This window comes from Neltuma alba, unplaced genomic scaffold, assembly GCF_004799145.2.
Source record: "Neltuma alba isolate B1F8T4 unplaced genomic scaffold, ASM479914v2 tig00011265_pilon, whole genome shotgun sequence".
NCBI classification, from domain to species: domain Eukaryota; kingdom Viridiplantae; phylum Streptophyta; class Magnoliopsida; order Fabales; family Fabaceae; genus Neltuma; species Neltuma alba.
The window spans coordinates 248-61,012 of record NW_021635976.1 but is presented as its reverse complement, the minus strand read 5'-3'; the positions used below and the strand labels follow the sequence as shown (position 1 = coordinate 61,012).

The following is a 60,765-nucleotide window of genomic DNA, read 5'->3' as shown; positions in this document are numbered from 1 at the left end:
CCTCTAATAATAGTAGTTCTAACCAGTAAACTTGATTAGCAAGGATATTTTAGAAAAAATAATATATATTTATTACAAATAACTAACTTAACTTATTTTCTTAATATCCTCAAATTAGTCAACTGGGTCTTATAATTAGGACCGGAGGTAGTATTAGTTATTAATATAAAATTTAGATAATTAATTTGAATATATTAAGCAAATTAGTTAAGTTTTTTTTACACTACCCTAGTTCTTAATATAAGACCTCCTTTGACTTTTATTTTGGTCATAAATATAAGACTCTAACTCATTTTGTTTCTCATATTTATTCATTTTTTTCCTAAGATAGTTCTTTTAATAATGGTAATTCTAACCAATAAACTTAGTTAGCAAGGATATTTTAGAAAAGACAATACATAGTTATTACAAATAACTAACTTAACTTATTTTCTTAATCTACTCAAATTAATTAACTAGTTCTTATATTTAGAACTGAGGTAGTACTAATTAGTTAAGTTAGTTATATATTACAAAAATATGTACTGATATTCTTTTAATCATGTGCATTAGGTAACTGGAATTATTTCTTCGTGAAAGCCCCTTACAAGAAATATTTTGAAAAAAAAAAGAGAGAGATAAAGTGGCTTGAGTTCTTATATTTATGACTAAATTCAACTCTTAAACTAACTCTTGTAATTAAAACATCAAACCTAGCGGGGAAATAAAAATATACAACAGCTAGCAGCACAAGCAAGACCGTGGCAATAAATCAGGGCGAAGAGGAATGGTGTAGGAAAATAATGAAAATGTGAACTATATTTTAGTTGTTTTACAAATTTATCTTACAAGGAGGATATTCTCATTCTTGTCAATTTTTTAGAACTAACTATTTTATAATTAAATTTAGTTTTAAACGTGTTTCTAGAACTATCTTTTAAGACAATTGTACTTATCATCTTGACTTTTGGAACTTTTTAAAAAGATTAGTGAATATACAAAAAAGTAAATGAAAATGAGCTGGACAAGAAATAGACACCCCACTTTTAAAGATTGATTAATAGCGATGTAAACTTTCGTTATGGATATGAACTTTCAAATATATCTCGAAGTTTTAATCAATCTCCACCTATAATGTTTGGGTGATCTTAATCGAGAAGAGTAACTTTTGTATTATTGGTTTTCCCAGTAATGTTATTCTGGTTACATTCAAAATATATATATACACTCGTCCGATCTCTAATATAAGATCTTATTGTTGAGTTGATTTAGTCTTAAATATAAGATATATTTCTCATATTTATCAATTTTTTTAAATTACACTTATAAATACTTTTTCAATTATAATCAAGTAAAAAAATGAAGGAAGAATATTAAGAAAGATGATTATGATATTTAAAAAAAAAACATGTTATATTTTTTATAATTAACTAATTTTTTTAATCTAATCAAATTAGTTAAATATGTCTTATATTAAGAACTGGAGGAGTGTCTGGAGCAAAATTGCATAAAAAGCATTTAGGGAAATAGTTGAATTATTATCCAATAGATTCTTCTCTTTTTTTTTGGTCAAATCACTTGATATTTAAGACCCAAGTTAGAATTATTAATCTTAATTGAATATGGTAGAACTATGAAAACAATAAAACTCTTCTAATAATAAATTTTTAACATAGTTATGCGCTGAAGCCTCCTGGGCATAATGATCCTCAGCTTTGAGGGCGTCGTCGCACAGTTAGACGTGTGCATGAGTAAGTCTGCGTGCATGCGTGTGAACGCTTTATTGTGAGGAAGTAAAAATGAGTGTGCGCGTACGTTGTTACGTATGTTTGAAAACATATTACTCCCGGCAAAATAGATATCTCAATTTCTTTCCGTTGTATCAAAAAAAAAATCTCAATTTATTTTATTTCTTATCTCCGATTCTAATTATAAAATCTCGTTTATATATAATAAATGAGGTTTTATAATTAAAACCGAAAGTAGTATATTATATTTTCAAGTAATTTTTATGGTGATTACACATTTTAAGAGATTTAAATGTAGTTCTAATATACATGATTAACAAAGATGTTTTAAAAAAGATAACATATATTTATTACAAAAAACTACTTTAACTAATTTATTTAAAATTTGTAAATTAGTTATCTAACTCTTATATTAAAAAATGGAGGTAGTAATTATATAATCATAGATTAAATGTAAGATTTATTTGATTAATTGTCATGTATGAGTTATGCATTAACTAAATTAAGGATAAGAGAAAATATTGTGTTACTAATCATCCATGGTTTATTTCATTTTTCATTATATTTGTCGAAACAGCATTCAATAATCAATAATCAATAATTACATCTAATATCTAAAACTATTTTTAAACGTGAGAGCAAGAAGGTATACGAAATAACGAACGGCCTTGCTAATAATGAGAGAAGAAGACAGTGTTTTATATTGAGAGTGAGAGAGAGAGAGAGAGAGAGAGAGAGAGAGAGAGAGAGAGAGAGAGAGAGTAAAATATAGTGAATGGGTTTATAACGGCCAGCTTTGTGTTGTTAATTTATAATGATGTAATGGGGCAAATGAGTAATAGAAAATAACCAAACTTTGGTCGACAATTTTAGGTATTTCTTCCCGTTTTTGAATAGCCATATGGTTCGGTCGCCTCGAGAATGAAAAATATAAATTATTACATTATTATAAATAAAACAAATAAAATACTCCTAGATATTACGGTTCATTAAATTTTGTTTATTGAGTGCTCAGTGCTTATATTTATCTTTTTATATTATTTAGTCCCCGGGCAATTTATTATTATTTTTGTTTAGAGTGCTCTCTTGCGCAATTTTTGAATTTTTGATAGAGCCTGGTTAATTAATTAATTAAGAAAGCCCACGCTTTATGCCTTGTCAGGTCTCTTTGTGTTATCAGTCACGCGCTAGTACAACGCGTTACTCACTTACTCTTTCCATTTTTATTGTTATCATTACAAATTATAAAACAAAAGACAAAACAAAAATTTTGCCGAGTAAAGGCTATGGATAATGCTTCAATGGGGCTGTTTGCAAAAAAAAAAAAATTTCATATATTTATTTTATAGTTTGTAAATTACAATTAAAAACTTATTTATAAGTTATTCCAAACAGACTTAATGAAACTGATCATTTTTTTTTTTGGAAAAAAGGGTCAAGGGAAGAATGAAAGAGGACATCTAATGACTTCTTTCCATGCTTATAAGAAGGTAATATAATTATTAGAATAATACTACTTCATGTTTTTAATATAAGAACTGGTTGATTAATTTAAGTAGATTAAAAATTTATTTTAGTTAATTATTTATAATAAATAGATGTTGTTTTTCTTAAAACATCATTGTTAATCAATTATCTTTTAATAAAACATTTAACATGTAAAGCTATTACAAGAATTATCTTAGAAAAATTTGATAAATATGAGAGGGAAAATAAATTGAAGTCTCATATTTAGGACCAAATTAAAAAATCAAAATATCTTTTATATTAAGAACTAGAGGTAGTATAATTTTGTGGTATGCTCAGATTGATCTTGATGATTTAAAATGGGAAAATTACTATATGCTTATAATAAAAAAGTAATATAATTACTAAAAAGTCTTATAATATATGAATGATAAATTCTAGCAAGAGAAATAACAACAGATTCCACATTGCTTCCTCATAATTGAATTATATTCTTCTTTTCACATCATATTGATTTCCCCATTTAAATTTTGAGAATGTTACTATTCACTTTTTCTCATGCATTATTTAAAAATCTATGAATAAGTTGCATTGCTGATGATATATGAATAATATAGCTTGTTATAGATTTTGTTATCTATAGTGATATAATACATTGGAAACACAGAGAGATGTTTCTTTAAAGAAATTTCAAAAAGAGAATTATGTCTCTTTTTACCTTACCATTTATTGTATAATGTGGGAGACAGCTTAAATTAATTATCAATTAGGGAATGTTCTAAGAACAGAACATAGCATGTGATCAGGTTTATATATATATAGACACACGAGTCTGAGTGTTCTGTAATTTGGACTTTAACTATTTATAGAAGTTTGTATGGCAAATTATTTTTTGGGAAGGTCAAGTTTCTTTGTTTAAATATTCTATAATGATTAACAAATGAAGTGGGGTAGATTTGTCCATTAAATCTCACAGATAAACATGAATTACAAGTTGGAAGTGTATAATAAAGAAAAGGATTAGGCGGCCATAGTTGTTTTAAGTTAGGCCTTGTTTGGCACAAAGAATTTTGCTTGTGAAAAAGGATATTAAAGTTTTTTCTTTTGCCATCAGAAAAAGAAAATTAAATGGAGAAGTGTCCAAAATGAGTGGTTTTGATATGCATGAGAAGTTCCATTTGGGAATTCTAAATTTTTCTGACCATTATTGTGAGAAATTATTCCAAAATACTAAAAGTGTTCTGAATAGAATTTTCAACACTAGTGGAAACCCCTTTGCGCCCAACATTTTTGACCCTTGACTTTAGCAATATATTCCATTTGGAATATTCCAAAAGAATCCTTAAATATTTTTATCATTTATAAAATGGGTAAATTAATAAAATTTCTAACAAATCCAAACCATTAAAATCATACTGATAAGCCCTAACCTCAATGAGAATTTTGATTTCACTATACTCTCTCTTTTGGACAGATTCTCTAAGTTTAAAGCGATCAATCATTATTAATCATTTCTTAGCGTCATATATGAGTTAGTCAAGAGAATTTTTTTAGCTATAAATATAAAATTTTAACATACTTTATTTTCTAAACTTATTATAATTTTTGAAAACTAATTTTATTGATTACACAACGAGGGTTTCCATTAAACCGGTGGCTCCATAATAATGATTAAATATGGCATTTTTTGTACAAAAATATAATGTTTTAAGAAAATTAACCCATTTTTTTAAACAAATAAGTAGCTTAACATAGTTTTTAATCTCTGTAAATGAGTTATGTAACTCTAGAAATAATTTTTTAGCTGATTATTTTAAAGATAAATGGATTTTTTTAATCCTGCCTTGTTTAAAAATTTCTCTGTCCTCGTATTCATCCCCCACTTTGGTCCCCAGTTTCTCTCAAAGGGAATCCTATGCATTGAACTTTAATTTGATTGAGTTATTTTTAGAAAGTACTCCTCATATCCTTAACATAAGACCTATTTAACTAATTTGATTAGATTAAGAAAGTTAGGTAAGTTAGTTAATTATAAGAAATGTGACATGTTTTTTCTAAAACACCATAATCATCTTTCTTAATACCCTTTTCTCCCTCTTCTACTTGATTATGATTGAGAGAATATCCATAGGAGTAATTTAGAGAAAACTGATAAATATAAGGAATGGGTTTTATATTTAAGATAAAAAACAACTCAACAATTGAGTCCTATATTAAGAACCGGAGGAGTATATTCCAGCCTAAGAATTTTCACCCAAGTAATGTTTTATTTCAGCATAAATTTTGAGAGTCTTGGCCTACGTAAATTTAATTCTCATTTTTATTGTGCTTTTTTTAAACAGATATCAGTTGATGTTAATACTTGGATCACATGTGGAGACCGTGTATTAAAATTTCTTAATGGTACTAAAAAAAAATTTATACAAGTATAAAATAGAACATAATAATAAGTAATTATTACTCATATATATTTATTATTTAGATAATATGTACGCACGAAATATTTTCCACATGTTTATTTTAAAATCTAAGTAAAAATTAAGTTTCATAAATCTTTTTAGAGTCGAAAAGATCCCTTTCAAGGTAAGAAAAATTAGATGATTATCGATTCAACTACTCTTAAGATTAATAAATTAATTAATTAACGACCCAAATTATAAGAATTAAATTATGAAAACGATATGATGTTTGATAATATCAATTATTAGTAATTCAGGTCCTAACTTGTCACATCTTAAGTGGAAGGAAACTCTCCCCATAAACCATTTTTCCCAAAAATAAAATTACAAGATACAAACAAAATTTTATCTTTTATTCGGAAAAAAACATTATTTTAGTAACTTATAAAAAATAATTGTGCATACACGCGTAAGTTTTTTTTTTTTTTTGCCCTTCAGAAAACGCAGTTTCTTGAGAAAAGAAACAAATGAACAATAATTGTGTTATAATAATTGGATGAGGAAGTCACTATCAGTTTCTGTGGCCTCAAATTAAAAAAAGTCAAATAATAATGAAGGGTAGCTTTTAAGACCACAAATAAAACACTTAAATTTTTGGAGTCATTATATATAGACCCTCATGGATACCAATCGTCATTTTGACTCATTTCACAAGTGGTCAAGAATTACGGATCCACGCACACAAGTGATCGCTATGTGTCTTGGAAAAGTCGCAAGTTTTAACTCATTCAAAGACTATTATTTATTTGAATTCCAACCTGTTTGTGCACTCTTTGTTTGCATTTGATATACTAGTACTATTATTTACAGTGTTTTCTTTCCCTGAAGGATTGTCCAAGGTTATTACTAAAGCTGCCAAATTGGAGGATTTATTTAAACAAATAAAATACTCTTCCCATGTATTTATAAGACAAATACAGATAATATTTTGTGTTTTTGATAAAAGTCATTTCATTAAATTTATTATAATTTTACTCCTAATTTATTATCTTATATACTGTTATTTTCTTCAACTTCTCAATTCTCACTCATTTCTTTTAAATAGAGATAAATTTATAAAATTATTAAAATTTAATATTAAAATCAATGAGATTTAAGATTTATTTTTAATTCCAATAAAATAAAATTTAATATTAAAATCAATGAGATTTAAGATTTCTTTTTAATTCCAATAACATACGTCTTATAAATAGGATTAAAGTATGGTTTTTAATGAAATGAGTCTAAGTTATTGTTATACTAATAATGCTACCTCTAGTCATTAATATAAATGATAGTTTGATATTTAATTTGATTCTAAATATAAGATTTTAATTCATTTTATCTTCTATATTTATCTATTTTTTCAAGATAATATTTATATTTATAGTAGTTATATATATTAAAATTCATCAAGTGGCAGTTCTAGCTAATACCCATGATTAGCAGGGAGTACTTTAAAAAAAAAACACCTATTTATTACAAATAACTAATTTTACTAATTTTTTAATCTATTTAATTAGTCAATTAATTTTTATATTAAAAAGCGAGGTAGTATTATACCTTAATGCTTTCGGTAGGTGTGTCTCATAGAGTTTTTGTGGTATAGGCCATGTTATTTTAAGCCTTTAGCTTCGATTATAGACGCGTGCCATTTTTTAGTTAAAATATGTATATTTATAATTTCACTTCCGATGGCTTTTTACAATTTACGAATGTAAAATGTAGATGTGATTAAAAATACACTTTTTTTATACACAATTAAAAATAAAGTTAATGAAAGAGTGAGGGAGAAATAAAAAAAATAAAGATTGTTATTAATAGAAGGATTTTCCTCTAATTTCCCCTAAATTATATCATATCATTCATAAATAATAAATTATACATCTCATCTTATATAAATAAATACGACTAAATCCCTCGCGTAGTTAACATATGAACAAAAGGATAAGAATTATTGTCAAAGTGACAAATCAATTCAACAAGGAATTGTCAGTGACACTCCCTGCAAAGAGCATCATGACTCATGGCTGCGCTTGATCCCAAAATTTTACAAACACAAGTACTTAGCAACTAAAATATAAATAATCACAATACCACCTCCGATCCTAGTTATAAGATTCTGTTTGTAGTCTATAAACGAGATATTATAACTAAGACAGGAGGTAATATATAATATTTCAATATTAATTAGGCTATATAATAATATCTGCCTTGTGTTGTGGTCGCGTAACTGATGCACTTTGAGCCACAATCATTTGCCCCACATCGATAACAAAAGCTTAAAATATTCTCGTGGCAAGACCACAAATAAAGTATCCAATATAATATTCCTGCCTTCATGATCTTGATTACGACAGAATAATTATATACAAGGAAAATTGTAATAAGGTCCTAAAGAGAATTAAATATGAAAAGGTCTATTAAAATCATCAAATTAATCTGAAATTTCTAAGAACCTTATTGTAAGAGATTTTACTTGTTTAATTACTAAATTGTCTTTTTTTTTAACATGCATTAGCAACTAATAGAGTGGTCGTTAACAACTTAAGACGTAAAGATTAACAACTATTATAACACGTATTAACTACACATTTTCTCAGTACATTGGAAAAATATAATGCCTGAATTGTCAATACTTGTCATGATAGTTGTTAATCGTTACTTTTTGAGTTGTTGATGATTGCTGTTGTTAATATATATTTGGAAAAAAAATAAAGACAATTTAGTAATTAAATAAGTGAGATCTCTTGCAACAAGCAACAAGGTCTTTTAAGATTTTAGATTAATTTGATAATTTTAACAGACTTTTTGGTATTTAATTTTCTTAGGAAGAATCTTATTGCAATTTTCCCTTATACATATACTACCTCCGGTCCTTAATATAAGACCCCATTTGAATTTTAGTTTGGTCCTAATTATAAGACCCCAATCCATTTTATCTCTCATATTTATACATTTTTTTCTAAGATAGTCCTTCTAATAATGATAGTTTTAACCAACACACTTAATTAGCAAGGATATTTTAGGAATGACAACACTTATTTGTTACAAATAACTAACTTAACTTATTTCCTTAATCTCCTCAAATTAGTCAACTGGGTCTTATAATTAGGACCGGAGGTAGTATTCCATTACACAGTTATGCCGCCTTTCGTTTCACACTTGCCATTGGGCTCTAGCCCAATCTTTGGCCCAGTCTCTGACGAACGGGCTCGCTTCAGCCTATAATAGTAAAGCAAGCGTAACATTTCCCTAAATTTAGAGCGGATTTTAATTTCATTTTTTTTTGCCAGAGAACTTTAATTTCATTTTGTTTTTTTTTTGGGGCCAAAATCAGTTTGATTTATAAATATTATATGAGTCCCTGACATTGTACAAATTTTCTGAACAAAGTCCATCACACCCAGAAAGATTACAATGAATTGTGCTCATAATATTAAGGGATTATAGGACATTTCACTAGGGGTGTGCATGAAACCCAAATGCCCGCTAAGCCCGTCCAAGCCCGAAGAAAAATTGCCCAGCCCTACCCGAAAAATAATGGGCATCTTTGGGCTGGGCATTTCATGGGCAGGGCTGGGCATCGGGCAGGACATGCTGCCCTGCCCATTTGGTCCTGCCCAGATTATATTTATATATATTATAATTTATAAAATAATATTAATATATTACATTTCTTTACCCCAAAAAAAAGTTATTCCCTCCTCTTTGCAATTTAATTTATTATTGTTACATGTCTGTTAGTTTTCCGTCTTAGGGATCTAATTTTTCTAAAAAAACAATAGTATCTTGCTTTTAACTTATTCTTCATGAGCTTTATTGAGTACATCCTATTGTGTGTTGCTGTTGTAAAGAAGTCTTTTAGTTTATATTTAATTTATATTTAGTTATTTTGTATTAATTTTTTATGAACAAATCATATGATGGAAAGAAGTCTTTTAGTTGTATGGACTACTGACTGCATTGTATCACATAATAAGTGTTTGCATATTAAAAGTGGTTATATTAAATTATTATAAGATTTTAAGATTTTTTATTTATCTTTTTACAATTATTTCACCATATTTTTATATGGTCTATATTATTCCTTTTAACCCATTGTTTCAGTTTTAATATCTTTTTACAATCCTTTAGGTAACATTTAATTTTTGTCACTTGAATGGATAATCAAGCTTCTATTACATCGTCATCTCCAACCATCAATGGAATATTTCAATGTGCTTCAACCCATCTTCAATTTTTTCAAATGTTTTATTCTTTTCTCAACTTTATGGAGATTGACGCAAATCGTTTGAATTTCAAGGCTTTAATTACAATCTTGAGAGTTGTTTTGTTCTAAATGGATTATGAATATTATTTATTTAGATATTTGCTGAGACTTGTTTTAAATTATTTCTGGATAATTTCAATGTGCGAAAATGCAAAATTATAAAATGTAATTTTCAGTTATGGATGAAAGTTTTTTTACATGTGATATCGGCATGTTATCACTATTTGGGCAACGAAGCCCGCCCATGCCCAGCCCAAAATGGTTAGGGCTTCTATGGGCAGGACCGGGCATCGGGCAGGGGTCCTGTCTTGCCCAGCCCTGCTCATGTGCACCCTTACATTTCACCATAACATTATTGAATTAAAAATCAAAATAAAATATCTTTTGAAATTTAAAATTCCAAGAAGAAAGGTCAGAAATGATAAAATCTTTAAAGCAATTAAGCGTAACATTCCCCTTTGAATCACGTTACCAAATTTAAAATGAGATGATGGTATGAGGACTGCAATATAAGTTTTCTTGAGTTTTTTGAAGTTTTAGTAGACAAACTAAAAAACGTAATTAATACAATAAATATGAATCACGTTACCAAATTTAATTTGCCCTTGATGCAATGCATTATTCACATTATCCGTGAATAAGAATTTAAGAAAAACATGTAAAATGAAGTAACAATGAAGAAAGTTGAAATTAAACTGAAACAACGTGCGGCTAGAATCAGTTTAATTACTAATTTCAATATAGCTTATCTAATGCCATATTTTTCGTTAAAGAACTAAAAGTCGATATCACTCGGAATGAAATGAAACTCTGATAAGTTATGTAAAAACGTGATTACTCCTCTGATCCTATTTATAGGACAGAAAAAAAAGGTATTTTTTAGCCCTATTTACAGGTTACTGAGAGAAATTTTTTGTATGGATATATAATTTTACTCTCATTTATTATTGTTTTGATTTTGTTTATATGAGGTATAATATATATTAAATAGGGATAAAGTTATAAAGTTATTAAATTTTAAATGAGAGGTAATAAAGTTTAAAATTTTTTTTGATCTGTATGAAAATGATAGAAGTGTTTTATAAATAGGACTAGAAGAGTATTTGATAATTCAAAAATTGTGGTCTGGGTTTTCTTATTTTCAGAAACTCTCGTTCTTCGAGAAACATTTTTTTCCTCTACAAGATCATACATATGTCATTTATAAAGAACAAGAACTTGATATTGTATTCGTGGGTCGCGCGCGCGCGCGCGTTTCCAGGGCGAAAAAAAAAAAATGGTCCCAAGAGGTCAAATATCATTAACATCATCATCTACTTCCACATATCACCGCAGATGTTCAATATATGGACCTGAGATACCAACTTTATAAAAACTTCTCCATTTTACAAATAATCAATACTGTACTACTCGATTAAACTAGCTATAGTACTTGATATATAAGAGCTTAGATAACTAAAAAAAATTAGTCAAGTTAATTATTTATAATAAATAGATTTTATTTTCGCTAAAATATCTTTGTTAATAATATAATTAGAATGAAGAATTTTTAATATATGCTATCACCATGTGGATTAGAAAAAACCATTTTGCATAGAATGAAAAAATTTTAATACATGCTATCACCATGTGGATTAGAAGAAACCATTTTGCAGCTACGTATAATTTTTCTTAATTTTTAATTTGATACTTCTGTGTTTTTCTCTTCTAAATAAACACTATCTGTTAGTATAATTAGTTTTTATAAAGGGGCTAACAATACTAATAGAGCAAAGTCTCAGAAGCTAACTTTACTAACAAACTAAAATTAGAGTATTTAATTAAGAGAAAAAACACATAAGTATCAAATTAAAAATTGAGAAAAACTATAGGTACCTGCAAAATGGTTTTTCCTGAGAACTACTTGACAAAAAATAAATAAATATTGGAGATAGAGTGAATTAAAGTTTTATTTAAGATTAAATTAAAGCTCCAACTAGCTTTTATATTTAGAAATAGAGATAGTATAAATCAAGCCCTAAATATAAGAGTTAAGTGGGTATGTTTGGATGAAACCAAACCATATTTTGGAGAATAGATTTTGTGAAAAAATGATTATGATAAAGTGAGAGTGTTTGGATAGTTGTTATCAGAAGCACTTTTTATATGTGCAAATTAATAAAAAAACATAAATTAATATGATAATTACATAAAAGATAGATTTTATAATATATTTTAATTTGAAGGAATAAAATTGTTAATAATATATTTTTTACCAACATAATTAATAATATATAAGATAACGTAATTAATAAATAATTAATATGTGTATATATATTTATAGAATATAAGATTAAATATGTTTATAAAAAAAATAATTGATGGGTGTTAAAATCATATTATCGTTGAGATCTACTCTAACAGGTACTTTAAAATTCTCCAATTTGAATCAGAAGCATAATGGATTTACTACTTCTAAAATCATGTTTCAACCGAAACCATGGTTTCTCCATAATTGTCCCTGACAATCTCTTTCCCCAAATAGTTTGGGAAAAGAGACTACCACACAGGGATAATTTTGAAGAAATCATGGTTTGTTCCCATACCACAGGGAGACACCCAAACAGGCCTTTTTAAACACAAACCCAAGCAGATATTCTTGAGTTTATCACTGTCGTTGCCGCATGAATGCTTTCTTATTGTAGAAACCCTTGGAAAGATGCAAATTCGAGGGATTCAGTATGACTTTTTAACTGACAGGTGTCAGCATAGACAGGAAACAAAAGCGGTCGGATTATGTTTTCTTGTTCATATTGGACTATTGAGAGGGCTTAATCGACGTTTTGTAGAGTTTATTATCGAGCTTTGGGTCAGATCTCCATGTAAAGAATATGATTGCTGGAGTTAATGTCAGGATTTGTAGTTTGTTTTGCCCTGTATTGGTTAAGACAACGATAACAGGGCAAAAGGTCTCCTCATTAAGAGTCTTCTTTGTTTCTCGTTTGGTGCATGGCTTCTGGTCTCGCCGACAACCATGTTTGAAACACCCCTCAAGCGACTGAGTAGTCCCATTCTTTCTTCCCTCTTCATCAGCAACTTTGATCCAAACTTGCAACTTCAATTACAGTATATTTAAATTGTTTAATTTTGTTTGAATAAAAATTGATCTAACGTCCAAAGACCTGATAGGTTAAAATTGAGAGCTTGCTAAGGGCATGAGAAATGATAGTAGCTAGGGGTAGCAAGCATGGGCGGCAAAAACAGAAGAGTGTGAAAAAACTAAAAAAATAATAATACCACCAGGACGGACCCGAACAGGACTGCTGGTCCTATTTTTTGTCCCATCCTGAAAAACTTCGGGAGGAACCAACTTTGAACATTCCTAATTGATATGAGTATTTTAGAAGAGATAATATACATTTGTTATTAATAACTAATTTAACTAATTTTTTAATATTTATAAATTAATTATCCAGTTTTTATGTTAAGGATCAAATGTAGTTCATATATTTAATATTTACTCCTCCGGTTTTTAATATAAAACCTATTTAACTAATTTGATTAAATTAAGAAAGTTAGATAAATTAGTTAATTATAAGAAATGTGACACGTTTTTCTTAAAATACCATAATCATCTTTCTTAATACCCTATCTTCCTCTTCTACTTAATTATGGTTGAGGGAGTATCCATATAGGTAATTTAGAAAAAATTGATAAATATGAGAAATATGTCATATATTTAGGACCAAACCAACTCAACAATTGGATTCTATATTAAAAACCGGAGGAGTATAAAGGTTAAAGTATAAATTTATCCTAAATTTTTTTTTATTCAGAAGTGATGGACACCCAAAAATATAAAATCATAATAATTCTGCCTCCGCTGAAAAAAATGTTAACACTCAACATTAATTTTTTTTAATGGAATTACTATAATTTTTTTTTCCGCATCCAACATTGCTGATCGAAAACTTCTCAAACAGGTGACGAGGGAGCTTAGTTTTTTGGCTTTTGTTTTCTTGATTAGGCTATTGTAGGATTATTGCTTTGTATCCAGTATGTAATTCGAAAAAAAAAAAAAAAACTTCTCAGACAAATTTACACCAAGGGCATCGACCGTGGCGAACACACGAGGTAGATATAAATAAACAAATTGATACCTCACAGGCTCATACAGGTAGCAGCACCGTCATGATGACGTGTAATCACACGTAATCCAAGCGTGGGGCAGCGTCAGCCACGATAACTATACACGTGGCTCAAAGACAGCCATCCGCGTGTCAAGGTTGATGGAGCTGAGCTGGTATATTTCACGAGACCAATCAAAACCTCAGAGGACATTAGCCCACTAAACAAAGGAAGTACTCGATGGAGCCAACCCAATTTTATCACGGAGCGGGGCCCACACCCGAATTTGGTCACCCACGCTCATAAGTGGGAACCCTAACCACCATGATATCAAATAGACAAATATCCCCACATACAGATATATGAAGGGGCAAAATGAAAAAGTTAGTACCCTACCAATATCATGAACACAAAAATAATACTATTTTGCTTCTAAATATAACAACTATTTTATAGTATAAGTTACATTATAAAATAGATTTTATATTTATTATAGAAGTAATTCAATATAATATTCAATATTTTTATTGATTTTCATAATACTATATCTAATAATTTTCACATTTTTTATATTCATTGACCAAAAAAACATTATATTCACAAAAGCCCTCAAAATATATTTTATGCTTGTAATAGTCGGAACCTTTTTCTTTCCCCATATTTTTTTTAAAAAAATTCTTATTAAAATTTTTATTGATAATAGAAATTCGATAAACTTTTATAAAAAAAAATGGTACTCTCAGCAACATTTTACAGAGTAATGATATTTTGATTTATATTATTCTTTTTGATGCTAGGCTTTTTCCTTTTTTTTTAATGTTTTTTAATATACATTACCCCTTAAAAACCGTTACCCGTGCAAGACAGGACCATATTTCTTTTGGGCGCGTTACTTTTTCCCTCACAGGGCTCAGGTCAAGAGACTGGAAACGATTGGGTGAGAGAGTAAAAACAAACTTAAAATCCGTTCGTACCCATATTGTAATCAGTAACCCCACCACAAAGATGAGCACATTTGTATTTGTACAAGCAGGCAATATGAAAGATCAAAAAAATCCTTTTGGGAGTGGGAGGGAGGTGGGTCTTCTTCCAAAGTTTCAGTAATCATGCCCACCTTTCCCTTCTCTTTCTCTCACCGATTCTCGCCGGAACTTACTGTTTCTCTGCAAATCCACCTCCCAAGCACATCACTTGGTGCTTCTATTCCATTGCATTACCACTTATGAATCTCTCTCCCTTCATCTTCTTCTCGCTTCTGTTCCATTATGGCTCTTCTGAGCCTATTATTCATCTTGGTTACCAGCTTTCGTTGGCAGTTCCGGCGGAATATCATGTGGGTTTCACAGGGAAAGCATATATTATACAGACAAATCAGACCGCACCAAATTTCAGATTAGCCTTAGGGGTTGAAGCCATTGATGGGAAATATTCATGCTCGTTACAAGTTTTTCTGGGAGATGTCAAAGTGTGGGATTCTGGTCACTACTCAAGGTTTTATACAACTGAGAAATGCTTGCTAGAGCTTACCCAGGATGGAGATTTAAGGTTGAAAGGTCCAAAAGACCAAGTGGGATGGAAGACTGGGACTTCAGGGCAAGATGTGGAGGTAACTAAAAAACATTAAAAATCACCTATTTCTCAGCTTTTGGTGTGCCTCTTACGTTTTGTAAAGCTGCATAAAGTCTAATACATTGTTTGCTGCTTTGCCTCAATGAAGCAGAGATTAAAGATACTGAGGACGGGAAACCTAGTTCTTATGGATTCATTGAACAAAACAAAGTGGCAGAGTTTCAATTTTCCAACGGATGTAATGCTTTGGGGGCAGAGACTTAATGTGGCAACACGCTTGACGTCTTCACAAGACAACTCGAGCTTTGTCTACTCTTTTGAAATTGACTACAACAGGGTTGCTCTGTACTTGAACACTGATAAGTTGAAGTATTCTTACTGGGAATTCAAGCCTTCCATGAATAGAAATATTACATTCATCAAGTTGGGTTCAAAGGGGCTGGATTTATTTGACATCAAATGCAAGAAAATAGCAAGAATCCCATCCCCGAAGTCTCACCCAATAAGATTTTTGGCATTGAATAATGAAACAGGAAATTTGGGGCTCTATTACTACTCAGATGAAAAGGCTAAGTTTGCTGCCTTTTTCCATGCACTAAACAGCACATGTGATCTTCCTATGGCATGCAGATCTTATGGAATATGTACATTATCTAATGCCTGCTCGTGCATTCAGCTTTCAACAAAGGAAGATGAAGAAAGTTCTGAATGCACTGAGGAAATTTCTGGTGGGTTTTGTGGAGGGAAAGAGGCAGAGATGCTTGAACTAGAGAATGTGGGTAGCGTGCTCAAAGACGACCATACTAAAATGGTTAATATTAGCAAAGAAGCATGTAAAAATTTGTGCTTACAAGACTGTAAATGTGCTTCTACTTTATATTTTAGGAACACAAGCAGCAATGTGCAACAATGCTATCTTTACAGACTAGTCCTGGGACTCAAGCAGTTGGAGAAAGGTACAGGATTCAGTTATATGGTTAAGGTTCCAAAGGGAACAGCTGAAAATAATGGCCAGCATAATTTGAAAAAATGGGTGTTTATACTTGTTGGAGCTATTGATGGACTTATCATTCTAATTGTTGTTGGAGGAGTTGGGTACTGGATGGTCCAAAAGAGAAATCCTACCTTGCATTCTGAGGCCGCCACTTCATGAGCACATGCAATTCCAGGTTCCATTTCTGAGTTTCTCTGTGAAAAAGGAGGATAGAAAAATCATTCAATATACTTGTAAACACAATTTTGGTTGATTACCAGAAACTGACTGAAAACTAACTGAAAACTATTGATGAAGAAGCAATTGTAGAGTATTTGCGAAAATACTCCCCCAAAATCCCTCGTACACTTGTTTGATTTATAAATGATGGCCGCAGGCAATGCAAATGTGTGTTTGCCTGCTTTTGTTTTGCTTTATACTTTTATCCCTCTTTGAGAATCCTATCAATTCTGCAAAAGCACTCCCCGATCCTCTTACATTGCTAAGGGTAAGCATTTAACTTATATGTAGCAAAATTTCTCTTGGAATGCTTTGGCTAGCATGGGTTTGGTGCAGCTGTGACCATCCTTAACATTGCATCTACAATGGAAGTAGGGGCTTTATTTCTTTGAGGTTTCTTCACCAGTCTTAGAAGATTAATTCAATGGCTTTTACTGTTGCTATCTGCAAATTTGTGCCTAAGTTACACAAGTTGACCTCAAACTCAAAACATTGTTCACCAGCAGGTTCAATTAGGATGAAATGAGAACTTTAGTCGAATGAAAGAGAGCTTTTGTACGAGCTACTATGGTCGGTGGTAAGTGGCACTTTCATAGCATTTACTCCTGCTTCATATCATTCCGTGTTAGAGGAGGAAACATCATTTATCTAGCACTGACTGTGAGCATCACGGCTTCAAACAAGAATAATCGAGCAAAAAAAACAAAAAAAAAACAAAAAACTTATTAAATGCTTGTACATCTTTAGTACAATTTATGTGAACTTTACTCTACAACCAGAACCAGACAAGACCTAAAAAGGTGTCCGCACAATGGTTTTAGTGACAATACGTAGAAAAAAATGCATGACACGCTTTTACTTCCATACATGACATGCTACTGTGCCTAGTACAGGATTTACAGAAGCTTTTAGCATGTTACACTTCCATTTTGTCTTAATACAAGTATATTGAGTAAGTTTAAGAGCGTGAAAAGCATCTACTTCATTTACTGGAAATAAACTTGTTTATTTTCTCATTTAAACTATCTAAACATAGCTCTGAGATTCAGAGCAAACTCTATCCTGAGTTCCTTGTAATGCCTGTTCCGGCTGTTCATATTCAACAAAAAGGCGTTGACAGCTCTGACACGTCTGGAAAGGAATAACCAGGTTTACTGAAGGCAACCATTCAAGCAAACTGAGGCAAGTACAGATATGAATTGCTATTAATAATGGTATATTACTGTCTGTATAGCAGAAAATTGATATTTTAATTGAAATATTGTGTCCTGATGGTCATATTCACAGAGTTGGACATATTCCATCGTCATTATCTCTGGTAAGGTTGAATTTATGAGTAATTGAGTACGATCCTTTAAACACACAACTTTAATATGACAATCCACTGACATTGAAAGCAACAATCGTATAAATAGTCATCAATAAGATCGGAGAAAGTCTAATATCGAGGGTAACTGGGTCCATTCCCTTATATATCCACACATATGGATACATTGACACATGCATCTTTTAAAAAAAAAAAATGCAAATGGTATGACTGGATAAAACTAAAGATAGACAGCATCCGAACATTGTCAGATACTTCAATCAACAATCACATTTGTAAATCTCTACAAATGCGGGTCTCTTGAATGTTGATCGTAAGAAAGAAAATTGAAATTCTCATTTGAAGAATCTAGGCATACAAAAAGAAATGATGATAGAGAAGAAGGCTGTGGGGGTGGATTTATATAATAACCATGACAGTAGAGGTCATCATCAAGTTAATTACAGCAATTTTGACGACACACAGGCATGAAACTCAGAACTAATATGCAACGAAACGAGTGACATTAGATCTGCAGAAGCTGTGTCCATGGAAATTTATCAATGGAGCATGAGCTCGGTCATAACACATGGACACTGAAGAAAAGCTACGAAGTCATTCACTTGCTGAAACCTCCTCGAATATATTTCAATAATTCGTCCTACCCAATGACAAAATATTGGAATGGAAGTTTCAGTGAAGCAACTCAACTTATTCAGAATCCTGTGGCGGATTTAAGCAAAACAAGTATATTAAAAGATAAAGCACAGCTTCAACTTCCGATATAGTTGCAGAGTGGACAGATTATACTATTGAACACGCCGATGATCAGCGCAATGACAAACACAAGGACAAAGCTAAAATTAAGGGCCAAAAAAGGCATATTCTAGAAAGACGCTAAATTGAAACGAAGGATTAACCTGACAAGCTATCACCGAAAATTTTGGGAGAGGACGAAGAGAAATCACTCAGCATCCACAATGGCGCGATTCTGAGCGGTGGGAACGATGAATAGTGACAGAACGTTCGCCAGTAATATTTGGACACGTCAGTAGAGACCAATTTAGTGGGCCCACGCTCGTTTCGTGACGTTTAGCCTCTTTTTTTTTGAACCACCAGTAGCAATGATTAGCCAAAATTTTTTGGTTTAGCTTTTGTTGATCACATATCCTGATTTTCACTATTTTTTGTTGATTTGTCAGGCAAGGTTCGTGATCCTCATTTCTCCCTTCCTCGCTCTTTAAATTCCTGAAATTATTTTCCCAATTATAGTTTCTGGTTTATTGTGTTTGAATATGTTTTAACATCTCTTTCTTGAATTCTGCGATGAAAATATCTCTTTCAAAACTAGAGTTTCTATAGACAAGAGTTTGCAAACTGAAATTTGGATAAAAATCAAGTATTATAATGTAATTTCTGTTTAGATACTTTTTAAAAAAAATAAATAACTATCTCAGGCTAAAACTTATCTAAACAATACAATTTAAAAACAAGTATGAGCAGTCAACGGCTAGTTGTTCTACCAGTGACGTCGCTCCCCACACTTGAATAAGGCTTTGAGTTCGAACCCACATGTTTGTATTCGTTTAATTGTACTATATCAAAGAAAAAAAAAAACAGAGAGAGAAAAAATATGACAACATGCAAATAAAATAGCTTGTTTGCCATTTTATTTCAAAACCCATCCAAAATCTTTCTTTTTTTGTTTTTGGTTGCCCAAAGTATCCTCCCATCATAACGGTAAGATACTAATCTCTCAGGGTACTGTCAGACTAATAGTACCATGAGAGATCAGTCTCTTACTATTTAGATAGAAGGATATTCTAAACAACCAAAACAGGAAAAACGAACAAACAAGTTTTTGACCAAACCTAGGTTTGGGCCAGCCAAACCCAAATCCAAACAAGCCCATAATCTGCCCTACATTAAGCCGAGATCCACCGACTGTTTAGGCCCATTAATCTTGTTTCCTATATTAGATTTCATTGATGAAGCCCAGCCCTTAAACATGTATGTGTATTTATTTTTTTAAATTCTTTTCACGTTGTAGAATTAGTAAATTATAAAATTTGGAATTTATTATATTTGATTAGGTATAGATTTAATTGAAGGTGCTAAGTATTATTACTAAAACTAACTATACAAGATCATTTCAAAATAAAATAAAACCAATGCGCTAAGGAGAAAAGGACTAAAAGCCTCATAAATATGAGTGATAAAATGGTCCAACCCAGTAAATGGATGAATAATTCTCTGTATTATTACATCTGTCTCACACCCTCAAAATGGTGATAATACAAGTATTTATAGGCCATATGCCCAACGTAGGCCCAAGAAGGGACTGAAACAAATAACTATATCTACTCAGTGAAAATATGTACAACCGAGCCCATAACTTAAACTAATCCTAACTAACACTGTCCTGCAATTTAATATTCCCAACAATGAGAGATGTACCAAATTTCGAAAATGATCTAAAAATAAATAAAATAAAAATAAATTGACTTTAAAATAATTATGTGAATAAAACCATACCTTGTATTGTTAGATAGAAGTATTTACTGTTTAATAATAGGATGAATAATAAATATTATACTCCTCCGGTCCTTATTATAAGACCCCATTTGACTTTTTATTTGGTCCTAATTATAAGACCCCAATCCATTTTGTCTCTTATATTTATGCATTTTTTTCCAAGATAATCCTTCTAATAATGATAGTTTTAGCCAATATACTTAATTAGTAAGGATATTTTAGGAATGACAACACTTATTTATTATAAATAACCAACTTAACTTATTTCCTTAATCTCCTCAAATAAGTCAATTGGGTCTTATAATTAGGACCGAAGGAGTATGTATCTATCAACGATCCACGGGGTTGTGCTCGCTTGACAATAGTCTCAATTTCGAGCCTCGAACATACAGCCACATTAAATATTTATTAAGAAAGTTTTGTTGCCCTTTTTGCTTTAACTCCTGGAACTAGTTTCAGTGGTGGTTGCTTCAATTCTTAGCTAGCTGACTCGAATTAGTTGGGGTCTCATGCGGCAACCCAACAGTGGGTGGTTTGATACAAAAATTAAATATAAGATTTCAATCCACTTTGTTTTATATCTTTTTTCAAAATATGCTTATTAGTTGTAAGAGTTTCTCATCAAAAAATAATTTAAATCATCCAATATACATTATTGAGGATGATGGTTTAGAAATACCAACACACATTTGCGACAATAACTAACTTAGGTAAGTTTTTTAACATCCACACAATAACTATCTAGTTCATCCTTTTTTTTTTGACCAAGTATCTAGTTCATCCTAGTATTATATCTTAACTGCTTAATGCATATTATAGGCACTTCCAAACATGAATGTAGATAGGTGGCGCAATAGCCATAGGCTTTTTATTGTGAAAGGGACTACAAAAGTGCAGTAAGCCCAAAGAAAACTCTCAGTTGAAGAGTCATTTTCATCTTCAACTTTCATGGCAATTTTGTTGCTCCTAGCTACCTTTTGTTCTACTGCTCTTTCCAAAAGCCAATGTTACAACTAATTCAATCTGCTATCTCAACCGCCCACCTTTATTTCTTTCATTAAAAAGAAAATTATTAACAAGTTACGAATTGAAAAGGCCTTTCAAGAAGATGTTAGAAAGTATAATGCAGCCAAATTCTTTTATTAGAGATTTGACACCCATATCTGATCATTGAAAACTATGGCCTCATCTTTCTGCATCACTTGTTTTGTTTGTGTAGCTGCATAGTGCCTCCAAGCGTTTCTTTCTCCTCTTCCTGATCTGTTCAAAGTTTGTCCCAAAAACTTCATTTTAGTGTTTGAAATATTACTCTAATGCATAAAAATAATGTCATTAAACTCGTCATTGGCTTATCACTAGCAAGCTCGTGATTTCATAGTGAGATTACGACAATTTGCAGGTTCATATTATTGCAGACGAGTTATCATCATCCAAGACTGAAATAGATTAGTCTTATTTCAAACCAATTATCTTGCCATGAATAATATTCTTTATAAATTAAAGATTGGACAGTTAGATATTAAGTATAATTAACTATCTAAAAATTGTTGATTATGCATTAATTATCATCTGTCTGAGAGTATCGTATCAGCATCAACACTACTATAGTTTGGTGGTTTGAATCAGTAGGTGTTGGTGGCTAAGTCCAACATGTGAGGGAAAAGAGACAAAGTCTGGTGTCTGTACTATGTGGTAATGGAATTTTTATTTCCCATGCACGACATCACTGGAAGCTCTTGTTGTTTGTGTTTGGTAACTACAAAAACTAGCCCGTGAACCTCAATGTCACACTACTGATATCACTGACTCTCCCTCCCTCCCTCTCTCTCTCTCTCTCACAACTCTCATGTCTCAACACCAAACAGAAATAGCTAGAGAGAGAGAGATGGCATGTCCCTTTTTGGAGTCTACCGACTTAAAATCACCTGTCATTGGCTTAACATATATTTGAATTTGACCCCACCCCTACGCAACGAGTCATGTTCAATTATAGAATAATATTTACTGCTTGCCCTCAACTTTAAGTTACTTGTATTCTATCATATTGTTATTTCATATATATACATATAGTTATATATATAACTTTACAGTTAACACTCTTTTATTTAATTGACATAACAAATTGTCATTTGTTCCTACTGTCCGTTTATCGATCTACTTCAAAACCATATGAATGGGAAGGCATTACAAGAGTACGTGTATATACATAAATATATAAGATCTGATCCTATGAGAGTTAATTAAGGGATTTGTTTTAGACAAAATTGTTATGAAGTCCCAAGTAATTAAAGAACATAACTAACTAAACTATTTTTTTAATCTCTTCAGATTAGTTATCTAGCTATCTCCTATACTTGGGATCCAAGTGAGTAAATTATTTTTTTCGATCCTAAATGTAGGAACTAGTTGAGAGTTTACCTTGGCTCTAAATGCATGTAAAAATCTTAATATACTTTATCTTTTAAATTTATGAATTTCTTCTTAGATTATCCTTATTAATTGTATACTCCATTGGTCCCATTTATAGGGCAAAGAGAGAAGAAATTTTTAGATCTTATTTGTAGGACATAGAGAGAAATTTTTTATAGAAACGTATAATTTTACTCTTCATTTATTATTGTGTTAATTTTTTCTCATGAAATATAATGTGTATTAAATAGGAATAAAATTAAAAAGTTGTTGAATTTTAAATCAAAGTTAATAAAGTTTAAGATTTTTTTGTCTATATGAAATATATTGAAAATAACTTATAAATAGCATAAGAAGAGTAAATTAAAATGATCGAATTTCTATCAATGAAGGAATTGATTAAAATGAATATTTTACAAAAATTAATACACTTTTATTACAAATAACTCATTTAATTAATTTTTTTTAATATATACAAATTAGCTATCTAATCCTTACACTTCTATATATTCATACAAAAGCACGTTGCTGTGACTCTTTCTTCAAATTCTATGTTTAAAAAAATGTGTCTAGTGATTGTGTTCAGGATGCTATAATAGCTAAGCCGGTGACGGCAGGATGGCTTATGCCAAATTTGCTGACCCATTGCTTGAAAACTTCTCATCGTAAAGTCATTTTTTAAGGATCAATCTGTATCGCATGCTCTCAGCGTGAGCCTAAACTTAAAGCCTATATATTTAATTCCATGTTAAACTAATACCAAGTCAATTGGGAAACCCACACTCCTAATCATCATTAATTAAGATTATTAATTGATTTGTTTTGTCATATAATCTCTTCTTGACAAGTTGACACGTATCTCTAGATCATTGATCCAACTTGTAGACATAATTATTACTATAATAACTGTACACTTACGCTTTATGCTTAAGTTGTTGTTGAAACTCTCTCTCTTGCTCACGAGCATGCAGACTCAGAGATCAAGAGACATTGACTGTGAAGGCTCATCATTATTATTCTTCTGTATATGTGTGGATCTGCCAAAAGAAGAGAAAGAATTGGGGTTTTTCTATATGCATTATTCTTCTCATAAGTACTATTGTTGGGATCAAGATCTTCAAGAAATAACTGGTTTTTGATATGAGGAATATATACGCGGAATTGGTCTGCAATAGTCAAATAGAAAAAAACAAAACAGTCCATTTCTTTGGGGTGCTTTTCCTTGATTCTGAACTTTAGAAAGAAAAGCATACATTGATGAAAAAAATGGAGACAGAGCCAGTCACGAGATAAAATTCCAAAATTTTCACTGTTTGTGTTATTTTGCATTTTGTCTGAAATATTTTGGACGATTACGTAATCTTTATGTTTACTATATTATCTTATATATTCCCGTAGATATAATTTCAGACAAATGAAGGCAAGATACTTGCTGATCTTAACAAGTTACAACTTGTTGAATAAATATTCGGTTTATATATTGATTAACTAAATAACAACTATAGGTAAAGTTTTTCGTAAGCTTATGATCCTTTTCCTTACTTTACTATTTTTTAATTTTATAGAATTGCGTTGTGATTCATGCAGAAAGAGACCTTAACTTCTATACGTAACCCAAGCGAAATCCGATTCAAATTCTCACTGATAGCAATATTTCCACAGAAGCTGTCACACATATTAAGAGAATAATTAAGGAAATTAGATCCTAAAAAATGTAAAGCTCGCTGTAATTCCCCTTGATTCTGACTTGAGATACAAGTCCGACAATAAATTGTCTCAAGATGAAGTCTGTGAATATGTTCCTTTATTTTCAGTCTTGAATGGTTTTCTCACCTTACGTGTGTTCCAACAAAGCTTTTTTTTTTTAACAAATTCATTGCATATTTTATTTCGCGACAGATAAAGAAACATATATATTTGATACGTAACTTAGAATGATATTCTTAATTGTAATTAATCAAAAGAGCATAGGCTAGTTAATTAGTACATACAATTAGAAACTTCTAGTTCTCATATAGTAGTACGTGTATATAATTTCACTAGAGTGAGATTATATATTTTAAAGTTATGTAAGTCATTGATTAATTTCTTAGCTTGATTAATTAAATTAATCAATTGCATTATTTTCCATTTCTTTCCAAATTAACACCGCTTCAGAATCCTTCATCATTACGTAAACGTTAATTAGGCAAGCACCTGCCTAATTATTGATTCTGAGTCATCTCTTGCAAATATATTAAACCAAGTGGGAATTAAGAAAAGTTCTCTTGTATACCATCAAGATTTTATTGTGGGTTGCGCAATTTATTGTGGGCTTAAGAGAGAGGTTTTGAATAATCCAACCATAGAGTCATGAAGCTAATCTCTTAATATAAGAGAGCTTATTAGAGATTTAATTCAATCATAAATATAAGACCCCAACTCAATTTGTTTTCAAAATCTATTTTGCCCAATCCCTATAATGATTGCACATGTTGGTTAAGGAATAAGAATATTTCAGAGAAGACAATATTTACTTATTACCAATAACTAACTTAACTAATTTTTTTAATATTCATAAATTAATTATCTAGCTCTTCTATTTAAGACTGGAAGTAGTGCTATGCTATAAGGTTAAATGTATAGTCTGTATTATTGATATAAAAAGGATTAATCATCTTACCTAACTTTTTTAATCTAATCAAATTAATTAAATAGGTCTTAAATTAAAAACCAAAGGAGTATAAAATATAACAACAAACACATTATTACACCTGCTCCTCAGTATAATATCAAGTTGAATAGTTTAAAATTAAACTCCACACTAGATCTTATAATAAAGACCGTAGGTAGTATATCAATAACAGTGCAGTAAATCTCTCCACCTCTTGAAATTAAATATAATTTTATTAAACACATAAGTTGTGCATATCTGTAATTTCCCTAAATTAATGGATTTTCTTTCACTAGTTCACTCATTCATTTCAAATTTCGATGGATTGGACAATAATCAGGCAGCACCAAAATTTGGCATGGTATGGTGAAATGAGAGGAATAAATGGGATATATATATATATATATATATATGCATGTTTAATTTGTTAGTAATATTTAACTGTTGATTAGACGATGAGTTATTGAGATGGGGATATAATTATATCATATGATTAAATTATGTGTGTGTGTGTGTGTGTGATTTGAAATTTAGGGATAGATCATTAATAGTGTCACTAGTATAATCTCAAACCATGTATGAATTACAGGACTCCACTATAGTCATAGGAAATTACTCCTTTAGTCTTATTTATAAGGCACTTCTAACATATTTCACACAGATAAAAAAAAAATCTTAAACTGCATTAACTCTCCATTAAAATATAACAACTTCATAACTTTATCCCCATTTAATATATACATTTTTCAAAAGAATAAATATCTACATTATAATCAATGAAGGACAAAATATTACATTCATGTTCAAAATTTAATGAAGTGACTTATAAATAGGACAAAAAAAACATAATAATGTCCAGAGGAGTATGCAATACAAGCTTAATAAACAATATTGAGTTCCGCAGAAATGCATAATAATGTCCATTTTAATGAGATACCATACTTATAAATTATGAACAATAATATACTTTATTTCCTAAAGTTCATGAGACAATGTATCTAATTAACTAGCTGGTAACTAAAGAAAAGATTTTGATGGTGAGGTAAACATAATTTCCCAGGGGTTTAAATTATCCGAATACAATCATATAGAATTGCCAATCAATATTAATAATGTTGAACATATAATGCTATAGTGGTCCTAATCATACCACCCTACCCAAATTCCTAAATACAAGACTTTTTAAAGTATCCCTTCTTTTGCTATTATCTGATTATTAACTGAACAATTATCTATAATTAGAAATCTCAACGGATAAGTCTATACGTACGTTGGCAAAAAAAAAAAAAAAGGTCTGTGTGTGTGTGTGTGTATTTTTTAAAGAGGGAGGGAGGGAGAGTACTTGGATTGAGTACGTACATCTAGAACCCTATGCTCAGAGAGAATAAAATTGAAAGTAGCTTGGGGCTGAAACGATTATTTAATTATTGTTGTGTGCGCTGTAAATTGTATTATTGTGATGACTAGGGGAAAAGCACGTGAATAGAGGTAGGTGAGTTATTATCATCGTAATAATAAAGAGTCAAACTCACAACTTTATAATAATTTATCCTAATTTTTCGGGTTGCCATTTCATTCCATCTTTGTTTCCCCTATAGAAGCCAGTAGCCCAGTAGTATATTACTATATTTAATTTGAAGAATCAAGAATATCACCAAAATATCATATATGCATAGACAGACACATATACATATACCTCTTGAGCATCAGAACACTCCATGTGTAGTCCTTCCAGAAATATCGGGCTCTTAACAAGAACACCAATGTGATAAATATAAGCCTAAAGAGAAAGCACATTTCAAAAGATTAGAATGTTAAGAGAGAGAGACATTATTAAACCACACAATATCTATAAGACTTCCTAACGTGACTTGGGACTCATAAAATATACTTGGATGATTCCTTCCCCAACTACGATGAAATATGACGCTTGTGCTGTTAGCGTGCAGCTATATTTTAAGCTCTGACAAATCCTATTACTTTCATTAGTTGGGTTAATATGATACGCTTCGTTGTTTGGCACAAGGATATTATTAAACAGGAATTGATTAAGGACATATTGGTAACATTATAACTGGCTTTAGGATTTTCTCGTCTTATTGGGTCCACATGCTTTCAAATCAAACAGGCAATTCAAGTGTTGACGACTTGACGCTCACATCTTGTAGCTCAAATGACATCAAATATTTTTATTAAAAATTAAAAATTCTTAAGTGCAAGATAGTGCGTTTGAACTCTTTGTAGACAATGTTTTGCTCCAAAAAAAAGAAAAGAACTCTTTGTAGACAGTGATTATGTAAGTTATAGTTAAAAAAAAAAAAGTGTTGACATGCGTCTTGCTGTATTTTGAAAATTCATAATTAACTAAGCTTCTAATTAGCACATAAAAAATATATTTAATTTTTATGACCCTTAATTTCAAAATATCAATTCAGTATTAATAAGGTCTTAAAAATTATGTTAAAAAATTAATTGCAAATTATGAATAATATAGTGCTTGTTATGTTTAGATGACATGGTTAACAAATAGCAAGTGAAAATTTTTCGAAATTAACATGATTAACAGATGCATGTCAAACTTGAGACGAAACATGCACTATATATTGATCCGTTGAAATATGTAAGGTACAGGATATGGTTATACAGACTCTCTCCAGTCCCCAAGATATGACTTAGTTGTGGGATTGAGATCAATTTTAAATATAAGACCTTGATTCACTTTATTATAAATATTTATCATTTTTTCCTCAAACTAATAACTGATATGTATAATCTAATATTATATAAGAATATTTTAGAAAGATCAGGTCATAATTTTTTATAAGTAACTAATTTATGTTACTTTCTTAACTTATTCAAATTAGTTAGATGGCTTTTATATTAAGAACAGGTAAAAGCATTTCTTTGATGCTAAATAAAGACGTTGGGACCTTTTAAAATAATTAGATTTGCTCTTTACTTAATAATACTTATTTTACTTATTTATCTTATACATATAGTGTGAAAGTACTTTTTTTAAGCTGATACTAAATACTTATTTGTTCATGTAAGGAAATAAAACTCTTCTCATATACTTATCTTGTACTCTATAAATCATAATTGAAAACTACTTTTGAAGATCCTACCACCATGCCAAATAATCCGTAATTTTTCATATATAGTAATTGAATTATGATGGGGGAAGTAAGTGAGAGAAAGATCACGTGGAGAGAGAAGAGATGTGAAGAAGAAGGAAGAATGTTTATGGGAGGGAGGTGTGGGGAAAAGGAGAAGAAGGAATCTGCATGTGACGGGGGAGACACACACTAGCATGGCAAATATATTACATTCATACGAAAATTGCCAAGCATCCATCCCCTCAAACCTTTTGTTTAGCTGTCAATGCCTCCAAACTCTTCTCACGGGCCTGCTTTATCTTCCCTTCTCTCTCCACACTATTATGTTTTTTTTTTTTTTTGCCCACACAACGTTTCAGTCTATTACGTTTCTCATTTAATGTTTGAACATATACTTAATTACGTTCAATGTTGATAACCCCATGTTAGTATTAATCTAGCTTAGATATTTCGCATTTCAAACCTATATATATATATATGTATGTATGTATGTATGTATGTATGTTTCACTCTTCCTTTTACGTTGTAAAAAAATGTTCATATAGTAAGTTTCAGGAATAGTATAAAGCAAATAAAGGTGAAAGACTTTTCAATCTGGTCGCTGTGGATTCCTTAAGCCTATAATTGATCTGACCTCCACTTGGAAAAGGTGATATCTGCTACTTGTTAATATATATATATATATATATATATAGTAATAAGCGTCGGGAAATTTAGATTCCCCGCGTTAATTAGGGCCACTTCATCACAAAAAGTGGATATGGAATTTACGTTGAAGACCTCATCATCATGATATCCACAAATAATTAGCTACTTGGAATAGTGATAGATTAAGCAACGTACACCTTGCATTTGAGAGGTGGATGGCACACATGTAGAATAGAAGAAAACGCTGGGGCCAAATATGTAATTCACTATATAGCAGGCATAGCATGTTGTAAGGGTGAAGGAAGGAAACAAACAAGGGATGGCATATATTTTATTTGTGAGATCTCTCTATAAAGAAAAGCCCCTCGTAGCCTCAGATAGGAAAAAAGGAGATAAAACCAAGCCCAAGCAGACAAAAAGAAAGCGATAAGAAGCAGAATAGTGAAGAAGAAGGAGGAAGAAGAAACATATATGGCTTCTAGGGGACGAAAGAAGGCTTCTCTGCAACACAAGTTACAGCAGCTTCGAGATGTCACAAATTCTAGTGCTGTAATTCCCTCTCTATGATTCTATATAAACAAGTTGAAGCAATTATATTCATTACTACTCAGGATGGAGGAGAAATCCAGAGGGATCATATTAATATATATTTTGATTTGGATCTTCCCTCTTAATCTAAATCAAACCTACTTTTAGTTATTTTAATTTCTCTTCTATCTCTTCATTATTAGTTCTCCTCATCAGCATCACTACCATATTGATTCTTCAGTGATATTGAAAATGTCAGTGTATATCTTTAAAGGTTTGTTTGCTTGTTTGATTTATCGTCAGGTGAATAAAGCCTCAATTATTGTGGATGCATCCAAATACATAGAAGAGTTGAAGCAAAAAGTGGAGGGACTCAACGCAGAACTGGGAAGCAGCAGTACTACTAATGAAGAATCTTCATCCTCCTCCCAAAATCAATTACCTAAGGTGCTTATTTTGTGTGTTTTTCTCAGAGAATTAGTAAAAATATATATAACGCGTTAATTAATTAAATGTTGGATCTATTATATTTTGGGATAATTTGGCAGGTGACAGTGGAAACCCTAGAGAGGGGTTTTCTGATAAATGTGTTTTCTGAAAGGAATTGCCCTGGAATGCTCGTCTCAATACTCGAAGCCTTTGAAGTGCTTGGACTTGAAGTGCTTGATGCTAGGGTTTCTTGTGAAGATGCCTTTCAGCTAGAAGCTGTGGGAGGAGAAGTAAGACAAATTATTAATCACATGATATTATTTTATTGCTTTCTGTTCATCATCATGATCTTTACTTTTTATATTTTTTATTTTAACTCATTTGACAAATGTCTACAACTGCATCAGAATTCTAAGCTTCCTGAGTTTATGAGTTCTACGATAATTTTTTAAAAGATAGGATTGGAAAAATGAACTTCACGTGGGGGTTGTACGATTTTAATTTTGAGACCCAAATAATAATTTAAATTTCTGCTTGATGAAAAGTACTGCTGACCCAACTGTAGGTGGCTCCCATACATAGATTTATTCGCTCTCTTTTGTATAGTTACATGGCTTGAACCAGCCAACAAAGGAAACATTCTCGATCATCATTACTTCATTAATTAATTTATTAGTACATATAGTATAATTAATTAGGAAAATATACAATTAATTTTTGCAGAGTCAAGAGATCGATGAGAACATAGATGCACAAGTGGTGAGGCAGGCGGTGCTTCAAGCAATAAAGGACATGGAGTGATCAAATTGCGCATTGTTGAGAGGAAGAAATCAAATGAAGAACTGTTCTTGTGTTGTTTTCAAGCGTAAAAGTTCGTCTTCATAAGTAAAAATGTGTATAAGTTCATATAAGTGAGCCAATTGACAAGTGATATATATAATCTGCAAAAGCCTAAAGTGTTTCTTCAATAAATTGTTCTTAAATAATCCTTATAATGTACTACATCCAGGTATTAATGTATAAGAGTTAGTTGAAAATTTAATTTGGTTTTAAATGTAAAATCATAATTTATTTTGTCTCACATATTTATTTATTTTTTTAAAAAAATAATTCCCATGTTGATTGCACATTATTAAGGAGAGTATCTTAGAAAATATAACACCTATTTATTACAAATAATTAACTTAGCTAATTTTTTTATATTCAAAAATTATTTATTTAACTCTTATATTAAGAACGAGATGTAGTATCTAATGATTTTTATTGTTCTAATGGTTTAACAAGTTAGCTAGTTAATGGATAGGCATTTAACCAATAAGGGAATTTCATATAAGGGGGAAATTAGATTAAATAGATGAAATAGCATTTTTCCCCAAAAAAAAAAAAAAAGAGATAGCCTACAGTAAGATTTCTACGGAGGGAAGGGAGTAGTAAACACCAAGTGGGATGGGAATAAGTTTCAATGCTTATTACTTTGATAAGCACCTTAAGTTTATTAGATCTGGATGATCCATATCTCATTTAGATGGTTCAAGTTTAATTTAAAAATATTCTTTTTAAAAAATATTTTTTAAAATGATTAATTAAACATTTTAAATATAAACCATTCAAATATAATATAGACAGTTTAAATTTGATGAGTTTAGGATGTTCATTCAAAATGATAGGCACTGAAACTAGTTCAGTGCCATAGGATGCATCCCTAAAAGTTTGATAAATATAATGAGTTGCACTATTTGAAACTTTTCAATAATAAAAAATTCTATAAAATTTTAATATACAGTTCAGTTTTGTCATTCATGTTTATGATTTTAGTTTGTTAGCATGAGTTGTAGAGCATGACGAAAAAATTCTGAAATTAAAAAATACATCAATCATTGATATCAAATATAAAATTATTTTTAGTTAATTTCATCCTTTTCATTTTTCTCGCTATATATAATGAGTAAGTTTGTTTAGTTAAATAATAAGAAGAAAATAAAGCAACTGTGATGGGAAAAAGGGGAAAAAATGAATCCTTAATTATTAAGTCACTATAAATGAAAAAATAGTTAATAGATATAAGATAGAATTATGGTTTCTATTATACTGAGACATTTTCTTTCTTTATTTATAAACATTTCATCGTACGGCAAATGGGAAAAAAATCATTACATTCACTCCCCACCCGCTTTTCTTTCTTCCATTCTTTATTTTTATTATTGTTGGTAAATCTGGTCTTAAAACGGTAGGGTAAATTACTACAAGAATCTTTTTCCTTTTTGGTGCAACTTGTATTAATTAAAGAATGTCATTGGAGTTTAATTTGTTTGGGGCAAAGCAATCATAATTAGCATCTTATAACAATATATCTATTATATGAAGCAGTTTTCTCTAGACCTTACTATTACACAGACATAAAATAGAAAATTGAAAAAAAAATACATTACGTTGTGTTTGAAAAATGAGTTATACTATTCATGATTTAGAAAGAATACGAGATTTTACACTCCCTCCATTTTTACATGTAAGCCATAATTTTACTGGATTCTGGATATTTAACATAGAAGTCATTTTTCATAGTTTAAGTAACCGTAAGTGCTCTTTTTTTTCTTTTAAACCAAAAGTTACCTGACTTTATGAGAGAAGATGATCAAAAGAGATACTCCTCCAATCTTAAATATAAGATCTTTATATATTAGTATATAAAGATCTTATATTTAAAACTGAAAAAGTATTAAAGAGAGGAATTAAAAGATACACACACTGCTTCTAGTCTTTAATATGGCATTTACTTCGTTGGTATCGTAGTAGAATATGATGTAAAATAGAGGAGGAACATTTTATTGATGATTGTGCATGATTTTTAACCCATCATATCATCTTTTTATGGTCTGTGCATTAATTTTTTTAAAATAATTTTATAAGATACAAAATAAACATATATATATGAGAAAAAATTTATCTTAATTTGTATAAAAATATTTTTTAAAAAAAGTAATTGTAAGTTTCAAACTAAAGCGAATCATTTTCCAGTTATAATTATAGAAAAAAACAAATAATGTGTATCGAATTAACCTGTCATATTGATTTGACAGCCTAACTCGCATATTAATGACTTGATCCATGTCGCATACATATGCAAGTTCTGAGATCAATTTTAGGCTTATAAATTACTGACAACAACCTCAATCATGAAATGTACAACTAATGTTTATTTTCAAGCACTCGGTCAAATATTTTTACTCGTGTTAACTTTCTCCTTTTTTTTTTGTCATATTATTTCAAGATTCATCACAAATGCCATTACACTAATCATAAGGAAACAGTTTCAATCATATGATTTTCATATAATTAACTTTAATTACGCCCTTTTTAACCCCGTGGCAACTTTTTTGATGATACTACCTCCTGTCCTTAGTATTGCTTTCGTTTCTTTATATAAAAACTACTAACTAATTTGAATAGATTAAAAAAATCTGTTAAGTTAGTTATTTATAATAAATAGATATTGTCCTACCTAAAATATCATTACTAATCATATATATTAGCTAGAATTACTATTTGATAAAACATTTAACATATGCAACTACTACAAGAATTATTTTAGGAAAAAATAAATAAATATAAAAGACAAAATAGATTGGGATCTTATATTTAGGATAAAAATTAAATGTCAAACTAGCTCTTATATTAAGAATCGGAGGTAATATAAGATCCAGTTGACTAATTTAAAAAAATTAAGAAAAATTATTAAACTACTTAATTATGCTTATAAAAAATAATAATAGCTTATAAGAATTACTTAATTATAGCATATCTTACATGATCTCTTTAAAATATTTATGTGTATCGTTAGATTATATATTAATTTATAGGTGAGGCACATTAGTTTGAATAAAAATGATAAATATAAATACTGTAAAATAATTTAATAATTTTTTTAATTTTCTCAAATTAATCAACTGGATCTTATATGAAGAATATAAAGTAGTAATACATAAATTTTGTATAGAAGGCCAAATTAGATCGCTTGCTTATGAATATTTTTTTTTTAGGCTACATATTTTGGTTATTGGTGGCCAAATGTTTGGGTTGCAAGGGCAAATGGTGCAGCATATATTTCCCCGTGTCAAATATTTCTTCTCATACAATGCGTAAGTCATTCTTCCTAACCATTTGTATGAAACTTGTGCCCAAGAAAACTTAAAAATTGCACATTCCATCACTTTCATTATGGAAAAAGTTGACGTTCTAATCAATTACCCTGATAAATTCATCCACAGAAAAAAGAATAGTAGAGTATTACATACACAAGAATCAAAGATCATAACATGTAAAAGTAAAAACCAAATGAAGGAAATTGATAAGCTCCGTCAATGCACTTTTTTCCTCTATCTTCAAAAGTCCTACCAAATTTCTGCTAATACATCGAATTGAGTCAATCATAGAAGGGGTCAATTGGTAATTAAGGTCATGTTTACTGCACATTTATCCCCATAATTGAAGTAAGTTTTGGGTTCCATCAACATTGTGCTTAGGAGTTTATTCACTCAACCATTTTCAAAATATCTAGCCCAATGGTAAATATAATCCATCATTAAATTAACCAACAAAAGTAATAAAATAAAGGATGTAAGTACTATCAAGAAAGATTGGCTATGAAGCGCTCGTAGGTGGCTTTTTGAGTTGGTCATCAAATCACAAGCGGAAAAGACTTATTCAACGGAAGGGCTAACCACTTTTGGTCCTAATTCTAGCCTTATACGGCTTCCTCAAAGGCATTTCATCCTCCTTTTAATTTGAATTATTCATTATTTATTATTTCTATCACACCTAGTTATCTTTTGAAGAATTATTTTTGTTCTTTTATACTCCATATTCATGCCAAACAGTATTTTTTTTAACATATTCTTTTTTCATTTCCTTTTTTATTTCACAAAAGACTTCAATAATCTTTATTTTTTTCAAAATAAGCAATACCGAAATTAAACAATTTAGTCCTTGCTACGCCAACAAATATATGCTTATAAAATTAGACAAAGTTATCTTGTATTTAAAAAAGAAAGAAAAAAGCCCATGTGGGGGCTTTAAATTAATGTGTTATGCAGGGCACTAGTGGGAAAAAAAACTCGAGAACATTAAAGAATGGGGGTTGGGTCGTAAGTTTTAGGCTCGTCATCATTCAGGCCCAAGAAATTACTTTTTGGGCCGATTGTCTTGTGGGAGATCCATTAAGCTGTTGCCAATCATGGAACAAAAAGAGAAACCTGAGCCCATTATATTTGCAGCGGGAAAATGATTCAAGGCTAGCAAGGCTATAAATCAGTTTTTACTATTAAAATTATATTATTATTTTTAAATAAGAGGCAAATTTATTTATGAGGAACTAGTTACTTACAAATCAAAAATTCACCGTCAAACACTGAATGTGAACACCTTTTCCGTGAGAATTCAAATGGATCTTGACGATCAAAACCCGATACATAAAGTTCATACACAAAGTATTGGTATTTCTAAGTAAATAAGAAATACAGTACTCTGAGATTAATGAAATGACAGGCCTTTTTTTGTTAAAAACCAGTGTTAATACTAGTATAAAATTAAAATTACAAGAACTTCGCATTTAATCTTTTTTCCCCACATCTGTGCAGTAGTGCATGTTTTGGCGAAATCTACTTTAGTAATTGGGAAAAAAATCTCAAAACTGAGAATCAGTGAATTATCACAATTGTTTTGTCAAGGTATTAAGAACAAAAACAAAGTTTCTTTAAAAATCTAGGGAAAAAAATTGCTAAGAAATGTGAAAGAGTTGTAAAAATAAGTGAGTGTTTCGTTTCCACGTTTGATGTAATTCAAATTAAGATCGTGTTTGCCACGGCGTTTGAAACCCTCACACGTGCCTTGAACAAAATATAACCAACTTTTTTTTTTGTTAAAATATAAGTGTCCTCTTGTTAGAGACAATCCTATTTAAAATATCGCCAGGTACTAAATGTGGACACCTCTCTCAGCGAGGATTCAAATCTTGATTCACCAATATTATAAGGGATTAGTTTTTTCTGTTAGATTCAATTTTTTTAGTTATAACTTACTTATTGTATCATTTGCAAGTGACGTGATGTCAAGATAAAAGCAAATGGACTTCTAAAAAAAGACTTTTGGAAAACCAACTTTTTGTTTGGTTAGCTTTTGCCACCCTAAAACGGTAAAACGCTAACGGCTTGGCAACCCAAATGGGCTTTTGCTCCCCTCCTGTTGAAGTGGCTTTCGGCTTTTGCACATGCAAGTTTGTAAGTCTGGATTCCATATTACCCTTAAAAGAACACATAATTGTTTAGCAGAGATACCAACGAGACTGGTCTAAGTGATAAGCGGCTTGATTTCACTTAAGCGAGGTCTCGAGTTCGAGTCTTAACATATGCAGAAATCCCCGTTTGGAGACTCACCCATCCAGATGTAGTCAGAACAAAATTCTGATAAACTGGATAGGCAAAAAAAAAAAATTGTTTAGCGGAGATTGCTGGGGTAAAATTGTCTGTTTCAGAATTTTGGATCTGAATACAAATTTGTACCGAAAATTGTCGCTGGGGAGCATCAGACACCCAGAAGGTTTTTTTTTTTGGTTTAATATTATAATGAAAATTTGAAAATATAACAAATTTGCCTCCTGCTACTAACAAATTAGTTAAAATATTGATATTAACTATTAACATTTTTAATTGTAAAGGGTCAAAATTGGTTATAATTTTAAATCTTTGGGATAATATTAGACCTAAAAACCTTTTGAGTGCTTAACATTTCTTAGTCAACACATCAAAGTTTACATTATTTATATATATATATATATTTTTAATAAATCTACTTTTACATAACAAAAATCACATCATAAAATTTATGTCTTTTTTAGCACTACCTCAGTTTTACATAAAAGATCTATTGCGCAAACAATTTTCAGTTTATCAACTTTTTCCTAATATACCTCCTAAACATAATAGTTCTGTCAAATTTAAAACTAATCACAACCTAAATAATGCCACTGCACAATTTTTTAGGGGTCTAAATCATAAAACATGGAAAAATCCTTAAACAAAGAAAACCATTAGCACAAAATTAGCAAGATAACCTGCGAAATTAACTATAATAAATTTTTAAGGTTCTCGATATAAGATGGTGGAGCCAGAGGCTCTGAAGAGAAAATTAGTACTTTTTCATTTATTTCTGAATGGATTGACAAATAACAAGCAATTAATAAATGCAATCTGTTCATTATTGCCTTTTTACTGCTCAGGCTAATTCTGAGGCACCCTGCCTTTCACTGCACGTAAATAAAATTACGAGTATTTAAATAGAAACTAAATTATAATTTTAAAATTATTTTTATGATATATAAAATAAATATATAAAAGAGTTTGTTTTATTTTACGAAAAAATGTTTTTCAAAAACATATTTTTTGAGTTGGCCGAACACCTCCCACGTCATTTTGTTTGATATAGTGAATAAATCGACGCCGTACATTTCAGGCCAATAAAACAACGTCCGTTCGTATTTCTTTGGATAAATCGTAGCCGTACGTCGCTTATCGTCATCCCCCGTTAATCGAGGAGGATAGATAAGGTTCTCCCTCGTCTCCTTTCTCCACCAATCGGTTCATAACATGCTTTTTATTTAAATGTTACTATCCCATATACTTAATATAAGACTTAATTAAATGACAAGAAGAAAATATGTATATATAAGATTTAATTGATTAATTTGATAAGATTAAAAAAAATTAGTTAAATTAGGTATTTGTTATAAATAGGTATTGTATTTTCTAAAATATCTTAATTAATTATATATATTAACTAGAATTATTATTTAATTGTGTAACTACTGTTATCATTTAATTGTGTAACTACTGGAAGGACTAATTTGAAAAAAAATATAAATATGAAAGATAAAGTGGTTGGGATCTTATATTTAAGAGCAAATTGAAAATCAGATAAATTTTTATAGTAAAGAACGAAGGTGTTGACTACTTTGAAAGTAAACACCTATTTGTCATAAATATGTGTTCTTTTTTTTAAAATATATTTACTAATAATTTATATTAACTAGAATTATTATTTGATAAAATATTTAATTTATATAACTGTCATAAAGACTACTTTAAAAAAATAAATAAATATAAAAGATAAAATAGATTGAGATATTATATTTAAAATCAAATTAAAAGTTAAATTTTTATAATTAGAAGCAGAGGTAATATTGTCTTTTTTAAATGGCCTGTTTGGCAGAGTGAAAATCTAAGATAGGAAACAGAAAATCATGTATTTCAAATCTTTTGTATTTTATTTTTCTTTTTCCTTATTTTTGTCACTCTCATTTACTTTCTATTGCAAACTAAACGTGCACATTCAGATCTCAGTTTCAACTCGGAACTCCCAAAGTTCAGAGAATTGAAGATTATATTACATGAAAAAAGAAAGAGGATTATATTATATATAAAATCAAATGTAGCACCATGGAATTGAAGATTTGTGAATAATACATGACACAGCGATACCGATACACATACTAATCAACTGACACAAAGTACACTTAATTAAAACTAACATGTATTGAGACATAAAATCATGGGGACACACTTCAAAAGTAGACTCCCATAATATAGCAACGTGGTCCTTCCTTTATTCTTCAACGCCATTGCCTTCTCATCATCTTCAGAACCTGATGCTGCATCGTCATTCACCGAAATAAACAAAACTTCAGCTTCACTAAATAATAATAATAATAATAATGAACAAGAAGCGCTACATATACAGAGAGAGAGAGAGATACTTGGCACAGTTGGTGGAGGTGCTGATCTTGTAGGGGATGTTGACCTTGCATTGCGCAGGAAGGTTCTGAGCATTCTGAGGGTTGAGTCCGGGGAGCTGGCCGGCGGCGCCCTTGAGGCAGTTGCAGACGGTCTGTTTGTCGACGGTGGTCTGAGCCGCGCTGAGGAGACTCCTGACTCCATTGCAGCAGGCGGGTGCCGGAGCGCCACCGCTCTGGAGGTAAGAGAGGCATGGTGCGAGGCTGGTGGTGACCTGGCCGCAAGTGATGGCTTCGGCAATGGGTGTGGCCACCAGGGCCACACACAGCACCACCATGCATGCCACCTTTATGAGACCCGCCATTGTTTTCGCTACTGAAACTTGAAAGCAGAAACTTATAAAACTTTAAAATACTGTAATATGAGTGAATTGAGATTTGCTTGCTCAGTGCCCAATAGTGTAGGAGTGGGTGGGTTTATATAGAGAACTTCTCAGGGGCTTCGGCCTAGAATTTCTTTTCTTCTTTTAATTTTTAAAACATAAACAGGAGGAAGAGATGCGAGGGACCGTACTGGGGGGGCGGGGAAAGAGAAGAATAGATAGGAGGCGGGCGCGCGGGGCATAGGTAAAAGTTGTTGGTGGTTGTAAGCCAATTAAGTGCGAATTTTGATACACAGTCTCGTCCTGTCACCACGTGGCAGCATACGAATCGTGATATTGAAGTACGCGAAGCAGGTGATTGCGACCAGCATCGGTGCCCAACATTATCTACCGCTCCCTAACTTGAATTTGCCGGTAGTCGCTGAACTTCACCTCCTTTAATTGATTTCAGTTCAATATATATTACCACAGTAATTATTCAGTTGAAGGAATTTACTCGTACTCGGTAATGAAATACTGTTTGTGAGTCTCCGATGATTCCAACGCCACCACTTTATCACGCCATCTCCCAACCATGGTAGACTACCTTACTCAACTTCTCCATCTATGAGCAAGTTTTTCTTCTCTTGAGTAGTTAGTTAAGGCAGATATTGAAGGGGTGTGTCCTTCGTATTAACTTCTTTACCTATCATATGAACTTTTATTCTTGCTCCTATTTTTAATATAAAAACTAATTAATTAATTTTAATAAATTAAAAATTTTAATTTAATTAGTATTTTTATAATAAATATGTGTTATCTTTTCTAAAATATTCTTATTAATTGAATGTATTGAGTAAAACTATCGTAATTATAAGGATTATCTTTTCTTTTAAAAAATAAATATAAAGAACAAAGTGAATTGAGATTTTATATTTAGAACCAAAATAAAAATCAAACAAGCTCTCATATTAAGGATCACAGATAGTATTTACCGAAAAAAATGTTCGGTACCAAGTAAAACTATTTAGAAAAATGATTTTACATCAACAAAACTTTCCTCACATATTTATTTCATATATTATAAAATTATGATTTGATTTTCATCTAAATTCATGTGTCTAATGGAATAGAAGCAGGTTGATTTGCTATTGTTATTTTCCTTCCAACTCAATTTAAGTTTGTACCAACCTGATTAGGTATGGTGCTTTATTTAATCATCGTTTTATTTTTTGAAAAGAAAAAACAATATGCTCTGTTGAGTTCTTAACATAAGATTTAGTTTATATTTTAAATTAAACTACAAAATAATTATCATATTAAAGAATGAATGTATTAATTTACTTTTTTACATTCATAATTTAGATGAAAAGATGTTATAAGAAGAACATGGCTAAATGAGAAGATAAAACCTTAAAAAAGTGATTGTTCAATTTTAAAATTTCAAATCTATATTGGTTATTATATTAGCATGACTATATTAAAAAAACAAATAACAATATACTTTTATAATAATTTATGATTTGAAATTTTAAAATTTAATAGTTATTTTTGAGATCTTCCCAAATGAGAAACTAACAAGATTCATGGAACACACAACACCTCTTTGAAAAAATATTAGCTAAAGATGCTTCATACTTGTTAAACCATGTATTCTATTTTATGCAGAAAAAAAAATGTAACAATTTTCCTTTCCAATGTTATTTCTTCTTTTCTCGAATCGATGGACAAGCAATTTAATGCAATCAGTCAATTGTCTTTTTCATTGGTCAGGGCCTCCGTACACTGCTCAGGGCTCAGGCTAATTCTGTCGCATCCCTCATCTGCTTTACCCTTTCCCGCCTTTCACTTCGCCTGAATGAAACTACGTCGTTTTGCCCATTAGCGCAGAAACAAAGAAGGACAAGCTTTTCCCTGTTCATGTTTATTATTTTATAATAACCCTAAAATATTTTTGAAAACCTTTTTAGGTATTTTATGTAAACAAATATTTTAAAAGAAAAAAAAAAAAGAGGATTATATATATAATCAAAATACTACCATGGAAATTGAAGATTTGTGATCAGTACATGACCCAGCGAAAATGACACACATATTAATCCACTGACACAAAGTACACTTAATTAAAAGTAGACTCCCACAAATATAGCTAAGTGATCCTTCCTTTATTCTTCAACGCCGTTGCCTTCTCATCATCTTCAGAACCTGATGCTGCATCGTCATTCACCAAAATAATCAAAACATCAGCTTCACTAAATAATAATGATGTACAAGAAGAACGCACACATATGTATAGACATATATATATAAATATACCTGGCACAGTTGGTGGAGGTGCTGATCTTGTAGGGGATGTTGACCTTGCATTGCGCAGGAAGGTTCTGAGCATTCTGAGGGTTGAGTCCGGGGATCTGGCCGGCGGCGTTCTTGAGGCAGTTGCAGACGGTCTGTTTGTCGGCGGTGGTCTGAGCGGCGCCGAGGAGGGTCCTGACGCCATTGCAGCAGCCGGGTGCGGGAGCGCCACCCCTCTGGAGGTAAGTGAGGCATGGTGCGAGGCTGCTGGTGACCTGGCCGCAAGTGACGGCTTCGGCAATGGGTGCGGCCACCACGGCCACACACAGCACCATCATGCATGCCACCTTCATGAGACCCGCCATTGTTTTCGCTACTGAAACTCGAAAGCAGAAACTTGTAATAACTTCAAAATGCTGTAATATGAGTGATTTGCAATTTGCTTGCCCTGTGCCCAATACTGCCGGAGTGGGAGGGTTTATATAGACAACTTCTGTGGGACATGGGCCTAGAATTTCTTTCTTTCTTTCTTTTAATTTTTAATTTTTAATGAAAAAATCTGGCCGGAAAAAATGCTGAGTAAGTGATAACACAAGCAATCAGTTTTAATAATCTGCATCCTCTCCTATGTCTCATTTCAACAGTTTAAATTTAAAATTTTTAATTATTTATTTTTAAATAAAAAATTATTTTTAAAAAAAATGATAGATAAAACATTATTTCTATTTTAGATTCTATACATATTAAAATAATTATTTTAAATAAGTAAATAAAAAAAATTAATTTTGAATCATCTAAATAAAATATGAATGATTCATTCAAATCTAATAAACATTGAAATCATTAAAGTGAGCACTAAAAGTGGTTCTATAGCATAATTTGAATTATATTATTTGGCGTAAGAAACTATGAATGTGGATTTGTTACATTATTTGATTTTTGACTCAAGTGATAAAATTAAAAAGAAAAGGGATTTTGTTTTATGAAAGAAATAGAAGGAAAAGACACTACTTACCAGGAGAGGAGGAGCGGGGAAGAGAAGAAGCGAAAGGACGGGGAGGGCAGAGCGCAGCACATGGGTGAAAGTTGTTGGTTGTTGTAGCCAATTAAATGCGGTGACTGGCACACAGTCTCGTCCTGTCACCACGTGGCGGCATTCGAGTCGTGATATGAAAGTACCCAAAGCAGGGGATTGCGACCAAAATCGGTGCCCAACATGATCCACCCCTCCCTGACTTGGATTGGCCGACCATCTTTGACCTGCACCTGCTGTAATTGATTTCAATTCAATTAATAACCACATCAATTATTCAGTTTGAAGAAATTTACTCGGTAACGCCTCCGTATCTAATTATAAGATTTTTTTTTAATAAATTTGTCTCTTTTTACACGGTCTCTTTTGAGTTTATCTAAATATTTAATACATTATTATCTATTTTACCTTTAATAAATTCTCATGTAATTCTCTATTTATACATTCTCTCTCTATTTATTTCATTATTACTCTCTTATATTTGTTAAGGGTATATTTGAAAAAAAAATTATATTTATTACATATTAATTACTTTTAACTAATTTAATTATTTTTTTAAAAAACACAATTTGACCAAAAAGTTTTTATAATTAGGAACGGAGTAGTACTGTTTACGAGTCTCCAAAGGTTCCAATGCCCCCCAGTTTATTACGCCCTCTCCCAGTGTTAATAGAGTACTTTACGCAACTTCTTCATCTATGAACTAGTTTTTCCCCCCCAAAACAACTTGATTGCTAAATACTCCCTCCGTTTCTTATTATAAGAGACATTTGATGCTTATAACATGTTCCTATATATAAGAGACACTTATAAGTTGTCTCTACTTTTTTGTATTGATTTACTATTTTACCCAAATTTATTATCTCCAACTCACACTTTCCCTCCCTCCTACTTCTCTTTCTTTTAATAATTTAATTGTTCTCTCTCATACTCTCTCTCCTTATTAATGAGGGCATTTTTAGAAAAAAAAAATTATACTTTTTACACATTAATTGTTCTTAACTAATTTTAACTGTTTTTTTTATCAACGTACTTCGGTTATTTGTCTCTTATAATAAAGAATGGATGGAGTAGTTATTAGTTAAGGCTGACGTTGAAGCTGCCTGAAGGGCTGTCCCGTTCATATTAAGTTCGTTCTTAATCTCCCCGGGGGGTGGGGGGGATTTCTTTCCCCATCACCTCAACTTTTGAATTGATTTGGTATCAACTAAAAACATTTTAAAAAAATATTTTTACATAAACCGAAATAATTTTTTTTATATATTTGTTTCAGATTATTTGTTATTATTATTTTCCTTCAAACTCAAATTAAGTTTGTACCGATTATGATGGGGTATGGTGCTTTATTTAGAGTATTTGGGTAACTCCAAAAGTATTTTTCAGAAACTTTTTTTATAAATTAAGACAAACTCTTTTACATATTTATTTCGTGTATCGTAATACTCCTCCGGTTCTTATTATAAGACCCAATTTGACTTTTTATTTGGTCCTAATTATAAGACCCAATCCATTTTCTCTCTTATATTTATGCATTTTTTTCCAAGATAATCCTTCTAATAATGATAGTTTTAGCCAATATACTTAATTAGCAAAGATATTTTAGGAATAACAACACTTATTTATTATAAATAACTAACTTAACTTATTTCCTTAATCTCTTCAAATAAGTCAATTGGGTCTTATAATTAGGACCGGAGGAGTACCATTTTTAAAACCATGATTTTATTTATATCCAAACACCTCTTTAATCATAGTTTTATTTTTTGAAAAGAAAAAACAACCATGTTATATTGAATCCTTCAATAGTTGATAAGGTGTAATGAAGTGAGATAGGTATTAACAACTCGTGCATTAAATTTTTATAATATACTAAGAAAATATATAATATGTTGTACATGTATATGTCATAATAGTTGTTAATAATTACATTCTAGTTGGTTAATAATTGATAAATGGAACTTATTAAAACATGTATTGTATTTTTTCGGCCTGAAGAAAGAACAATTTTCGAAGTTTTTTTTTAAAAAAAAAGAACGAACAGTCCCCATCGAATGTTATTTCTTCTTTTCTCGAATGGATGGACAAGCAATTCAATGTGCTCAGTTAATTGTCTTTTCATTGGCCAGGTTCCCCGTACACTGCTCAGGCTAATTCTGTCGCATCCCCCATCTGTTTAACTCTTTCCCGCCTTTCACTTCACCCGAACCAAACTACGTCGTTTTGTACAACGGATGAAGAAATCAAGAAGGACAACCTTTTGTCTGTTTATATTTATTATAAAATCTTTTTAACTAAATCAAACGATTTAAGAAAAAAATTAAAATGAATTAAAAATAATTAATATATAGTAAATATAATTTTTTTAAAATATATTTTATTACAAATAGATAGATGTGAAAAAATAATAATGAGGTAAATGAAGAAAGAGAATGTATTAAATCTATTAAATTATGGGTAAAATAGGTAATAATATATTCCCTCTGGTTCAAAATATTAGCTAAATTTTATTTATTACGTCTATCAAGAAACTAATTAAAATCAATTTAACAATAAATGTGTAATGTATATATTTATTTTTTCTAATATACCCTCGTTAATAAAGAGAATACGTAAAAGATATAAAAAATGAAAAAAAAAGGAAAGAAAATATATGGGAATAAAATTTTTAAAAAAACCTTATTAAATGTTTGGACAAAAATAAATGTTATCTTATAAAAAAAACCTTTTAAAAAAGTTTAGTTTATATTTTGATCCGAAAAAGTATTAAATGTTCAGACAAATTTAAAAACAAATCTTATAAAAAAACAAACCTATTAAAAAAATTAGATCTTACAATAAAAAAACAGAAAAAGTACTATTTTATAATAATTCTAAAATATTTTGTACAAACTGTTTTAGGTATAATTCCATAGCAGTGGTTTCTTTACAATCATAAAATAAAAAAATTTAATTAAAAGTAGATTTTATAAACATTCTTCTCCGATTTTAAATGTAAACCCTAGTGAAACGGCCGAAAAAAGAAGCATGCATGCATGCATACATACATATATATATATATATATATATATAGCAAATGAAATTTTTTTTAAAAGAATTATATCCTTCATTTATATTAAATAAGTATTTACATGCATTAATTAAGGACTCAGTTAATCAACGTCAAATCGTTTTTCTATTTTAGACAACATACGTTATATATCAACGTCAAGTTCTAAAGCAAATTAACAAATTAGGTCACAATCATTTTACTTTAATCCCATGAAATAGTAATCTTCTCTGGCCCATATATTTGCCATGTAAGAAAATATTCATTACGTAGGCACCCTCCCATCACGATCATTAGGTTCATTAAGAAACGAAAAGACAAGAAAAAAAACAAACAACAAAGTGCGATGGAATTAATCAGTGATTAATACATGAAACAGCCGAAACTGACGCACATAATTAATCACCAGACACAAAGTACACTTAATTAAAAACTAATTAGCATGGAGACATAAAACCATGGGGACACTTAAAACTATAGACTCTCATCTCATGGATGGATCTCTGCAGCTATCAAGGTGGTCCTCCTTTATTTATGAACGCTATCATCATCTTCAGAACTTGATGCTGCATTATTCACCAGAATAAACCCATGTCAGCTCCAGCAAAACAAATCTCTCACTTCCCAGAAATTAAATGTATTCGTTTCATTTCAGAATATACATACACACATATATATATATGGAGAGAGAGAGATACCTGGCACAGTTGGTGGAGGTGCTGATCTTGTAGGGGATGTTGACCTTGCATTGAGCCGGAAGAGACTGAGCGTTCTGGTCTTTGAAATTGGGGATCTGGCCGGCCGCGCTCTTGAGGCAGTTGCAGACGGTCTGTTTGTCGGCGGTGGTCTGAGCGGCGCCGAGGATACTCCTGACGCCATTGCAGCAGGCGGGTGCCGGAGCGCCACCCCTCTGGAGGTAAGTGAGGCATGGTGCGAGGCTGGTGGTGACCTGGCCGCAAGTAACGGCTTCGGCAATGGGTGCGGCCATCACGGCTACACACAGCACCACCATGCATGCCACCTTCATGAGACCCGCCATTGTTTTGATTACTCAAACTCGAAAGCAGAAACTTTTAACTTGAAAATGCTTTGGTGTGAGCGGTTTGCGATTCGCTTGCTCTGGTGCCGAATGGTGGAGGGGTGGGTGGGTTTATATAGAGAACTTCTGGGCAACGGGACCTTGAATTTCGTTTTTTTTAATTAAAAAAGAAAAAGAAAAGCAACGGAAAACTTGAATGGATTGTGAGTTTACGATTAGAGAAAAAATACTTACTTCTGGCCAAAAAGTGGGTGGGGGATATGCATTAATTTGGGGTAACTTACTTGAATCAATTAGTTAGTTGGTTCTGGCAAAAAACATTAAAGGTAGCTGGTTAGTTTTTATAAATAAATATTTAAATGTTTCAAATATTGGTTTTTAAGACAGTTAGAATATGTTACGTGATGTTAAAGCAGACCACTTTTTTTGTCTGATTGGTTAATGTATTTTTCACTTTTTTCTAACCAAACATATACTTGTACAAAAGTCGATCTATCATCAATTTAAAAATAAAAATGCCTGAATTGGATTATAGCGGATGTTTGGGTTACAATCAAATTATAATTTCAGAAATAATTTTACAATATACGAAGTAAATATATGAAAAAAATTTATCTCGATTTACAAAAAAATATTTTTTTAAAAGTATTTCTGGGTGTTTCCAAACACTCCTTATATTTTTATAGTTTATGTTAATAGTTTATTTGAGTTATTTATTTTGCTTTATTTCAAATTTCTAGCTCCGAGTTTTAAAATATTAGTTGCAGTGCGTAAAAGGCAATAGTAATAGGTAGGAAATTAAAGCAGAAGTACTTATAAGATCCAAAAGCTTTGAATTAATTTGTATTACCTTTTCTTTTAGTAGATTCATATTGGATTTGTATGAGCAATAAATACATGTTTAGACATTTTACTCATAATTAATATATCTTCTCTTTTTATTTTTTGTATGTAAACAAAATCCTTCCCGAACAAAATCAACATGTATTTATAAAACTAACCAACTCCCTTTCAACCATAATTGTATTCTTTATTTATTATTATAGTGATTTTATTTATATGAAGTATAATATATATTAAATAAGATTAAAGTTAAAAAGTTGTTAAATTATTAAAATTTTGTACTTAAGATTAAAATAAAAATTAAATAAATTTTTATATTAAAAAGGGTTAAGATGCATCCAACATCCCGAAGTATTTTCTTAGGTACAGCCAGCATCCTAAAGTATTTTGTGGTACATCCAACACTTCGAAGTATTTTTTAAAGACATCCAGCACCCTCAAGTATTTTATTTGCCTTAATGCTAGATGTACCAAAAAATATTTATAGATACTAGATGCACCTAAAAAAATATTTTGAGATGCTAGATGTACTAAAAAAATATTTTATGATACTAAACGTATATAAAAAATATTTTAAGATACTAGATATATCAAAAAATATTTTAAAATACTAAATATACATAAAAAAATTTTAAAATACTAGATATATCTCAACCTGTTAAAAACAGGAGGCAGCGTTAATTTTTACCAGAAGATTATACGCTATATACAATTTACAGACAGTAGTGGTACTAGTATTACTGTTGGCCACGAACAAGACTTCGGGAGAAGAGAAAGTAAATAGGGCGGGCGTACATGAAGGTGTAGGTTGTTGGCTGTTGTGAGCCAATTAAATGCGATGCGTGATCCAGAAGCTGGTCCTGTCACCACGTGGCGACATTCAAGTCGTCACGCTGCGTAAGCGAAGCAGGTGATTGCGACCTAAATCGGTGCCAAACATTATCGACCACTCCCCTAGGCCGGGACTAGATTCGCCGACAACATACGTGACCTTCCCCCTCCACGGCCACTCTTGTTTCCATCATTATATTCCTCTCATTCGAAATTCAAATTCAATTAATTTCTGTCATGATTATAGGGAAAAAAAGTTTAATTTTATTAATGGGTAATCAAAACAAGATTTTAGTGGAACTAACTCAGTTTACTTCCGATTAAAATAGGCTCGTAAGTCATAACCCTACGCTCTAAATTCGATTATCCCAATGGCCCTCCGGTTTATGAATAGAGGAGGTGCCACTTTATGGGGCATCACTTTGTTGTATTTCCTTTTCAGTGATATACGTATCAGTATCTTCTTCTTCTTCATCAGTGAATAAGTTTTTTTTTTTTTTTGCTTTTTCCTTCTCATTAGTCTTATTTTTGTCTATGTATAGGTTTTATTATAATTTGTGATTTACGAATTTCAAGAGGTGAAAACACTACATGTCTAATTTTCCATAGAATCACTCAAACTCTGAACCTTGGGATTATCAGCTTTCATCCGAATTCGGGGGTGTTTGGGGTAACATAAACAAATCGAGACAAACTCCTTCACATATTTACTTTGTATACCTGTCTCTTTTAAGCTGTCAGACTTTGTGCTAGGTTGGAATCACAATAGAATTCTTTAAAATTAGTTTTCTAGTCATGATTTACGAAGTGCTACCTCCGGTACTAATTATAAGATCCAATTAACTAATTTGGAGAGATTAATGAACTTAGTTAAGTTAGTTATTTGTAATGAATAGGTGTTGTTTTTCTTAAAATATCATTACTAATCAAGTGTGTTGGCTAAAAGTATGATTATTAGAAAGACTATCTTGAAAAAAAATTGAGTAAATATAAGAGACAAAATAGATTTAGATCTTATATTAAGGACCGGAAGTAGTATGAGATAAATATATGGGGAGAATTTTATTTCAAATTACATAAATAAGTGTCTGTGAAGCGTCTAATTGTGATTATAAACAAGCACTGATTTAACAACTAACTTTTAGGGTGTGATTTATGATTCATCTAAAACTTGTGCTTGTAACAAAACGGAGCCTGAACTACTTTGAATTTGCATTTGTTTGGAGAGTTTACGTGCTTGAATTTGTTGGTTCATGTTTTAGTTTGCCTAAAACCAAAGTTTTATAACCTCAGAAGTTAGTTGGAGGCAAAAGACGTTTTGGAAGGTAACCCCAGGTAGAGGAGCCCAAATAAAAGAAAATAATATCCACTGGCTTTCTTCTCTCTCCTTATTTTCGGAAAAAATAGCCTTCATCTTTAATTTTTAACGTTATTTCAGATAAAATAACTGCAACAAAACAGATGAAATTAATTTCACGAATCTATCTTAATTTAATCGAAGATTCTTTCGCCCACACATACGCTCATCAGATTTATAAATAATTTGAACACAACCCCAAAAAAAAAAAAAAAACAGAGACATGAGACTACAATTACGTGGTGCCCACTGCCCAGGGCAGAATTAATTGTTACTCCCTCTGTTTCTTATTATAAGAGACAAATAACCGAAGTACGTTGATAAAAAAAAAGTTAAAATTAGTTAAGAACAATTAATGTGTAAAAAGTATAATTTTTTTTCTAAAAATACCCTCATTAGTAAGGAGAGAGAGCATGAGAGAGAACAATTAAATTATTAAAAGAAAGAGAAGTGGGAGGGAGAGAGAGTGTGAGTTGGAGATAATAAATATGAGTAAAATAGTAAATCAACATAAAAAAGTAGAGACAACTTATAAGTATCTCTTATATATAGGAACATGCCATAAGCATCAAATGTCTCTTATAATAAAGAACGGAGGGAGTATTGCCCCTTTACTGGGGAATCAGGGTTTGATCTTTCGGCCACAAATTTAAAACCCGACATGCTTGTACAACAAATATATAGCGTATGAATAGATCTTCATCATTTGAAAACTGTATCAAATGGTCCCAACATATCATTAAACTTCTTTCCTCGTCCAGCATAAAAAAATTCACGCTCCATAAAAATTTATTTTTCTGATAACTGCTGTATATTGTGTTTCAACATATAATCTCAAATCTTTTTCTTAAAAAAAAAAAGTGATCATGTCATTTATAATAATACAAATACTTAACATAATTAATTTTTTATCCGTCTCAGTTAGGATTCAATCTTTCAACTTTTAACCTGGTTATACAAATGATAAACTCAGTGGGTTTCACATTACATGGTGAAAGACACAAAAGCCCACCAAGAACTCAGAACAGAGATGAAAATTGGGGGAGAAGTGGAACTACGGAGCTCATGAAAATAAGGAACACAGGGAACAGACTGAATTGTAGAAATGCCATGTAGAATTTTTCATATATACAAGATGTTAAGTTTAAATATTGTACGTTAATAAAAAAAAACTCATACTACCGGTTCTTAATATAAGACCCTGCTTGACTTTTATTTTGATCCTAAATATAAGATCCCAATCCACTTTATCTCTCATATTTATACTTTTTTTTTCAAAGTAGCCCTTCTAATAATGATAGTTTTAGTCAATATACTTGATTAGCAAGGATATTTTAGGAAAGACAACACTTATTTAGGACAAATAACTAACTCAACTTACTTCCTTAATCTCTTCAAATTAGTCAATTGGCTCTTATAATTAGGACAGGAGGTAGTATGTGTTAAGAAAGCCAATATTTAGATTCAATAATATTTAAATTTATCCTCATAAGATTTAATGTAAAATAATTTAGGAAAAATTCTTCATTAAACATTTTCTTAGTAATAAGGACCTCAATCAATAATCAATGTATAAGGGCGTATGTGCAAAATTTGAGGTTCTCGAGTTTATGAAATGTCCTTCCAAAAGTGTCATTATCAAAATGAAAAGGGAGGGAGTTAGGAGGTGGGGCACTTACGTACAAATGTTAGCAGCATGGCTTGCCTCATAAATAGCATCAATAAAGCCCTGATCCCACGGTCACCTTCTCCCTAATGCACGCCTCATTCTCATTTTCGATGATTTGAAGCTTCTTTAGAGCTGTTTAAAGGTTAACCGATACCAAACTTTTCTCACATGTCTCTTTCACTCATCTTTATAGGATTTTATTAAAGTGGTTATAAATATTATTTATATAAGAAATTTTTTTTTGGTGAACTTCCTTACCTTTATTATAATCATGTGTCTTTTTTGTTTTACGTAGATTTATAATTATAATTATAATTAAATATTATTAAATATTAACATTTAAAAAATATAACAAATGGTCATATATAATTAGAGAATTTCACATCATAATAAATATGAAATTTGAGTAAGTATTACTTCCGATTCTAATATTAATAAGGTTTTATAATTAGGATAAAAATAATAGTATTATAAAATAGAGCGTAAGGATATGATTGATCTAAAAGTGCAGTGAGTGGCGATAAAATTTAGCCACTGTCTTTTTTTGCAACGAAATTCGCAAATTCTATTTAAATTATTTTTTTGTGGCACAGATATCAACATGTGCTTATGTTTATGTTACATTCACATACCATGCTGTTTGAATTTGAATTTCTTTTGCGTTGGGTAGGAATATTTTTTTGTAAAAATAATTCTGTCTGAGGTACCGTCAAATAATAAATATATACATATTTATTAATAAAAATTTGAATATTAATTCATCACGTAGATAGGAAAGATATTTGGATTTGAATTAGCACAAAATATAAAAGCACTTACAAGCATTAATAATAAAAAAACATGTGAAAATTGTTATATTGGAGTATATATTTATTTGCATCCTTAAATACATATTTCATATATGCCCCTCTAGTTCTTTTTAATTGTTGAGAAAATTTTAATTCTTTTTATTTGTCATTTGTATTTTTTTAATGCTTCATTTGTAATTCTATCACCGTTAATTAAGGGAGACAAATATAAAGTCGAAGAGAGAAGGAAAATATACCAGCTACTTTAACAGAGATAAAAATAAAATTTATATATTTAATGATTTTTTAGTACGTGAAAACTATTACAAGTAATAATTAAAAAAAAATACCACTGTGGTGTTTTGTTTGGCAGAAAGTCCTGACAAGTTAGTACTTCTTTAGAATTGTTACCCTTTACTTTTTTTTTTGGGCAAATTTCTTGAGATGTTTTTCTTCATAACTTTTATTAGTAATCTTTATAGAATTCAAATTCGTAATCTCATATTTAAGATTTTTTTTTTTAAAAAAAAGTAGTAGTATCATTTGAATTATAAGACCTGAACGAATTTCTTGAGATATAGTTGGCTCATATGTTTTTAACTCTCCTTGTCTGACATTTTCATTCGTATGCCACATCCATGCGAATAAAAGGATGGAAAAAGGGAGAAAAAAATACCATCACCAATAAATATATAATATATTTGACGTTAATATGAAAACAAAAAATGGATCATATTGTCAATTTCCCCACCGCTTTCCATCACCTAAAAATGTTAACAACATTGATGGAATCAAAGCCGAATCCATACAACATTTGAAAGTACTCTTTCAATCCTAAATATAAGACCTTTATATAAGGGTCTTATATTTAGGACTGGAGGAGTAACATGTAAGGGAATTTCTTTATAATGGTGCGTCTAATTAATCACAAGAATTATTCTTTCTCATCACCAAGCATTGATATTAATACAAGAGATTATGATTATTTAAACATGAGAATTCAGATTTAAGTCTGAGGTACCATGCCCAACAATCTTTAAATCTAGCCCAATTTTTAAAAAGTAAAAAAAAAATTACATTTTCTAATCATTCACTCATTGAGGTTCTGCTTATTGTAAAACCGAAATAAAATTACTAACAGAACTAGGATTTAGTAGAAATAACTAGTCTCTCATAACTTAGAAGGGGGCCACATTTAGTGACTGGTAGTAATTACTTTTGGTAAGAGGATATATGTATTTAGCAATTGAGATATTGTGACAATCAAATTTTTTTCCCTTATAAACTTAAAAGAAAATATATAAAGAATTTTCACACTACTTAAATATTAATGACCAGACATAGCAGAAATCAAAATAAACTTATTAGTTCTTTCAACTCGTATTTCTTATTTAATTCAATTTCACGAACACACAATAATTTTCATTTTAATGTTATATATATTTGGTGCTTAAAATTATAAAGGCTATCAGCCATGTGGATATATGTGTCTGTATATGTAAGGAAAAATTGCTAATAAGGAGTACAGGACTATAATGTTGTATTGGGTGATTTTTTTTTTAAAAAATAGAAAGTAAAATAAAAATGAAAGCACATGGCTTTATATTCTCTTTTTTTTTTTTCCCTAAAGCATAAATATCCTTCTATTAGAGGTAATCCTATTCAAAACACTCTTAAATACTAAATGTTGGGGGCACCTCTCGTATGAGGATTCAAACTTTGATTTGTTACGTTATAAGGAATTAATCCATTATGCTAAACCTAATCCTGTTGGTAATGGCTTTATATTCCAAGAGGACGAGTTGAAGTGGGCCATCTTATAATATGTTTGGGTTTTGAATGGTTTCGCCCAAAGCAGAACAATCATTTTGTAGTTTGCCCAAACTGTTTTGGAGTGAGGGTTCGATCCAAGAATGTGTTTTGAAACACGCACGCAGAGTATCGGGGAAAAAACACACATACACACAAATCCAAAAAATTTAAATATCAAAGGACATGCTCTCTCCATTCCTTAAAATAAAAGTTTGATAAACAATTAAAAATATTAAAAATTAATTAAATTAATTATTTATAGTAAATGTGTATTTATTTTCTTAGAATATCCTTTCTAACTTTCTTGTTTAGATTCTGAGGTAATATAGTTTTCAAACGACCCATAATTTGTATAGAATTATGCGTAACATTCACAACTTATAAATGATATCACGTAGTTTATAATTTATTTGGGCATGACAATAATCAAATATTATAGTTTATATTATATATTAATGATATGAATAAGTTACATTTTAACATCAATGCCAACATTATATAAAAATTGCAAAGTCACATTGTTCTTGAATGGTGACGGCAGTCTGTAAATGGGTTCGCTTTTAGTCGCATCGTAGGAATGATTTTCTTTTGTTCCTTGCTTTGTAACTTTTGTTTAATAGAGGCCAGAAATAAAGATGAATTTTTTTTTGGACATCATTTTTTTTGTGAATAAAAAGTTTAAGTAAGTTGGATTTCGAGAGCTCACCAAAATTAGATATGATTCCAAATTTAGAGATAGAGAGTTACTATTTCAAATGTGAGATAATTCCCCCCCCCCAAAGACATACATCTTATATATCCACAGAAATTCAAACACAAATCAAATCATATGATACAGAATACTCAAGAAGATTAAAGTTAGGGTAGCATCATTTTTAGTTCTTGAATTTTGATCCCTAAAATTTAATGTCATTTTGATCCACCTCAATATTTTTTTTAATTCATGAAATAGTAGTGCTTTTGATACCTGGAACAAGGTTGCAAAGAAAAGATCAAAACCATTGATTTTAAATTTTAATAACCAAAATCAAAATGAGATTAAATTTGAGAAACTAAAAATGATATTAACTCATCATTGTTTTTACCATAGAGGTAATATAATCTCATCTACTGCCTTAATTACTCACTATAAAAAATTGATTTTTAGCGGCAACTTAAGATATAAAAGTCGTCGCTGAAAACCATTTTTGGTGGCGACCTTTATAGCCACTAAAAGGCACTTTTGGTTTTTGTCACTGTCAAAAGTGACCTTTGGCGGCGATTTGTTTGTTGCCACTGAAAGTGATGCTGGAGAAAAATTAGCTTTAATGGCACCATGTCATTGTTGGTAGCTGCCAAGTCGTCACCACATCATCACTTTCATGCCACGTCATTACCCCACCGCCACATTACCACCCAAAAATTTTCAATTTAATGTGTCTTTTGCAATGTTTGAACTTGTGATTACCTTTATTTGTGTATAATCTTCTTGCTACTGAGATGGATTGAATTTGTTGATTATTATTGTACAATAATATATATAGTATCATCTTATACTTTTAGCAAAGAGTTGAAAGTCTGATTTTGGTGACTTTCAAAAGTTGTTGCTAAAAGCATGGGACTGAATAGAAACCCCAAAGACTTTTAGTGGTGACACTAATAGTTCTCCATTGAAAGTTAACTCTAGGTGGTGACTCTAAAAAGTTACCTCTAAAACTGAGTCTTTCAACGGTGATAGAAAATGTTGTTATTAAAAGTCTCACATTCAAAGGCGACTTTTTGTGTTGCCGTTGAAAGCGACAAGTCAACTTTAAATGTTGCCACTGAGAAACTTTTTTAGTAGTGACTGCATCATGGCAAAATGTTTTCGCTTGCAAAATATCTCAGAAACTATATGTCCCATTTTTCTTGTGTGTAATATAAATAAGAATACATTTTAATTTGTATACAATTTTATGCCATATCATTCTTGAAGAACTTGGGCGATGCACGTGTGGGTTTAATATGAATTTTTTCTTGGATAGATTAATTCACCATTTGCACCGACCAGTGAAAAGTCGTAATTAAATCAATTGATAGTATATGTGTGTGTGTGTACAAGAAGAATCTTTGACTTGTGATTGCACAGTATATATAATATTATAATTACGATTGATAGTGCCACACACGTACATAGAACCCAGCCAATAGAATTATTCAACTTCTATCATACAAGCATGGATGCAAGTGGGCCTGTGGGATATCCATGTCCCTAAGACCCTAACTGAGGAATATATAGTTATCCCAATTATTGTCAAATTGATTATTCTACGATTCATCATTCCATATATCTAATTTGTGATTCCTTTTTCTATTTTTTCCAACGAAATAATTAGAGTTCAGATCATGAAGTTGCATGAGATGACTTTAATTATACATGAGGGTTCTCTATTATCATTATAATTAAAAGAGTGTTATGGGCACAAATGAATTAAAGAAAGAGCTAATCTCAAAACCCTATCCTACTCATTCACTCCTAAATATATGAGTTAATTGGGGAATTCATTTTACCTAAATATAATACCTCAATTCATATGATTTGTTTTACAAATTTATAATTATTTTTTTAAACCAATGCTATTGCATATAGTGAAGTGTTCTTTTACTAATGGGGAAAGTTTCCAGTGCAAATAAATAAAGGAGACATTTTACAAAAATCAACATACACACTTATAAATTAATTATCTGCCAAGCGCATCTTGCATTATGAATTCCATTTTATACTTAGTGGCTATCCCGTAACATGGGACTATATATATACCAAAGAGAATGAGAGGTAATAAATGATGGTGGGAGAACTACAGCACAACATTTTTTAGGTTAATTTATGTAGAAATTAAGTTTACTTTGGAAACTTTAATTTGTAAAGATAGCATGGAAGTAATAATAAAGAAATGGTAAGAAGAACCTAGGATAATGCCGCAAAACATGTAAATCTGGAGCCTAAAACAAGCCGGATATATCAGATCATAGCATTATTCACAACCCATATGCAAACGCATTATAAGTCAGATTCCTATATCCCATTCACATTTTATTACATTAGATATATAGATTCGTGCTGGCAAAAGGAAAAAAGGATATACAGATTCGTCTTGCTTTTGAATGTCAAAAAAATACGGCCATTATAGTAATAAGTCAATAAAACCGACACTAGCCCCCAAAGGAACATAAATATGTCTACTTTTACAATGTGGTAGCTTACTTGAGCGGAGATTGTGGATGATGATTTAATCGTTATGACTTGTGTTTACGTAATAATTTTTTATAATGCGAACTTAACAATCGCTTTATATATATATATATATATATATATATATCAAGCAATATTAAAATTCAATTTATCAAGTCAATGTTTGAGAATAATCAATGGAGGATATGATGAAGGGGTGTCCCTATTATTGACGGCGAGTGTGAGTGGCACGTAGGATCTAAACTACCACTTTGGTTTTAAATCTAAATAGGGAGAAGACTTGATTAAGTCACTTGTATTATATTTTATACTCCTCCAGTTCCAAATATAAGACCTATTTTATAGTGTAATTTACATTACAAAATGAGTCTTATATTTAGGACCGGAGGAAATACTTATTTTCTAACTTTACCCTTTTACTAAGAACAAAATTAAAAAAAATTGTCAATTTAATGCATTCTTTGATGTGTAAGAATGTGTTATAAGTGATTTATATTAAAGACAGGAATGGTATATATGACTGTCCATGAATGAGACTACGTGGAAATTGGAAGACTAATTTTTCCACTAAATATATTGATTGATTTATTTGTCAGATTTGTTGCATGGACTCTAATTTTAAAACTTTTAACACCCCTCCCCTGTATAGATTGGGGGCATGGATAATTGGATATTTTGATTTTTGATACGTGGTCCTGCTAGTTTTGTTTTCTTGAACAGGACATCATGTGGTTGCCAAGGAAGTTTCGGTGCACTTCCATGATACATAGAGAATTTTTCATTTTTCGTCGAACGTAGAAATGTTCCTTTCCCACTAATAAGATAAACCTAATTATCAATTATTGCACCTCATTACGACTATGATACAAGTGGCTGACTTGGCTGTAGTCTCTTCACCCAATAACGCTAGACGTCCAGCGTAATATTACTCTATTTAATTACTAGTACATATATAATTGCATTGTCTGTAAGTTTTGAAAAATACGATTTATCTTAATTACATTGATTCTGGACAAGTATAACAAAACTATTCTACTTAACGTTCAATCATTCAAAGTATTCATTCAGCCAATAATATGACACTGTTCAATGTTAATGAATATAATGATGTAGCTTTTTTTTATTAATTATTTTATATATGTTGATATATATTAAGCTGTAATCTTAAGAATAGAATATGTTACCTTCGGTTCCTAATATATATAACAGCCAGATAAATAACATGAAGATATTAAACAAATTAGTTAAATTAGTTATTTGTCATAAATATGTGTTAGTCTCCTTAAATTATCTTCTTTAATCATATGCATTGAAATTATCCCTTAAAATGAGAATATCTTACAATTAAGATGAATATTTAAAAATATTTTAAAAGAAATTAAATTAAATTAAATTAAAACTTTATATTTAAAATTGAATTTAATTTCCAACTAGCTGCTACTGATAGTAACCAAACGTGGCTTCAAAAGTTGGTCATAAATGGAATAATCAAAGAACAAAAAAGGAATGGAGATATTGGTCAAAAGCTTTTATGGGTGACTGGATAAGTAGGGTTGGGGTTTTCTTGTCTTGTACTCTTTTAAAATCTGTAAACAGTGTCTTATTTGTTTTCTTGTCTGCTCATTTACGCGTTATTCAATTCGTTAAGTAAACGGTGCTATAGATCACGCAACTTAGAAAAAATGCAATCCAGAGGGAATTAAAATTCAGGAAAATGACATCCGGCTACTTGCAAAAATAAATTTAAGTTAATTATATATGGAAAAATCTTAAATTTAGAAATTAAAACTCTCATGAAAATTTAAAGATTTTAAAATTATTACTCTCTCCATCCTAAACACATATAAACCTTATTTGAAGTATATAGAATATGTATGTCCATAATCAATGCTTTAAATTATTAGATACTCGCATGTGTTCCCAACAAATGATTTCAAAGTCCAACAAAATACCAGTTCTTTAATTATTACAAAAGTGAATTAACAAAGAAATGAAAAATGGAAAGAAGCTGCAAAAAGCACATTCGAGAATTCAGATATTCTCTTATACTTCTCTTATCTTAAATATAAGACCCATTTTGTAATGTAAATATAAGACCAAAGGAGTATATATAAGATACTTTTTTTAATCTTTTTTTCCTTTAATATATGTATTATGAGGCAAATTGTACCCAAAAAAAATCCTAAATTTTGAGCTATTTGCGAATAATGTCATTGACTTTTTGAAAATTCATAATAAATTCCTTTATACTGTCAAAGTTTTAAAGTTCAATGTGATTATTGATGCATAAAATTCAAAATTAAAGAGGTATATATGCAACTTGATACTATTTTTTCCCTCTGATTTCTATTTATAAAACATTTTTAATTAAATAAGGAAAGATTAAGAAAAGTGCTTACAATTAGTTGATAGTCTTCTGAAAAAATATATCTTATAATGGAAGGAGTATTATTGAATGCTTTTCCCCCCTTAATGTGTGTGTGATAAAGATAATAAAGATGTGTGATTGGATGAGGCCACCATAAAATTCTTTCGACGGACTGTATCATGTGATACTTTCCAGTTTTAGAAAGCATCAAGTGCTTTTCGACTGGAAAGATTGGTGTTATCTTTAAAATTTTTTACTTTTTGTTTATTTATGAACACTCAGAAATTAACATTATATTTATTTTGCAGTTGAAATCCCTAATTAACAGCATGCCTAGTTTAATGGAGGAATTAACAGCTAATTAATATTGATTTTAATCATCAAGGTGATCGCTGAGATTGCTTTTAACCAAGGAAAAGGTATTGAGTGCCTTCCCATGAGGACATCATATTAAGAAATTTCAATTTTTTTCTTTCCTGTTTCAGTTCCAGCGTACCAAAATAAGCCATCAGTGACTTAATGTATACTTAATGTGGAGATTATAAAATAAAATGCTGTTTAATTATATATTAAAATTTGATTATTTGCTATATGTACAATTTTCAAGGAAGGGGCTCGAATTTGAGGCAACTGTGTAAGAAGTGTTAATTGCATTTGAAAATAGATAGTTTGGTATATTCATGTTGCGGTGCAAGTGACAACAATATTTAATTAGGATGGAAATTAATCAAGGATAGGTTAATCTTGGGCTGACTTGTTCTAAGCTCATCATCGACCTGAGTTTTAAAAAAGTCAACGCATTTATTTAATATTTTATATAATAACAGATGCTTTCAAGTCTTCTTGTTTTAATATTTTTATTAAAAAAAGTTTAGAGGTGTTGGGTCCCGATGACTCATCAGAATCAGGGTATGCTT

At 30.6% G+C, this 60,765-nt stretch overlaps 5 protein-coding genes across 5 annotated transcripts; 2 read left to right on the top strand and 3 right to left on the bottom strand.

Moving 5' to 3' along the window:
- Positions 1-15,106: 15,106 nt before the first annotated feature.
- On the top strand, positions 15,107-16,993 carry LOC114763184 (EP1-like glycoprotein 3). Its single transcript, XM_028952797.1, has 2 exons — positions 15,107-15,618; positions 15,733-16,993. The coding sequence occupies exons 1-2, from the start codon at positions 15,235-15,237 to the stop codon at positions 16,732-16,734; spliced, it is 1,386 nt and encodes a 461-aa protein (XP_028808630.1). The 5' UTR covers positions 15,107-15,234; the 3' UTR covers positions 16,735-16,993.
- Positions 16,994-29,811: 12,818 nt separating this feature from the next.
- LOC114763191 (transcription factor bHLH93) lies at positions 29,812-31,414 on the top strand. Its single transcript, XM_028952805.1, has 4 exons — positions 29,812-30,010; positions 30,293-30,436; positions 30,538-30,708; positions 31,142-31,414. Exons 1-4 carry the CDS (start codon positions 29,933-29,935, stop codon positions 31,217-31,219), a joined length of 471 nt encoding a protein of 156 aa, XP_028808638.1. The 5' UTR covers positions 29,812-29,932; the 3' UTR covers positions 31,220-31,414.
- A 7,487-nt stretch (positions 31,415-38,901) lies between these two features.
- On the bottom strand, positions 38,902-39,606 carry LOC114763195 (non-specific lipid-transfer protein 1-like). The gene is made up of 2 exons (XM_028952808.1): positions 39,222-39,606; positions 38,902-39,116 (listed from the first exon to the last, which is right to left on the bottom strand). The coding sequence occupies exons 1-2, from the start codon at positions 39,560-39,562 to the stop codon at positions 39,104-39,106; spliced, it is 354 nt and encodes a 117-aa protein (XP_028808641.1). The 5' UTR covers positions 39,563-39,606; the 3' UTR covers positions 38,902-39,103.
- A 1,982-nt stretch (positions 39,607-41,588) lies between these two features.
- LOC114763194 (non-specific lipid-transfer protein 1-like) lies at positions 41,589-42,262 on the bottom strand. Its single transcript, XM_028952807.1, has 2 exons — positions 41,876-42,262; positions 41,589-41,770 (listed from the first exon to the last, which is right to left on the bottom strand). The coding sequence occupies exons 1-2, from the start codon at positions 42,214-42,216 to the stop codon at positions 41,758-41,760; spliced, it is 354 nt and encodes a 117-aa protein (XP_028808640.1). The 5' UTR covers positions 42,217-42,262; the 3' UTR covers positions 41,589-41,757.
- Positions 42,263-46,122: 3,860 nt separating this feature from the next.
- On the bottom strand, positions 46,123-47,049 carry LOC114763190 (non-specific lipid-transfer protein 1). The gene is made up of 2 exons (XM_028952804.1): positions 46,629-47,049; positions 46,123-46,496 (listed from the first exon to the last, which is right to left on the bottom strand). Exons 1-2 carry the CDS (start codon positions 46,967-46,969, stop codon positions 46,484-46,486), a joined length of 354 nt encoding a protein of 117 aa, XP_028808637.1. The 5' UTR covers positions 46,970-47,049; the 3' UTR covers positions 46,123-46,483.
- Positions 47,050-60,765: the final 13,716 nt, after the last annotated feature.

What these genes read in the sequence shown, in the direction of transcription:
- LOC114763190 (XM_028952804.1), bottom strand. Translation starts at nt 46,969, where the DNA reads ATGGCGGGTCTCATGAAGGTGGCATGCATGGTGGTGCTGTGTGTAGCC.
- LOC114763184 (XM_028952797.1), top strand. Translation starts at nt 15,235, where the DNA reads ATGAATCTCTCTCCCTTCATCTTCTTCTCGCTTCTGTTCCATTATGGC. An exon ending in CTTCAGGGCAAGATGTGGAG is followed by an intron (nt 15,619 to 15,732) that starts GTAACTAAAAAA and finishes TCAATGAAGCAG; the next exon opens with AGATTAAAGATACTGAGGAC.
- LOC114763194 (XM_028952807.1), bottom strand. Translation starts at nt 42,216, where the DNA reads ATGGCGGGTCTCATGAAGGTGGCATGCATGATGGTGCTGTGTGTGGCC.
- LOC114763195 (XM_028952808.1), bottom strand. Translation starts at nt 39,562, where the DNA reads ATGGCGGGTCTCATAAAGGTGGCATGCATGGTGGTGCTGTGTGTGGCC.
- LOC114763191 (XM_028952805.1), top strand. Translation starts at nt 29,933, where the DNA reads ATGGCTTCTAGGGGACGAAAGAAGGCTTCTCTGCAACACAAGTTACAG. An exon ending in ATGTCACAAATTCTAGTGCT is followed by an intron (nt 30,011 to 30,292) that starts GTAATTCCCTCT and finishes ATTTATCGTCAG; the next exon opens with GTGAATAAAGCCTCAATTAT. An exon ending in CCCAAAATCAATTACCTAAG is followed by an intron (nt 30,437 to 30,537) that starts GTGCTTATTTTG and finishes ATAATTTGGCAG; the next exon opens with GTGACAGTGGAAACCCTAGA.